Source organism: Cannabis sativa, chromosome 7, assembly GCF_029168945.1.
Source record: "Cannabis sativa cultivar Pink pepper isolate KNU-18-1 chromosome 7, ASM2916894v1, whole genome shotgun sequence".
Classification (NCBI taxonomy): domain Eukaryota; kingdom Viridiplantae; phylum Streptophyta; class Magnoliopsida; order Rosales; family Cannabaceae; genus Cannabis; species Cannabis sativa.
In genome coordinates this window covers 26,410,894-26,482,982 of record NC_083607.1, presented here as the reverse complement: position 1 = coordinate 26,482,982, position 72,089 = coordinate 26,410,894, and the positions used below count along the sequence as shown (strand labels likewise).

Genomic DNA, 72,089 nt, shown 5'->3' with positions numbered 1-72,089 from the left:
TATTAAAAATGACAGAATTAACCAATATGGAGACTACAATCAACAATATCAATCCAACAACAAGTAACTAGAAAGCAAAGATGATCGTTGGTTATAAGTCATTGGTGCAAATAAGTCCATACAAGCATAAAAAATATCAAAAGTTAACTCTTATTGATACAAAGGTAAATTAATTTATTTAATATTCAATTGAATGTTAAATATTATTTTTAAAATTTCATAAATTTAATTGAAATTGTATACTTACTTTAACACATGGAAATAAAGTAGAAGCTACAATTTTTGAATATGAATATGATATTGACACTTGGAAAGATACATTAAATATGTATCAATGGTATTACATCAGTAATGCACGTGTTACTAAAGCACATGACCATTTTAAATACAAAGATTATCCATACCAATGGATAATCACCTGTACAACAAAAATAGAAGAATCGACAAAAAATAAAGACAAAAACCAACAACCAGAGTACAAAATAGTCAACTTTAATGACTTAGACCCTTACATATCTTCTAAAGAAGACATTGGTAATTATATATTAATATACTTAATATATTTTATTTCTATGTAAATATTTTATTAAATCTAAACAAAATTAATAATCAAAATGCAGATATATTAGCCGTCGCAATACAAGTCAAGGAACCGAAAGATGTAACAACAACCTATGGAATAAAAAGAATACAAGAAATATATTTGATTGATAAGAGGTAAAAAAAAAACTTGACAAAACTAAATTTAAATTCCTATTAAAATAAATTAAAATTTTAAATTATATTATATAAATTTAACAAATATTTATAATGTTTAGTTTCAAGCCAATTTGTTTAACCATGTGGGGTCGCTTTGTCAATGATGAAGCCCAAAAAATATCGGACATGATCGATGAAAAACCAATTATACTTACAATAAATATATCTGCAAAACCATTCAAAGGTAATTACTGCAATTATATATATATTATACTACAGAAAAATTACAGGCACAACATGTGAAATAGATTTATATATATATAATTATTAATAATTAATTATAAAATATGTAACTGAAAAATTTAAAAAAAAAACAAAAAAATTATTTATATAATATAAAAAAATAAAGAAATATAAATTTTTCAAAATAATTTGTAGGACTATTAATGTAACTATATATTATATCAAAGACTTCTATATATATTCAATGAAATTTTTAAATATACATCAATAATTAGTTATACACTAATAACAGTAATTCATATAGAAGTTGATGTTTTGGTAGATTTTATAGATAATAATTTATTCATTCATTGTTTTAATTTTATATAAGGCTTAACTTTGTCAACGACAAAAATGACTAACATCATAATCAATCTGGGACTACAACAAGCAACAACAATAAAAAAATGGTAAATTCTCAAATAAATTAAATTCATTATATTATCAAATAAACAATTAATAAAAAATTACAACATATAATTAATTATAACATTTCTCAGGGCAGAAAAGAATAAATTAAAAATAAAAAATATAATTGCAAAGAGTTGTACATATCCATCAGCCTCTTCATCATCAGTTGGAATTAGAGTAATTGTGAAGATCGAAAATATCCAATATTTAATGACAACTTTACAACCAACAGAGGTAAAATTTACTTTCTATATATTAATAATTATATCTAAAAATATTGCTAACTATTTTATATAATCTAATTATTTAGATTGCAAAATTCTGGATACAAAGAAAAATTGTTATTACAAATTTATCACAATCATTCTACTACATGTCATGTCCTGGATGTAACAAAGGAGCTCAAAAAAACTACAATGAAAGATTTCTTTGTTTATGTGGATATGAATCAACAGCTACACCACGGTATCTATCTAATATAATAAATATAAATATCAAACATATATTTAAAATAGAATATTCATATATATATATATAAATTGTACTATATTGCAGTGCAAGAATATATGGTCAAATAAATGACGATACTGGAAGCGTATCTGTAATTATGTTTGGTCATGAAACAAAACAAGTTTTGGGTTGTTATGCAACAAAAATAATAGAATATTCTGAAGAGGTATAGTTTCAATTTACACATATTTATTTCTTCATATACTAAAAAAAAAAACTAATACCAACTTATAATTTATTTCTCAGGAAAAGAATAAACATATTGAAAATGTTATGTAAAGACCGCTTAGTTTAATTTGGAAATTAGCAGTTAATCATGTTTAATTATGAAAATTATTTATAGCTATTTAAATAATTATTTATACTGTTATTATTGAATTCTGAGATGCATTTTATGTCATTTAGTAGTTTTCATAATTTTACATTTCCGGTGCCGGTAATATAGAACTCGGTGTTTGGCTCAGTAAAATCACAACTTAGTATGTTAGTAGATTGGGACGGTTTATTAGACATTGGGAATGTCGGGAATGGCCGGGAATTTATAATTTCCCAAAATACCCGTTTAGTGTTATTTATGTGATTTTAGTGTGAAGGGGCAAAATGGTCATTTTGCCCCATTATTGCTTGTCCTTTTGTGGATTTTAAATGTGGAAAATAAGGGTTTATTTTGTTAAGTGTTGGCTGAAATATAAGGTTGATAAGTTGCATTTACTTCATTTATTCAAAATTTCAAAAGTTAGAAAAATTGGAAAATTCAAAGGCTCTCTTTCTTTCTCTCCTTTTCGGTTTTGAGCAGCTGGGTTTGGGGGGGGGGGATTTCTCTTGGATTTCAAGCTGATTTTAGCATAGGTTTTGACCTCAAGTTGTTGGTAAGATCCTTGTAGCTCTCCCTTTTAGTTTCTTGTTGAATTTTGATAAAATGTTGATGTTTGGATGCTTAGTTTAAGTTGATGTTATTGCTGTGATTTTGTAGTTGTTTGCAGAGGTTTAAACATGACTAATTGTTGATATTAAGCTGCTTGTGATGCATGTTTGTTAGGATGTTAGAGTTGTGGATTTTTTTAGTGTAAAAGTTTAAGTTTTCAAAGAGAAAATTGGAATTTTAGTGGCTGTAGTTGTTGCATGAGTTAGGGTTTGATTTCTGCAGTTTTTAAATGCTTGAATATGTGATTTTAGTCAAGGTTTAATGCATGATATGTTGTTTAGTCAAGTTTTGAGTGTTAGAACTCAATCTTTGACCTTTAATGGTGAAATGAGTTTCTGTGTGTGAAGCTCGGTTTTGTTGTTTTAGAAATGTTCTAGGGGATATATAGAACAAGTCTGGAAGGTCTTGTGTGATTTGGATTGGATTTGAAAGAGTTATGAATTTTTGAGTTCTGCCTGCGAGGAACCGGAATTCCGGTTGTGCATCCGGAATTCTGGATGGGCTTTGAAAATTTCCAGAACCGGAATTCCGGTTGGACAACCGGTCTGTCGGTTGGGTGATTTTCAGAAACCCTAGTTCTCCTCGTTTTTTTGTGTTATTTGGGGTATTGCCATGCTTTTTGTCGATAGGGAAACTTTTAGTTCCTAGTTTAAGTCCCCGGGAAGTGATTTAGCGTATCACTTATAGTGTTGCGATTTTTATGGTTTAGGAGCCTGTAATCCGCCGCGCAGATAGTTCCAGTCAGGTTGACCGGCACACCTGAATTCGGAATTGAGGTAAGATTAGTATAACAGTATGCATATATAGATTACATGTTTAGCGTGCATGTTAGGAAGCCTGTTAGATTACATTAGATATGTATGTTGGCTTCGAACCATCCGACTGTGTCACATCGGTACAGGCTAGAGTATGACTAGCAGCTGGAGTATGACCAGTTTGACCGAGTATAGGCTGACACTGTATCACATCGGCACAGGCTAGAGTATGACTACCAGCTGGAGTATGACCAGTGTGCCGAGTATAGGCTGATACTTAGGTTGGTGGTTCCTGTAAAGCCCGCTTAGTTACTTTGGAAATTATCAGTTGAATGTGATTAATTATGAAATTATTTATAGCTATTTAAATAATTTATTACTGTTATTTATGTATTCAGTAGCTTGCCTATTTTGTAATTCCGGTGCCCGGTATTTTGGAACTCGGCGTTTGGCTCAGTAGAAACCACAACTTAGTATGCTAGTAGTTTGGGGACGGGTTTTAGACATTGGGAATGTCGGGAATGGCCGGGAATTTAGAATTTCCTAAAAATACCCCTTTAGTATGGTTTATGTGATTTTATGGTGGAGGGGCAAAATGGTCTTTTTGCCCCAATGACTTTTTGTCTTTTAATGACTTTTTATTTGGAAAATAAATGTTTATTTTATGTGTTTATTTGGCTGAAGTAAAGTGGTATATTTGGCTTAAAAATCTTATTTTCCTTTATTTCCACACTTAGTCAAATTAGAAAGGAAATTTCAAAACTCACACACTCAAAGCTCTCTCTCTTTTTCGGCTGGGTATTGGGGATTCAAAGGCTGGGTTTTTCAAGCTTGATTCATCACATTTTAGAAACTCTTGATTGTGGTATGTATCTCTTACTTGTTCTTCTTAGTCTTCTTGGAATTTTTGATAAAAAAATGAGTTAATGCATGTTAATTTGAATGTTGTTGCTGCTGAGTTTGATTGTTGATTTCTGAGGTTAAATCATGATTTTTAGGTGTTAATTAAGCTACTTGTGGTGTATAATTCCTAGGTTGAGCATGCTAGAATTTTCTTATGCAAAAGTTTGGTTTTCAAAGTAAAAAAAATTGAGAAATTGGTGGCTGTAGTTGTTGCATGAACTAGGTTTTGTTTTCTGCTGTATTTCTATGCTTGATTATATGATTCTAAGCTAGCTTGAGGCTTGTGAGTGAGCTTTAGCTAAGTTTGAGTTTTTACTCAAAGCTTGGAGCTCACATGGTGAATTTTGCTTCTGAGGTTTCTGGGTTAGTTTGTTGCCTTAGATTTGTTCTTTGGGGTGTTTAGAGCAGGTCTGGAAAGTTTGGAACCAATTGGGGTTGAATTGGTCGAGTTATGAAAATTTTGGTTGGCTGCCTGCGAGGAACCGGAATTCCGGTTGTGCATCCGGAATTCCGGATGAGGGTTCTGAATTTTCCAGAACCGGAATTCCGGTTGGGCAACCGGTCTACCGGTTGGGGAAAATTCAGGGACCCTAGTTTTCCTCGTTTTTATGTTTTTAGGGGTATTGCCATGCTTTTTGTCGATAGGGAAACTTTTAGTTCATATTTTTAGTCCCCGGGAAGTGATTTAGCGTGTCACTTATAGCGTTGTGATTTTTATGGTTTAGGAGCCAGTAATCCGCCGCTCAGCTTCAGTTCCAGTCAGGTTGACCGGCACACCTGAATTCGGAATCCAGGTAAGATTAGTATAACAGTATGCATATGTAGATTACATGTTTAGCGTGCATGTAGGAAGCCTATTAGATTACATTAGTTGTATGTTGGCTTCGAACCATCCAACCCTGTCACGTCGGTACAGGCTGGAGTATGACCAAGAATGGAGTATGACCGGTTTGACCGATCAGCCGACACTTGGTTGGTGGTTCCGTACTATTGACGTATCCCGTCGGTACAGGCTGGAGTATGACCAAGAATGGAGTATGACCGGCTCGACCGATCGGAGGATATAGTAACACGTCGGTACAGCCGGAGTATGACCGGCAGCCGCAGTATGACCGGCTCGACCGATCAGGTTGTTACGTGTCAATAGTACCGTCCCTATGAACGTTCGAACTCGCACCATGTTGGACATGGCAGTAGTGGCTCAGTACCATGTTGGACATGGCAGTAGCGGGACTCAGTATCGTGTTGGACACGGCAGTTAGTATTATGTATGAGTATTATTATGCTTTTCTTACTGAGTCTGTCGACTCACAGTTCTACGTTGATGTGTAGGTAAAGGCAAGGCTAGAGCTGATGGACCGTGAGCGAGCTTATGAAGGTTGTACATGTCGGGGCGGTTAGGCCTGGAGCGTACGATCATCGGGACAGCGAGGCTGATTTTTTTAACTGGTCGTTAGACGACTTTTATTTTATGTATCAGTTAAACAGTTAAACTTTTTGTAAATATTTTTATAATCGGGATCCCGAGTCTTTTGTAATATTGTTTTATAAGTTTAATTAAAAAGCAAAATTTTAATTAATCACGTTTTTCCATAAACCTCGTTGATTAGCAACGAGCTGCACAGTATGTTTGAAAATCACGTAATACGCCTAAGTTAGTTAGGGTGTTACAGTTCCGTACTATTTGACGTATCACATCGGTACAGGCTAGAGTATGACTAGCAGCTGGAGTATGACCAGTTCGACCGAGTATAGGCTGATACTGTAACACATCGGTACAGGCTAGAGTATGACTAGCAGCTGGAGTATGACCAGTTCGACCGAGTATAGGCTGTTACTTGTCAATAGTACCGTCCCTATGAACGTTCAGGACTCAGTATCGTGTTGGACACGGCAGTTAGGGTTATGGTCAGGGGTATGGGCGTCTGATCATGACTCGGGATTTATGTATGATTATTATTATGCTTTTCTTACTGAGTCTGTCGACTCACAGTGCTATGTTTATGTGTAGGTAAGGGCAAGGCTAAGGCTGATGGACCGTGAGAGCGAGCCGGTGAAGATTGTACATGTCGGGGCGGTTAGGCCTGGAGCGTACGATCATCGGGACAGCAAGGCTATTTTTGTAATTAGTCGCTAGGCGACAAGTATTTTGTACATACAGTAAACTTTTGTAAATGGTTTTGTAATCGGGATCCCGAGTATTTTGTATAAATATTTTATAAGTTTAATTAAAAAGCAAAAAAATTTTAATTAATCACGTTTTCCATAAACCTCGTTGATTAGCAACGAGCTGCACAGTATGTTTAAAAATCATGTAATACGCCTATGCTAGTTAGGGTGTTACAATTTGGTATCAGAGCCGCCAGGTTGTCTTCCGAAGATCGTCACGACATGTACAATTATCATCAGCAGTTAGCTCGTTCCACGGTTCAGTAAGCTTTTATTGCTTTAGTAGCTTATTATTTATTTTTGAAATAAGAAAAGCCTGATAGGAAGCATGTTAGTAGCCTGATAGTAGAATAGGCGCATGTTTTGTTTTTAATTTCCAAATTAAGCGGCATTAGTAAGCTTCCCTTGAACACGACCTGATATGCCAACTCTTGGTTTCGCAGGCGGTTCCGACTAGATGGACGCCTGGCGGACTACCAGGAGCCAGGGCAATTCAGTAGGGTCGAATCAGGGACAGGGAGCTCAGTTTCCCCCGCAAGTTAGGGGTCGAGGTAGAGGTCCCAGGGGCTCGTGGTCGGGGTGATGAGAACGCGCCAAAGGCTGCCCAAGCCGATCAGGGAGCCCAGAATTGGGAAGTTAGGTTTGCTGAAATGCAAGCCAAAATAGAGGAACAAGACTTAGAAATTCAGAGATTGAGGCAGCAGGGTGCTCCTGCAATGCCTGTGCCAGAAGTTCCAGTGGCACCCGCCCCTGCTGCTCAGGCCGAATTGGTAGTAGCGGCTAACAGAATGGAACCTTTGTATGAAAGGTTTCGGAAGCAAGCACCTCCGGTCTTTCTGGGAGGTCCAGATGTGATGAAGGCCGAACAGTGGCTAACGGTGATCACCAGAATTCTGAATTTTATGGGTGTCACCGGGAATGACAGAGTGGTGTGTGCCACCTTCCAGTTCCAAGAAGACGCTCTGGTCTGGTGGGCCATGGTGTCTCAGATCCATGACGTCACTACCATGACCTGGGAAAGGTTCCAGGAACTCTTCAACGCCAAGTATTATAACGAGGCGGTCAGAAGCGCCAAGAGGAAAGAGTTCACCCACCTGACCCAGCGGGAGAATATGAGTGTGACAGAGTATACTACTCAGTTCGACCAGTTGGCGAGATTAGCCTCGGGAATAGTGCCAACCGACTTCAGTAAAAAGGAGAAGTATCTGGACGGGTTAAATGTGAAGATTAAACACGACTTGATGATCACCACTGACGACAAGACCACCTATGCTGAGATGGTGGAGAAGGCACTGCGAGCTGAGGGCGCAGTTGGATGTATGTCGGAGTCAGCTAGTACTCCAGCGAGTGGCGGGGCTCCTACCCCTCCTACATCAGGCTTTAGCAGGGGGAGTAGTGGTTCAGCCATGGACCAGAAGAGGAGAACATCCACTGCATCCGATGGCTCGAGTCAGAACAAAAGGTTCTGGGGAAACCAGAGTAAAGGTAGTCGTCATAGCGGTGCAGAGACCCAGTTTTCTTATCCTGAGTGCCCCAGCTGCAAAAGGCACCATCAGGGTGAGTGCAAAGGTCAGGGATGCTTTCATTGTGGCATGCCCGGACACTTCAAGAGGGATTGTCCCCAGCTCCGATCAGAGGCACCGAGGGCTCCGGCGAGACCCACTCCAGCTAGGGTGTTTGCCATCACTCAGGCTGATGCTGATGCCAGCCCCTCAGTTGTACCAGGTCAGCTTTCAGTTAATAACTCGTATTACTCAGTGCTGTTTGATTCTGGGGCTACACATTCTTATGTGGCAGCCAGAATCTTTGGTAAATTGAATAGACCGTATGATAGATATGAATCAGGGTTTGGAACCCTATTACCTGGCGGAGAGTTAGTTATCTCCAAAAGGTGGATTAGGTCTATGCCGATCAGAATAGATGGCAGAGAGTTAAGCATTGACTTGATAGAGATGAGCTTGGTAGAGTTCGATATTATTTTAGGAATGGATTTCCTATCAAAATATTCGGCTAGTATTGATTGCAAACGGAAGATGGTGATCTTCCAATCGGAAAGTGAAGAACCATTTGTGTTTGTTGGTTCAGTTCGAGGATCTTGGATCCCGGTGATTTCGGCCATGTCAACTAGGGAATTATTGCATGGTGGATGCTTAGGGTTTCTGGCCGTGGTGGTGGACACCACTCGGCCAGATACCATTCGGCCAGAGTACATCAAGGTGGTTCGGGAATTTTTAGATGTTTTTGCCCGAAGAACTTCCAGGGTTACCACCTCAGCGGGAGATTGACTTTGTGATAGATTTGGCACCAGGGGTGGAACCGGTTTCCAAAGCCCCATATAGAATGGCTCCAGCTGAACTTAAGGAGTTAAAGATTCAGCTCCAGGGGTTGATTGACATAGGGTTTATTCGGCCTAGTGTGTCACCCTGGGGAGCCCCGGTTTTATTCGTCAAGAATAAAGATGGAACTATGAGGATGTGCATCGATTACAGAGAATTGAACAAGCTAACAGTGAAGAATAAATATCCACTACCTAGAATCGAGATCTGTTTGATCAACTTCAGGGGAAGACGATCTTTTCTAAGATTGATCTTCGCTCGGGTTATCATCAGTTGAAAATCCGAGAGGAGGACATTCCGAAGACGGCTTTCCGTACTAGGTATGGACATTATGAATTTCTGGTTATGTCGTTCGAACTAACCAATGCTCCTGGAGCATTTATGGATTTGATGAATAGAGTATTCAAGGATTTCCTTGATATCTGCGTGATTGTGTTTATCGACGACATCCTTGTGTACTCTCAGTCAAAAGAGGAGCATGAGTTACATCTTCAGATGGTTTTGCAACGGCTTCGGGAACACAAGCTTTATGCCAAATTCAAGAAATGTGAATTCTGGCTATCTCAGGTGTCTTTCTTAGGGCACATCGTTAGTAAAGATGGGATCAAGGTGGATCCCGGGAAGATAGAATTCGTCAGGGATTGGCCGAGACCGAAGACAGTGACAGAGATTAGAAGCTTCTTGGGTTTAGCTGGGTACTATCGTAGGTTCGTGGAAGGGTTTTCAAAAATTTCAACACCCTTAACTGAACTTACAAAGAAGAATCAGCAGTTTGTCTGGTAAGACAAGTGCGAAGCTAGTTTTCAGGAGCTGAAGCAGAGGTTGATTACCACTCCAGTGCTAGCTTTGCCTTCAGACAACGAGAAATTCGTAGTTTATTGCGATGCATCCAGACAGGGTCTAGGGTGTGTGCTGATGGAAGCCGATCAGGTTATCGCTTATGCCTCCCGTCAATTAAAGGATTACGAACAGCGATACCCGACTCATGATCTAGAGTTAGCCGCGGTGGTTTTTGCATTGAAGATCTGGCGGCATTACCTTTATGGAGAAAGGTGTGAAATCTATACCGACCATAAAAGTCTCAAGTATTTCTTTACTCAGAAAGATTTAAACATGAGACAGAGGCGTTGGTTGGAATTAGTAAAAGATTACGACTGTGAGATTCTCTATCACCCTGGGAAGGCTAATGTAGTGGCCGATGCCCTGAGCAGGAAGGGTCCCGGGAAGGTAGCTAGCATGGTTCAGATCTCACCTCAGCTAGCTGAGGATATGGTTAGATCCAGCATTGAGTTTGTGGTAGGTCAGCTTCACAACTTAACGCTGCAATCTGATCTGTTGGAAAGAATCAAAGCCGCTCAAATGACTGATCCAGAGTTAGTGAAGATCAGAGATGAGGTTTTGGCTGGTCAAGCCAGGGATTTCTCAGTGTCAGACAGCGGGATGCTTCTATATAAAGCTAGGGTTTGTGTTCCGAGTAGTGTGGAACTCAGGAATGAGATCTTTGAGGAGGCTCATTCCACCCCTTATTCTCTGCATCCCGGCACCACTAAGATGTACCAAGATCTTAAACCGTACTTCTGGTGGAGCGGTATGAAGAAGAATTTGGTAGAATTCGTATCAAGATGCCTCACTTGTCAACAGATTAAGGCTGAACATCAAAGACCAGCAGGGTTGTTGCAGCCTCTAACCCTACCTGAATGGAAGTGGGAAGATATCACAATGGATTTTGTGGTTGGGTTACCTAGAACCACGGGTTTGTTTGATTCCATCTGGGTAGTGGTAGATCGATCTACGAAATCTGCTCATTTTCTGCCTGTTAGAACAACATTTACAGTGGATCAGTTGGCAGAATTGTATGTTAGAGAGATTGTAAGACTTCACGGGGTACCGAAGTCTATAGTTTCGGATAGGGATCCGAAGTTCCCCTCCACGTTTTGGCAGAGTTTCAACGAGCAATGGGTACAAAACTGAAATTAAGTACAGCATTCCATCCTCAGACAGATGGTCAGTCCGAAAGGACAATTCAGATATTGGAGGACATGTTACGAGCCTGCGTTATGGATTTCGAAGGCTCTTGGAATAAATATCTACCGTTGATAGAATTTTCTTACAACAACAGTTATCAGAGTACGATAGGGATGGCTCCCTATGAACTGTTATACGGTAGGAAGTGTAGATCTCCCATCCACTGGGATGAGACAGGGGAGAGGAAATACTTAGGTCCGGAGTCAGTTCAGCGGACCAATGAGGCAATAGAGAAAATAAAAGCTAGAATGCTTTCCTCGCAGAGTAGACAGAAAAGTTATGCAGATCCGAAACGCAGAGATGTTGAGTTCCAAGTAGGGGACCATGTATTTTTACGAGTGTCTCCAAGGAAGGGGATCAAACGTTTCGGTAAAAGAGGCAAGTTATGCCCTAGATTTACAGGACCTTTCGAGATTCTCGAGAAGATAGGTCAAGTGGCATACCGGTTAGCGTTGCCTCCAGCTTTATCAGCAGTTCGCAACGTATTCCATGTCTCGATGTTGAAAAAATACGTTTCAGATCCCTCTCATATACTCAGTTATGAGAGCTTAGAACTGCAGCCAGATATGTCTTACGAAGAACAGCCAGTGCAGATCCTGGATAGAAAGGATAAAGTCCTTCGGAATAAGACCATAGCATTGGTCAAAGTTCTCTGGAGAAACAGCAAGGTGGAGGAAGCCACCTAGGAGCTAGAGTCAGATATGAGAGCTCAATATCCAGAGTTATTCAGGTTAGATTTCGGGGACGAAATCCTTTTAAGGGGGGAATAGTTGTAAAGACCGCTTTTGGAAATCAGCAGTTAATCATGTTTAATTATGAAAATTATTTATAGCTATTTAAATAATTATTTATACTGTTATTATTGAATTCTGAGATGCATTTTATGTCATTTAGTAGTTTTCATAATTTTACATTTCCGGTGCCGGTAACATTGAACTCGGTGTTTGGCTCAGTAAAATCACAACTTAGTATGTTAGTAGATTGGGACGGTTTATTAGACATTGGGAATGTCGAGAATGGCCGAGAATTTAGAATTTCCCGAAATACCCCTTTAGTGTTATTTATGTGATTTTAGTGTGAAGGGGCAAAATGGTCATTTTGCCCCATTATTGCTTGTCCTTTTGTGGATTTTAAATGTGGAAAATAAGGGTTTATTTTGTTAAGTGTTGGCTGAAATATAAGGTTGATAAGTTGCATTTACTTCATTTATTCAAAATTTCAAAAGTTAGAAAAATTGGAAAATTCAAAGGCTCTCTTTCTTTCTCTCCTTTTCGGTTTTGAGCAGCTGGGTTTGGGGGGGGGGGGATTTCTCTTGGATTTCAAGCTGATTTTAGCATAGGTTTTGACCTCAAGTTGTTGGTAAGATCCTTGTAGCTCTTCCTTTTAGTTTCTTGTTGAATTTTGATAAAATGTTGATGTTTGCATGCTTAGTTTAAGTTGATGTTGTTACTGTGATTTTGTAGTTGTTTGCAAAGGTTTAAACATGACTAATTGTTGATATTAAGCTGCTTGTGATGCATGTTTGTTAGGATGTTAGAGTTGTGGATTTTTTTAGTGTAAAAGTTTAAGTTTTCAAAGAGAAAATTGGAATTTTAGTGGCTGTAGTTGTTGCATGAGTTAGGGTTTGATTTCTGCAGTTTTTAAATGCTTGAATATGTGATTTTAGTCAAGGTTTAATGCATGATATGTTGTTTAGTCAAGTTTTGAGTGTTAGAACTCAATCTTTGACCTTTAATGGTGAAATGAGTTTCTGTGTGTGAAGCTCGGTTTTGTTGTTTTAGAAATGTTCTAGGGGATATATAGAACAGGTCTGGAAGGTCTTGTGTGATTTGGATTGGATTTGAAAGAGTTATGAATTTTTGAGTTCTGCCTGCGAGGAACCGGAATTCCGGTTGTGCATCCGGAATTCCGGATGGGCTTTGAAAATTTCTAGAACCGGAATTCCGGTTGGACAACCGGTCTGCCGGTTGGGTGATTTTCAGAAACCCTAGTTCTCCTCGTTTTCTTTTTTTTTTGGTATTGCCATGCTTTTTGTCGATAGGAAAACTTTTAGTTCCTAGTTTAAGTCCCCGGGAAGTGATTTAGCGTATCACTTATATTGTTGTGATTTTTATGGTTTAGGAGCCTGTAATCCGCCGCGCAGATAGTTCCAGTCAGGTTGACCGGCACACCTGAATTCGGAATTGAGGTAAGATTAGTATAACAGTATGCATATATAGATTACATGTTTAGCGTGCATGTTAGGAAGCCTGTTAGATTACATTAGATATGTATGTTGGCTTCGAACCATCCGACTGTGTCACATCGGTACAGGCTAGAGTATGACTAGTACCGGAGTATGACCCGCTTGACCGAGTATAGGCCGACACCGTATCACATCTAAGACAAAGCGTAGTATGACTAGCAGCTGGAGTATGACCAGTGAGCCGCGTATAGGCTGATACTTAGGTTGGTGGTTCCGTACTATTTGACGTATCACATTTGTACAGGCTAGAGTATGACTAGCAGCTGGAGTATGACCAGTTTGACCGAGTATACGCTGATACTGTAACACATCGGTACAGGCTAGAGTATGACTAGCAGCTGGAGTATGACCAGTTCGACCTTGTATAGGCTGTTACTTATCAATAGTACCGTCCCTATGAACGTTCAGGACTCAGTATCGTGTTAGACACGGCAGTTAGGGTTATGGTCAGGGTTATGGGCGTCTGATCATGACTCGGGATTTATGTATGATTATTATTATGTTTTTCTTACTGAGTCTGTCGACTCACAGTGCTATGTTTATGTGTAGGTAAGGGCAAGGCTAAGGCTGATGGACCGTGAGAGCGAGTCGGTGAAGATTGTACATGTCGGGGCGGTTAGGCCTGGAGCGTACGATCATCGGGACAGCAAGGCTATTTTTGTAATTAGTCGCTAGGCGACAAGTATTTTGTACAGACAGTAAACTTTTATAAATGGTTTTGTAATCGGGATCCCGAGTATTTTGTATAAATATTTTATAAGTTTACTTAAAAAGCAAAAAAAAATTTAATTAATCACGTTTTCCATAAACCTCGTTGATTAGCAACGAGCTGCACAGTATGTTTAAAAATCACGTAATACGCCTATGCTAGTTAGGGTGTTACATGTTATAAACGAATTGACAACTAAGTATTGGATACAACAAATTTATGCTGACCAAGAGAAGATAAAGACTCAAAGATACAAAAATTTTAATGTATACTCAATTGAAGAAGCAAAACAAGAAGAAGTTGCTAATTCTTCATCTTAAATTATAAATAACATAAAACTAATATTTTATGAATTAGATATCTAATGTAAAATTTTAAAATATTTAAACATCTTATGTAAAAAAAATAGAACTTTAAAATTTATGAATATGTAAAATAATATAATATGTAAATATATAATGAAACGCAACGTGCTTTGCACGTAGTTGCCGCCTAGTATATATATATATATACATATATGGATGATTTTCTAATGGCTACATTTTTATTGTAACCAGCATGGTTACATTTTTTTTAGTCATTAGATCAGTATTAAATGGTTGTGATTAATTTGGAAATTAAATAAAAAAAAATGACCTGTAACCTGATATTAACCTGTTAATTTATTTCCTTTTAAAATTTTAATTAAAATTAATTATATTTTAAAATTAAATTAAGTATAATTATTAATTAATTTGTTGCAATTTATTATTAAATAAGGATCTTTTAGTAATTTATTTTTTTGCACTTAAATTATTTTAATTTTTACAACAAAATTCTTAATAATTTAAAATTATACACATATAATTTTATAATTAAAATTTTATTATACTTATAATATCTTACTATTATAAAAGTATGGTATTGATGTCTATATTGATTATGCTAATTTTACCCCTAATAAAATTATAAAATTTTAATAATACTACTATTTTTGGACTATTCTTTCCATAGAAATTTGTCTTATCTTGTATCTATCTTGTATTTATTAAATGCCAACACACTTTTTTACAATACATAAACTATTATTATTATTTTTAATTTTAAAATCAATATTATTATTATTATTATTATTATTATTATTATTATTATTATTATTATTAATGAAAGTATAACATGAATAATAGCCAACTTACTTCATTTCTTTTATCATATACATATATATATATAATTATTGTATCAGATCACTTATATATGCATAAGTATATAATTTAGTGTTTTTTGTACTATTTTTTTTCTTGTCCATCTTCTTTTCTTCTTAAGTAATTATTATAAAGATAATTATACCTCTATATTTTAGTTAAAAAATTTTATATATAGTATTTTTTTTCCCTTTTTATATAATAATTATGAGTTTTTTTATATTAACATAATATTATTTTATAATATTAAATATAAAAATGTTACATATAATTTTTTTATTAAAAAGTAGAGTGTTGATATAATTTGTAATACGTGATTTCAAACTTTAATTAATTCAAAATTAAATTATTTGAGATCGGACCAAATAAATTCGCTGTAAATGATTTGGTCAATCCGAACTATTTAAAATTCTCTCGTTCGATCACAGTTTTAAAAATCTCTGTAACAATTCAAACTAAACTAATTAGTCTAATTATTTTATTTATGCTTAATATATATTTTTAGACAAAATATTGATATTTGACAATAATTTTAGGTAGAATATTGATATTGACTTAATATTATTATGATAATAATTTTTTATTGTTAATTATGTAGTATAAAAATAAAAAGAAATACCAAAAAAAATAAACAATTATTGTACAAAAAATTTAGAACAACTATGAAATACAAACCATAGTTTTGAACCAAACCAATTTATTTTGGAGTGGATTGGTTTGGTTGGTTTGATCATTTAATTCGTCTGGTTTGGTTTGGAATTTTTAAAAAACTGTAATACTGGTTTGGTTTGAAAATTTTGAAAATCCAGACAAAATCCGTAAACACCCTTATTAAAAAGATTCAAAAAATTTCATAATAATTTTTAAAGCAAATTTTTTTTACAATATTCGTTTAATTAAGTCAGTGGTGTGATAATTTTGAGATAATTTTTCTATTTATAAAATTAGATATTTATAATTTACCCCAAAAGAATATTTCGGTAGACCTCTTATCTATTTTGGCATACATGAGAATTTTTTAGTTTAATTTTTTTCATGATTGTGTACATTGTAATTATTTAGGATGACCTGTAAATTTTTAGAAAATTTTGAATACTAAAAATAAGTTTCAAATATTTTGTTGCACGTGTGACTGTTTTTTCTTATACATGTGGTAAGTAATTGTTTGATTTTTATTTTGACATTGTAAACTATTTAGAATATTCTAAAAATTTACAGAAGGTCATAAATAACTACATCGTACGTACATGATCATAAAAGATACTGGAATTAAAAAAAATTCTTAGATACAAAAACATATAATGGGATCTACTACAACACCTGTTTAAGAGGTGTATTACAGATTTTCTCTAAGTTTTTTCTCTTAATTTTTTTAAATAATTACAGGTTAAAAATTAAATAGTATATATCGTAGGAAGCTATTCTATAGTGCACTCTCCAAAAAAAAATGTACTGATGCACCCTTTCTAATTTTTTTTTTCCAAGATCGTGTACATAGTAGTTGTAAAAGACATTCTATAAATTTTCAAGAAATTTAAAATAATTTAGATTACACAAAGCAGTGTTCAAATAATTTACAAAAAGCAATGTTCAAATAATTTACAGATTGCAGTGTTCAAATAATTTACAATATCCACTTTAATGTTTGTTCCTTACTATTCTATCTCAATGTTATAGTGAGATTTCTCTCACCTAGAAACTCGAGACCAGACTCTTATTTAAAGGACACGTGTATTCAGATTTCCAATGAAAGCTGGAATGTCCATGAGAGACTTCTCGAAGTTTTAGACCTCACCCAGGACAAAACCAGCGAGATACTGCGAGTGCGACCTAAGTCGCACCGCATAACCGCAATTCTCATTATGCAGGGTAGATCCAACTCGCGTGTGTCAGAACATATGCGAGTATCCCCTCTATATTTACGCGAAAACATAGAGACCAACTTTCTATGATACAATTTGGTCCCAACGACCCAATAGCCCCGACAGACCGATATAATTTCGCATGTCCAAGTTCTACCAGCTCAAACATGCGATGTCTACGAGGGGCGATTACCTAAGGGCGCAGACGTTCCAAACGTACTGGCGACCCTGCGAGCTCAACAAGCGGAACATGAACAGTCAGCTCGCAGATGCGGAAGACGCATACGTTGATTAACTTAGTAAATGTTACACATTTATTGATGTTAACGTTGTTTGGGTTTAATTATTGCCATTCAATATGTAAATAATGGATGAACAATGAATGTAATCCTTGTGTAACCGATTGGACACCTACTTTGTATATAAAGGGGTAATCCACCATGAAAATGGCACCTACGAATCCTTTGCTACAGTGGACTAAGCAGATCACAATCTGACTGAACCACTATAATTCTTTGTCTTATTTACATTTTCCAGCCTTGTTATTTGTTCTTGCATTCCTAGTCGAGTACTCGCCATTCTAGGTCGAATACTCGCACTTGTCACTTCCCTGAAAATTCTTTTTTATATTAATTAAATAATACATTTTGGTGTTGCGAAATTCACTCGACAACATTTGGCGCCGTCTGTGGGAATTTTGACTGAAAGATTTCATTCACTTTAAAGAACACTATTCATCATGGCTGGAAATCACGCTAATGGAGCTAACAACGGATCCATCAATATTGGAATGATGAGTGTACCACTGCCTGGAGCTGGAGTGCCACCTGTAGACGTCATCAACGGCGGAGTAGGGAGGAGCAACATCAGACCTCTCAACCTATTCCCAGAAACAACTGGCCCTCAAGTCGGAGATACGTCCACACCACCAGCAACCATGCATTTTCCTCCCGTCACCCCGGCGGTAGTATCCGAGGGAATGGTCCAGCTCACCACCGATCAATATGCTGCAATTCAAGATCAACTGCGGGCTCTACAAGCCGAGGTAGACGGACAGAGTCGAGCTCGACGCCCTCCTCGAGTTCCTGCCATTCGTAACGAAAACCCGCAGGTAACAGTTTCCAGACGTCATACTAACCGTGTACGCAGGGAACGAAGAACTGACCCTGAAGCTCTGGACTTGAATCACCCAATGTCAAGAGATCAATCTGCAAGGTTTCCTAACCAGAGCGCACAAATCGACGAGGACCCTGAGCGCCGCAATCCTCGCAGTCGTCCATCGCGGGACAACGACGCAGAGTCAGCCTCTTCGTCCTCGCATGGCCGCGCTCCGAGCAGGTATACAAGGTCCGGCTCTGTACAGACACAACAGGGAGGACATTATCAAGTACACCGAGGTGATCTGCGTGATCATCTCAACGCAGTTTTCAGGGCACGCTCCTGCGGCCCACATAACGCTGAGACGCTCCGTGATCCCTATGCGGGCGATCAGGGTGTCAACGCAGGTAATAACCCGCCTATCGCGCCAATCGCGACTACTGGGATTAATATCCCGGCAAACCTTGCCGCAGTAGTGGCAAGCCCCGCAGTCGCAGCGACTCCAACCCCTACGACAGGAGGAATTGACCAAAGCATGCTTCTGCAAGCTTTGAAAATGCCCGCGCAAACAGCGAAGCCCGAAGTTGGCTAAGTCACCCCCAAAAAAGGAGTCCTCTCCAAAAAGGAAGGGAGGACCTCGCTTCGTCAACTATACTGAACTTGCCGTACCTCGAGACCATATCTATGCGATTGAGGAAAGGAACGGGGTCTTCAAGAAGCCGCCCCCCATCAGGGGAAATCGCGACCGTAGGGACCCTAAAAAATTCTGTAAGTACCACAAGGACATTGGTCATACTACTCTTGAATGTTGGGTCTTGCAGGATGAAATAGAGGAACTGATCCGAAGAGGGAAGTTCGACAAGTATAAAAGAAGCGAGGAAGGACATCCCCAAGCGGATGGCAAAGGAGATAGCCAGAACGCGAGTGGCTCCAGAACACCTCGCAATATCTTAACAATAATCGGAGGACCACACATCGCAGGTGACTCTCGCAAATCGCAAGAAAGGTATGCCAGAGAAGCCAAGGAGAGGCCGTTAACCAACGTGAACAATCTTGGTGAACGACCAGAGAAGCTCTTCAAGAAAGAATGCGACGACATCATCTTTATGGAGAGCGACGCGAGATGGGTCCACCACCCGCACTCTGATGCACTGGTGATAGTCGCCAATATTGGTGGAGACAATGTCCATCGTATACTGGTAGACAATGGGAGTTCAGTGAATTTGCTGAATTTCCAAGCCTTCAAGAAAATGGGGTTGCAAGAGAAGGATTTGCGACCTATGACATCAAGCATCTATGGCTTTTCGGGAGATGTCATAGTAATTAAAGGAATGATCAAGCTCCCAATCACTTTGGGAACTGCCCCGAATGCCCAAGTCGATGGCCGACTTCGCAAGAATCGATCGCACTCAGCGTATAACGCCGTAATTGGTCGACCAATTCTGAAGGAGATGAAGATCATAACCTCGATCTATCATCTGACGATGAAGTTCCCTACTCCCGCTGGAGTAGGTTCAGTGCGGGGAGTCCAATCCGACTCTCGAGAATATTATAATGCAGCTGTCAAACTCGCAGAAAAAAGGACGGTAAATGTTATCCACCTTTTGGATGCACCACCACCTCGCCAGGAGATCCTCAGGATCGAGGAGGTGCCGCACATGGACGAACCAGACTTGGATCCAAGAATCCTCGATCACACCGCCGCAGCCCAAGCCGCGGAAGACACAATCGAGGTACCTATAGATCCTATAGATAATAACAAGGTTTTAAAAATTGGTTCTAAATTAAACATACAGTTGCGAGAACAATTAACGACCTTTCTAAAGCGAAATCTTGATATTTTTGCCTGGAAACATTCAGATATGGTCGGGATATCTCCACAGGTCATGTGTCATCGCTTGAACATTGACCCAGAAGTGCGAGGTGTCCGACAAAAGCGCCGCAAAATGGACCCCGCGAGGTACCAAGCGCTGAAAGAAGAAGTCGACCGCCTCCTTGCCTGCGGCTTTATACGGGAGTCATTTTACCCCAACTGGTTGGCTAACCCAGTACTCGTGCCAAAGCCTAATGGCTCATGGCGTACATGCGTTGACTTTACAGATCTAAACAAAGCCTGTCCCAAAGACAGCTTTCCTCTTCCTAGCATTGACCAGCTTGTCGATGCCACTGCAGGTCACGCGCTTTTGAGCTTCATGGATGCGTACTCGGGATACAATCAAATCCCGATGTATGAACCAGACCAAGAACATACCTCGTTCATTACTGATCGAGGATTATATTGTTATAAAGTAATGCCTTTTGGTTTAGTAAACGCAGGTGCGACTTATCAAAGGCTAGTGAATATGATGTTCGCAGATCTTATTGGAAAGACAATGGAGGTATATGTTGACGATATGCTCGTAAAATCGCAACATGCGGAGGATCATATTGCCCACTTACAGGCCATGTTCGACATATTGCGGCGATACAAGATGCGTCTAAATCCGTTGAAATGCATCTTCGGGGTAGGCTCTGGGAAATTCCTTGGTTTTATGGTAAATCAGCGAGGAATAGAAGCCAATCCTGCGAAGATCAGGGCATTGGTAGAGATGCCATCACCGACTAAGCCAAAGGAGGTTCAAAGCCTCATAGGTAAAGTCGCGGCTTTAAACCGCTTCATATCCAGATCCTCTGATAAGTGTAAAGAGTTTTTCCAGACTTTGAAAGGCAACAAAAGGTTTCAATGGAACGAAAAATGCGAGCAGGCTTTCCAAGCTTTAAAAATGCATTTGGGGCAACCTCCAATCTTCTCAAAGCCGTTGTCTGGAGAAATTTTGTCTATCTATTTGGCCGTCTCCGAATATGCGATTAGTTCAGTGCTAATCCGCGTGGACCAAGGACGCCAATACCCGGTATACTACGTTAGTAAGCGATTACTAGACGTCGAGACACGTTATCCTCAAATGGAGAAACTGGCTTTCGCCTTGATAATATCCTCAAGGAAATTGCGACCTTATTTCCAGGCTCACAGCATTGAAGTTTTGACAAACTTCCCCTTAAGACAGGTTTTGGCGAAACCAGAAGCATCGGGGAGATTGTTAAAGTGGGCGATGGAGTTGAGTCAGTTCGACATCAAGTATAAACCGAGAACTGCGATCAAGGGGCAAGCCTTGGTAGATTTTATACTTGAATTCCCAAGCACCGAGGTGGCAGTTATAGAGGGTGGAAATGACATTGTCATGGCAAGCAAAGAAGTATGGACATTGTATGTCGATGGAGCCTCAAATAACGAAGGTTCTGGCAGCGGGATCTTGTTAATCAGTCCCAATAATTTCAAGGTACACGCTGCTTTACGTTTTGAATTCTCTGCATCTAACAATGAAGCCGAGTATGAGGCTTTAATCGCAGGTTTGAAACTGGCCCTCGAGATGAAAGTCGAGTATCTACAGGCTTTTAGCGACTCTCAAATCGTGGTATGCCAAGTGAATGGAGAATACCTAGCAAGAGGCGGAAGATTGGTTAAATACTTGGCCATCGTTCGTGAAATAATGCAGAAGTTCAAAAATGTAGTTGTGTCTCGAGTACCGCGTGCTCAAAATGCCCACGCAGATGCATTGGCCCGATTGGCCTCAACCAGAGAAGCCGAATTACTCGATGTGATTCCGGTAGATGTATTGGCTCACCCAACCATAGATCGAGAAACAATCATGGAGATCAATGATGTTCAGGAGATTACCTGGATGACTCCTATCCTCGCATACCTTGAAAAGGAGCTCCTACCTGATGATAAAATAGAAGCAAGGAAATTGCGACAGCGAGCAGCCCGTTATGTGATATATGACCAAAGGTTGTATTGCAGGAGTTTTAGCCAGCCACTTCTCAAATGTATCAGTGGAGAAGACTGCGGTTATATACTGCGTGAAGTACACGAGGGGATTTGTGGCAATCATACCGGAGGTAATTCCCTTGCCTTAAAAATTATGCGGCAAGGGTATTACTGGCCAACATTGCGACAAGATGCCCTCGCGTTTGCAAAAAGGTGTGATAGATGTCAGCGAGTAGCCACTTACACACACCAGCCCCCGAGTAACCTCCATTCTATCACAAGTCCCTGGCCCTTTGCAATATGGGAAATCGATTTAATCGGCGAGTTACCCAAGGGAAAAGGCGGAGTCAAATATGCTGTAGTCGCAGTTGATTACTTCACAAAATGGGTTGAAGCAAAAGCACTCGCAACCATCGCTGCAACGAAATTACGCGAGTTTGTCTACACCTCCATCATTTGTCGTTTTGGCATTCCGCATAAACTCATTTCAGACAATGGAAAACAGTTTGACTGTAAAGAGATGCGACAGCTATGCGACGATTTGGGGATTAAAAAAGCCTTTTCCGCAGTTGCTTACCCGCAGAGTAATGGACAGACTGAAGCCGTTAATAAGATAATTAAACACACCATAAAGGGAAAATTAGAAGATCGCAAAGGGGCTTGGCCAGATGAGTTATCGCAAGTCCTATGGTCCTATAATACGACCCCTCGATCTACAACTGGCGAAACACCCTTCTCACTTTCTTACGGGTGCGAGGCCATGTTGCCAGTTGAAGTTGGGGCAGGTTCCCTGCGAAGGGATATTTTCAACATCTCGCAGAACAACGAGAATCAGTTGTTCTGCCTTGATCTTTTGGAGGAAAAGCGTGATAAAGCGCACCTACAAAATGCGGCTTACCAGCAGCGAATTGCAAGATACTTTAACTCCAAAGTGAAGGTAAAAGCCCTGCGAGCAGGAGACTTGGTCCTTAGAAGAGTAATGCCAAACACCAAAATCCCGTCGCACGGGGTTTTCGGGGATAATTGGGAAGGACCATACCTCATCGCAGATCAACTTGGTGATGCAACTTATCGACTCGCAACACTCGATGGAACTGCGATTCCACGAGCATGGAATAGCGAGAGCTTGAAATTTTATTATCAATAGTATTCGCATTATTCGATTATGTTCATTCCTGTACTTATACTTAGATATTTTTTATTCAACAAGAAAAAATCCTAAGTATAGGGGGATATATGCCCGAATGTACTATTGATTATATGAATAAAATTACTTATTACACCAAGCTGTAATCAAAGTCGCAAATATATATAAAAAATTGCGATTACACCGAGCTGTAATCAAAGTCGCAAATATATATAAAATCACGAGTACCCGTGTACTGCGAAAATGTTAAAGGATAGCTATCCCCGCGAGGATAGAAATTTGTCCAAAACAAAAAGTAAATTCGTCTAAGTACATAAGTGCGAGTACCCTTGTGCCGCATATATAAAAAAAAAGGATAGAAGTGAAATTAAAAAACAACATAAGTTAGAGGATAACTAAGCGTCTGGAGCAGCAGGAGTAGTCTCATCCGGAGCAGTCTCATCCGCGACTTTGCTGATGACCTCATTCTCGACTTCTTCAGTTTGGGCGCCCTCGACCTCGTCAAGCAGGTTACCTCCCCCACCTTGAGTCTGAGTAGGCGACATGGCGCGAAAAGCCTCGGCCATCTCAGCAGCTTCAGCTCCAAGGAGAGAGAAGTCGAAGTCTGGGACTTTGGAAAGAGTGGTATAGATATAATCAAACACTGCCTGATCATACTGCTTCTTCCCATTCTCTTTCTCAGCCTCCAAATCGCGAGCCATCTCCGTGATCATTGCCTGCGACTTTTTGACTTCGAGCTCCACCTGTTCTTTCGCCCTGCTAAGTTCTTCGAGCTCCTTCTCCTTGGCCTTGCTGAGTTCCTCGAGCTCTTTCTCCATTCTCGCCACTTCTTGCTTCAGCTTTTTTATATTCTCCTGAAAATGAGCGTTCTGCCTCTTCAGCGAGTCGGCTTCCTTCGAAGGAGTAGCCGCAGCTTTTATGAACAAAGCCATGGACTGCGCGGCCAGCCCGCAGATCGAGTAACAAGATCCTCGTAAGGGATCTCAGCCAGGAACTTTTCCTGCATGGCCAGGAAGTCGCGAGCGCGAACAGGAGGGTCAATGAAGACTTTCTTCCCCTTGTCCTGAGTGGTCTTGGCCAGCTTCTTGGAAGAGTCTACGACAAGCGAAGCCATCACATCGCTCTTCCTCTTCTGGGCAACAACCGGTGAAGTCGTCGCTGTTCCCCCCTTTGGTTTGATCTTCAGGACAGGGCCCGACTTCAGAAAAGTCATATCTGCGAACATGAATGAAAGATAAGTATAAATCACAATCCTACCTGTTAGTTTATAACAAAAGACGAGTTACCTGAAATTTGTCGAGGAGTTTGCTTAGAAAGACGCTTGTCTATTCGCTCTTGCTGCTTCTCGGATGGTTCTTTGTATACTGGCTCCCTTTGAAGACTTGCGTTCTCAGGAATCAGCTGATGTTCTCGCAACTTCGTAGTTGTACACAATAATCGCCAGTCGCGATCTTGTACCGGAAGGCTCCCGAGCATTTCAGCTGTCTCCTTACTAGTCGCGTCAAGAGTCGGTCGAGCTGGTCTATCTGCGATGACAACAAAGAGCGAGTAAGCAAAAGATTTCAAAAGTAATGCAAAAAAATGTCTAAGTCAAAAAATATGCGACATACTGGGTATTTTCATATCTTTAAGCTTGAATTTAATGTGAATTGTGGAGCAATTAATGTCTATATTGTGTAATTGTGTTTAGTTTGTTGTGTCTTTGTAATAAATGGAAGTGTGTGTGTTAGTATGTGTTAGATGGACTTATGTTGTTGTTTTTATGTGTTTTAAGCAGAAAAAAATACAAGAATAGGTATTTGGAAATGTTTGGGACAAGGAGAAAAAGGAGCAGGAAAATGATTATTGCTGACTGGCATTGCTATAGCAATCATCGCGTAGCAATTGCCAGCCCAGTAAGTTTATTTTGACAGAAAAACCAGCTGGCATTAATGAAGAGAAAAATGAGCTGAGGTGGCAAAATGTGGCTAATGATTCAACAAATAGGTGGAAAATGAAGGACAAGTGGGTAATGACTTGGATTTCCAATTAGGGTAAACTTTGGTACCCTAATTGGGGAGCAAAAAGAAAAGAAGATGATTAGAGAGGGCTGGCTGCACTTGAATAGCAGTACGAAAATTACAGCAGCAAAAAGGATAGAAAGAGTACAGAGAAAGAGAGTACAAAGAAGAAGAAGATTGAGAAGAAGGAGAAGAAGACAACTATCAAAGAAAGGATTTGAGCTCACCACTCATTTCTCTTGCTCTCCACTTCGTTTTGTATCATTTTCTTCTCTTTAAGCTTCTCTTTAACTTCATGAACAATACATTTTCTGGTTTTGAGTTTTTAATTTCAGTTATGAACTAAACTTTTTGAGATTTGGGTGATTATAAACCCTTGTATGGACTAGTGTTTTGACTTTGCAACGATGAAGTAATCTTGACTTAGTTCAATTAGTTGTGATGAAATGTTGAATGAATGTTAATTTTTGGCCATTTTTAACATTTAGCAAGCTAGATCCTACTTGGAAAAGTAAGACCTAGTTGAACCCTTCTAATTGATGCATGATTTTTTACCTTTTCTTTTAGGTATTAATTAGTAGTGAAATAGGAATATTTTGCTACCATGTATAACTAAGGATTTGATGCTCTATTGGGCTATTTGTGATCTAAACTGATGTAGGAATGCATTGTGAGATTGTGAATGGTTTATTGCAAGTTTTGGAAAAAGCTTGCTGGTTTTTTGAAATCTGTTAACTTTCCCAGGATTGCTGAGTCATTGCTGTGTCATTGCTGTATGAACTGGGACATACAAGTGGAAATTAATCACCCAAGTCTATTTTCTAAATCTGAAATTACCACCATTTTAATCACTTCTAGTTTCTTATTTTTTAGTTTATTTAGTTTAAAAAATTAGTTCTCAAGTTTAGATTCAAAGCTATCAATTTTTCTTGTGAATTAATGTGTGACTTTATTTTATTTTTATTTGAAATTCTTGGAATTACTTTTAGTTGATTTAACATTATTTAGTAAAAAGTCCCTGTGGAGACGAACTTTGATTTACTTATCATTGTATTACTTGTTTGTGATTGTGTACACTTGCGCAATTATAAAGCAATATAATTTTCACAACAAGTTTTTGGCGCCGTTGCCGGGGACTTTAAGTTCTAAATTTTGTTTTATCAACTAATTGACATTCTAAGAATTTTTGTGCTTTTAATCTTGCTGGTTTGTCTTTGAAATCTCAGGTATCTATAGTGTATGAACCAACAAGAGGACTTTGAACTTGCTCCTATTGACCCCGAGATTGAACGTACATTCCGAAGAAGAAGAAGGGTTCAAAAGGCTAAGGGCCGAGACATCATGGCTGAGAATTTTGATGATGATGGGATTGCTCAACAAATTGCTAATCCCATCATATTGGCAGATGATCGAGCAAGGGCTATACGAGAGTATGCAGCCCCCATGTTTAATGAGCTCAATCCAGGCATTGTGAGGCCTGAAATACAAGCACCGCAGTTTGAGCTCAAGCCAGTGATGTTTCAAATGCTCCAAACCGTGGGGCAATTCAGCGGGATGCCAACTGAAGATCCTCACCTCCATCTCCGTTCATTCTTGGAGGTGAGTGATTCTTTAAAGATCCAAGGAGTGAGTGAAGAGGTATTAAGGTTGAAGCTATTCCCATTCTCACTACGAGACCGAGCTAGATCATGGCTCAACACTTTGCCTCCTGATTCTGTGACCAATTGGAATGACCTTGCTGAGAAGTTTCTGAGGAAATACTTTCCTCCTACTAGAAATGCAAAATTCAGAAGTGAGATCATGTCTTTTCAGCAACTTGAAGATGAGTCCACAAGTGATGCGTGGGAGAGGTTTAAGGAACTTTTGAGAAAGTGTCCACATCATGGCATTCCACATTGCATTCAGATGGAGACTTTTTATAATGGCTTGAATGCAGCTTCTCGAATGGTGTTAGATGCATCGGCCAATGGTGCTATTTTGTCGAAGTCTTACAATGAAGCATTTGAGATTTTGGAGACCATTGCAAGTAACAACTACCAATGGTCCAACACAAGAGCTCCAACAAGTAGAAAAGTGGCGGGAGTCCTTGAGGTAGATGCAATAACGGCTTTGACAGCTCAAATGGCTTCCATGACGAATGTTTTGAAGAATTTGAGTATTGGGAACGCTAAAAATATTCAACCAGCTGCTGCCATTCAAAGTGATGATGTCTCATGTGTGTTTTGTGGAGAAGGGCATGTGTTTGAGAAGTGTCCATCTAATCCGGAGTCCGTTTGTTACATGGGAAATCAGAATTTTAATAGGAACAATGGGGCATTCTCAAACTCTTACAATCAATCTTGGAAGAATCATCCTAATTTGTCTTGGGGGGGTCAAGGAGCAAGCTCAAGCACCGCACCAGCCCAAGGAAGACAAGCATATCCACCGGGTTTCTCACAACAACCGCGACATCCACAACATGCTCAAAATTCCCAACCAAGCTCTTTGGAGAGTCTAATGCGGGATTATATGGCCAAAAATGATGCGGTGATGCAAAGTCAAGCTGCCTCTCTTCGAAACTTAGAGTTGCAACTTGGACATTTGGCCAATGAATTAAAAGCTAGGCCGCAAGGTTCTTTGCCTAGCGACACGGAAAATCCAAGGAGGGATGGGAAGGAACAATGCAATGCCATTCAGCTAAGGAGTGGGAAGAATCTGAAAAATTCTGAGGAGGAAATAAAGGGTAGTGGGGAGCCCACTTCAATCCAAAACGACGAAAAATTGAGTAAAAAAACTGCCCAGGAAATTGCTGATACTGCATCAGCTTGATACAAAGACGGGTCAGCAACTCCGACAACAAGAATCCGCACCAGTATGTTCTAATACTAAACCACCCCTTCCATTTCCTCAAAGATTTCGAAAACAGCAGCAAGATGGGCAATTCAGGAAGTTTTTGGATGTGTTGAAACAGCTCCATATCAATATTCCCTTGGTAGAAGCGCTAGAGCAAATGCCAAATTATGTCAAGTTCTTAAAAGATATTTTGACAAAGAAAAGGAGGCTTGGCGAGTTTGAAACGGTCGCTTTGACCGAGGGCTGTAGTGCTATGTTGAAGAATAAAATTCCACCTAAATTGAAAGATCCGGGCAGCTTTACAATTCCAATTTCTATTGGGGGACGGGATGTTGGAAGAGCTCTTTGTGATTTGGGAGCTAGTATTAATCTCATGCCCATGTCTATTTTCAAGAAATTGGGAATTGGAGAAGCAAGGCCAACCACTGTCACTTTCCAACTAGCGGATCGTTCCATGGCTCATCCGGATGGAAAAATTGAAGATGTTTTGGTACAAGTAGATAAGTTCATCTTTTCGGCGGACTTCATTATTCTTGACTATGAGGAAGATAGGGAAGTTCCAATCATTTTAGGGAGGCCATTTCTTGCCACGGGAAGGACTTTGATAGATGTTGAAAAAGGAGAGCTCACCATGAGAGCTCAAGATGAGCAAGCCACATTCAAGGTTTTCCATCCCATACGTGCCCCGGATGCAATAGGAGAATGCTTAGCAATTGGAGATATGGATCCTAACATGGTTGAGGAGTCCAAATTCAAAGTTAGTAAGAAGGTGAGAAAGAAGATTCTCCTTAAAGAAATTGCTAAGGATCATGAGGCACAAGAAAGCAAAGACAAAGCATCATTTGACTCTAAAAAACCCCCCAAAAAGAAGAGAAAGAAAAAGAAGCTTGGTAGAAAATTTCGGTCTCAAATGTTTGAAGTTGGGCAACAAGTAATTTTTTCCAATTCTTTAACGAAGGCTACTCATGGACGACTAGATTCAAGGTGTGATGGATCTTTCTTGGTGGTAAGAGTATATCCCGATGGGGTGGTGGAACTTCGTGATGCACTTTCAAGAAGAAAATTCTTAGTGAATGGCCAAGGAGTGAAGTTTGGAGGTGGAGAGGTCAACCGAGAAAAGACCTCTATCTCTTTGAAGGATGTTTGAGACTTGTAATTTGGGGGTGCCAAAAGAAAAAGAAAAAAAGAAAGATTGAATTGAAAAAAAAAAGAATGAAAAGAGAAGAAAAAATTCAATAAAGGCACCCCAAGAAAAAAAAAAAGCAAAAGAAAAAAAAAAGATAAAAAAAAAAATATATAGATATATTATAATTAGTTTAAATAAATGTCATGGTGAATTTAAGAAAGTATTTCCTTTCTTTGTGCAGAAAATCAAGTGAAGAAAGCAATGGAGTGTTGAAATTTCAAGATGGGCAAAAGAAATTAAGTTTGGGGTGGAAAACTACTACCCAGTTGCTATAGCAAAGGCTTAACAACATTATTTGGCAGCAAGCATATCAGGTGGTATCAAGGGTTTTGTTATTGGGGTTCGAAAAAAAAAAGAGTGGTTGTTGGTCTGATAAAGAGAAAAAAAAAAAGAAGAAAAAAAAAAGTGTTTTAATGATGCAATCATTGGGGAAGTTGTCTTTTATCAGATTAATCATTGAGCCATTGTACTGGGTGATTTTTTTCTTTTTTTTGGTTGATTGTGGAGAGTGATTTTAATCAAATGTTGACCCTATAGTCTAATGGGTCTATGAATTAAGTCAAACTGGGCCCCCTCACTATTCACCCAGCCCACTTAGTTCAGCCCAATGTTTACAACCCTAACACATTCATCATCATCTTCTTCACTTCCCTTCACCAACCGAACCAGCAACTCCACCTGAAGCCCTCATCATCCAACTCAACCCGCACTTGACTCCGTTCACCTCGTCAACCCAGCAATCTTCTTGTCGACTCAACCTCCGATTCATCAACTCAGCCACTCACTATCACCACTTCACCCAAATCCATCATCCATACGATTCCCTGCATCAACCGAACTCCCCTTCAACTAAGCTTCAGCAACCACGAGTCCCAACGTTCGCCGTCCACCTGAAATCACCTTCACCATCACGTTCATCTTTTAGCAACAACCCACCCGAACTTCCATTCAATGCACAAAACTACCAGCTCCGTTCAACCACCAGAAGTAGCCTTCGTCATCATCATTTCCATTCATTCTTGATAGCTGATCCATCACAACAAATTCCCACTGGTTTGTCAAGAATAAACTGCTAATTTTTTTGTTTATTTCGATTTGTTCTTGGCTGCCGAGTAGTAAGTGGAGGTGTGTGGGTGTGTTAAATTTGATAACTTTGCTAAGTGGAGTTTTGAATTGGTTCTGAAACTATCAGTGACAAATTTATCATGGCTGCCAAGTAGTGATGGATCTAATTTGAGTACTATTGATATTGTAAGGGTATTTGGTGTGATGTTGGGAGTTACTTGTCGTGGCTGATTATATTGTGAAATTCTTGGTGTGATATTGGAAGCTTGGTGTGATTAGAAGTGTTAGTTTGGTGTGTGGATAGAATTTAATATGTATATTTTGTGAGAATGTGCAATCCTAGTAGTTGGGTTGAGTGTGGGTGGGTCTTGAAGTTGGTGAAGTGTGCTGAAATAGTTAGAGTAGTTTTAAAATTATGGTTGTGAACTTGGATAGATTGGAGTGGTGGTAGAAAAAAAAATTAGTGGTGTGGTGTTGGACAAATTTTAAAAAGAGAAAAGAAGAGGGGAATTTCTTTGTGGCTGTGTAGTCTTCAACCAAAGAAAAATGCCTAACATTCAAGAGGGTGACGCCACGCATTTGTTGTGGCTGCCAAGTTCCCACAGATTCCCTCAGCACGTTCTGGACCCGTGGGGAGGCCCATCAGCTTCGAACACCGAGGAGCCCCACGAGGACTCCGAGTAGAGGGAGTTTTTCTCATACCTAAGCTATTTTTATATTTTTCTGTTTTGTGTTGTTTGTTTTTTCGATTGTATTGTGCTAGTTGTGTGTTGTTGTTTTTTGTGCTTGGAACTTTTAGTCTTTGTTGTTTATGTGGTTGTTAGTTTGGCATTAAGAGTTTTTTTTTTTTTGAGTTTTTCTGTGGCCTAGTGTTCTGCTCGATGATGATACTTTCCACCCATTCCATTATTGTTGCTGCCTAATTTTACTTGTTGCCTTATCATGCTGCATTGTTGGATATTATGGATGTTTCCCTTTAGTCTCTCCTCACTAGTTTATACTTGTATTTATTCCACCATGCTTTACCTTTCTCATACGATTATTTCACATGTAATTTTAGCATCTAGAATTGGTTAGTGCATCTCTTTGAAGCGAAATCCTAGTTAGATTTGTCCCTTAGAAATGATTTAGGCCTTCCTTGGACGTTTGAGCCTTTCTAACTCTCCCTATCAATCAATTTTTCCCTAGTCACCCAAGTTTGAGCCGTTAACCTCGTTTTGTTGTGCAACCCGATCACACATATCACATCCATCCTAAATTGCATTTCCACATATGTCCTAACTTAATTTCTCACTTGTCAAGAGCCAAGTTTCACATTAAGTTTGGGGTGAGTGCGGTGAGTGTAATTTGTGGCGAGCTAATTCAAGATTATACTTTTAGCCACATTGGGGACAATGTTGGGTTGTAAGTTTGGGGTGGGGGAATTAGCTCACAAGGTATATTAGTATGCATTTTTAATAACTTTCTCTTGCTATATATAAGTATAATATAGTACTAAATTCCTTTTTAGTTTAAAAAAAAAAAAAAGTACATATATATATATATTCTTGGAAAGTTTGGGGTGTTTCACCCATTTGAAGCAAAAAAAAAAAGAACAAAAAAAGGAATAAACATAGCAAGAGAAGTTAATTTTAATATCAAGTACTTGTGAGTATAATGAATTAGGGAAGTGAGTCAAAAGAAAAAAAAAATTTATGGAAGAGGCTCGGTTTTTGACAAGTGAAGTGGTTAGGTGTTGAGCTAGCTAAAATACATCCTTTACCGTACCCTAACCCTAAGCCTTACATTACAAGCCTAATAAAGTCCTATTGATCAAGGGGATAAGTTTAGACTACATTAGTAGAGAGGAGTGCACTAATCCAACTTATGGAGCTTAAATGAATGAAAAAGAAGAAAAAAGTTTAAGGTAGTTGTAGAAAGTTCAAAGTTTAGGGGGGATATACGTGTATAAATTGTTGATTAGGTGACTTTTGGGAAATATCAATGTTATCCAATGACAAAAACTTTAAAGGGGCAGCATATAAAGTTATGGCAAGCAATTTCCTATTCCATTTAATTCCATTTTTTTTTTCTGAGAGCATCAATGTTCGCTAGGCCATCTTGAATTTCTATAGAATCTCTCATGTGTCTTGTGTGTGAGTCTTTGTGTAAAATTTGTTGTTGTGTTTTACTTTGTTTATTTTGTGTTGTCATTGCTCGAGGACGAGCAAGATTCTAAGTTTGGGGTGTTGATAACTCTAAGATTTAGAGTTATTTTCATATCTTTAAGCTTGAATTTAATGTGAATTGTGGAGCAATTAATGTCTATATTGTGTAATTGTGTTTAGTTTGTTGTGTCTTTGTAATAAATGGAAGTGTGTGTGTTAGTATGTGTTAGATGGACTTATGTTGTTGTTTTTATGTGTTTTAAGCAGAAAAAAATACAAGAATAGGTATTTGGAAATGTTTGGGACAAGGAGAAAAAGGAGCAGGAAAATGATTATTGCTGACTGGCATTGCTATAGCAATCATCGCGTAGCAATTGCCAGCCCAGTAAGTTTATTTTGACAGAAAAACCAGCTGGCATTAATGAAGAGAAAAATGAGCTGAGGTGGCAAAATGTGGCTAATGATTCAACAAATAGGTGGAAAATGAAGGACAAGTGGGTAATGACTTGGATTTCCAATTAGGGTAAACTTTGGTACCCTAATTGGGGAGCAAAAAGAAAAGAAGATGATTAGAGAGGGCTGGCTGCACTTGAATAGCAGTACGAAAATTACAGCAGCAAAAAGGATAGAAAGAGTACAGAGAAAGAGAGTACAAAGAAGAAGAAGATTGAGAAGAAGGAGAAGAAGACAACTATCAAAGAAAGGATTTGAGCTCACCACTCATTTCTCTTGCTCTCCACTTCGTTTTGTATCATTTTCTTCTCTTTAAGCTTCTCTTTAACTTCATGAACAATACATTTTCTGGTTTTGAGTTTTTAATTTCAGTTATGAACTAAACTTTTTGAGATTTGGGTGATTATAAACCCTTGTATGGACTAGTGTTTTGACTTTGCAACGATGAAGTAATCTTGACTTAGTTCAATTAGTTGTGATGAAATGTTGAATGAATGTTAATTTTTGGCCATTTTTAACATTTAGCAAGCTAGATCCTACTTGGAAAAGTAAGACCTAGTTGAACCCTTCTAATTGATGCATGATTTTTTACCTTTTCTTTTAGGTATTAATTAGTAGTGAAATAGGAATATTTTGCTACCATGTATAACTAAGGATTTGATGCTCTATTGGGCTATTTGTGATCTAAACTGATGTAGGAATGCATTGTGAGATTGTGAATGGTTTATTGCAAGTTTTGGAAAAAGCTTGCTGGTTTTTTGAAATCTGTTAACTTTCCCAGGATTGCTGAGTCATTGCTGTGTCATTGCTGTATCAACTGGGACATACAAGTGGAAATTAATCACCCAAGTCTATTTTCTAAATCTGAAATTACCACCATTTTAATCACTTCTAGTTTCTTATTTTTTAGTTTATTTAGTTTAAAAAATTAGTTCTCAAGTTTAGATTCAAAGCTATCAATTTTTCTTGTGAATTAATGTGTGACTTTATTTTATTTTTATTTGAAATTCTTGGAATTACTTTTAGTTGATTTAACATTATTTAGTAAAAAGTCCCTGTGGAGACGAATTTTGATTTACTTATCATTGTATTACTTGTTTGTGATTGTGTACACTTGCGCAATTATAAAGCAATATAATTTTCACAACACTGGGTCTGCGATTAAAGTCAGTCCTAATCCCAGGAACCTTAAAGACGTAAAACCACTTCGATTTCCAATCACCCATGTTCGACACCATTCCCTCAACTCCGTTGATTTCAGAAGTCGCCCATTTGCTAAAGCAGTAGAAGCCGTTATGGAGACCTACGCTTTTTATGTCGTAGAAATAACTGAACTCTTCTACTGAGGGAGCCCTATGGACGTACTCCATGTACATCGCATAGAAAGCTAGGACAGTGCGATAACTGTTGGGAGTTAGTTGAAAGGGCGATACATCATATCGCCTGAGAATGGCTGCGACGAAGGGGTGAAAGGGGACCGATACACCACACCAAAGGATGGGTATTGAGACTACCACATCCTCTGTGGGAATGATCGCAGGGTTAGTAAATGGAAGGTGCGCTCTCTGAGATGGTTTAGGACGTTGAAACGCGAGCCGTAGCAAATTCAACCTCACAAAGGTGGTGAAGTCTGATTTGGCAACCCTCGAGATTAAATCCTCGCACGCAAAGGGCTCGTTCAGTTGGGAGTCGTCGACCGAATCTGTCCCACTCCCTTCCGCCTCCTCCTCTTCCCCACCTGACTCGCGAGCTGGAGTCGTCCATTCCTCGTCCATCTCCTCGACCTCGACGTCAGGAGCATGCCTCGTATGTATAAGATAGTCGCGTGCCGACACTGTGGACTCACTGTCCCGAATATCGATGGTCCCAGGTTCTGCGAGTTCCTGTACCATCCTCTCGATGTCCACGGAAGACATCGGACCCAATTCTATTTGGGCGGCCTCCACTTCAGAAATATCCGTGGGGAGAAAACTGTCCCTCTCCTGGTCAGACTCACCGTCAAATGCGTGGCCTCCTGAGCTGAGCTGCTGGCTATCCGATAAATCGCTCATCTGAAAGATAGAAGATCTTTTCAGCGTGATGGATGTGTGAAAAATAAAGTAAGTGATCTCACCCGCAGTAGATTATAAAGTCGCATTCGACAGAATGGTCAGCCTCCATGCGAATAATGACCATCCCATCAATGTGCGAGAAGAGATACAACTATCTTGGGCAAGTAATTCACGCATCCTCAGTTAAACGGTATACCTCCAGAAACGGCTGGGAGTTTCCCAGTGACTCAAGAGGTATGCATTTTCGAGCATAACCCTGAAGTTACTGGGAGACCCCCACCGTTCCGAGACTACCTATCAACCAAAGAGTACGATCATTCGAGTATTAACGCACGTCAACAAATGGCTGGGTGTATCACAGTATCTCAAGGGGCATATAATCGCATATATGGCCATTAGAATACTGTGACACACCCACCATTTGGAATGGCAATTAATACTCTCACAACTCAGCCCACGACATATAAAAATCCTAAAAGATCTGGCTAATAGTCAAATGGAAATAAGTCTTGGAAATATGCGAGTATTCAAGCTTTTCATCTTAACACCCGCGAACATTCAAATTGTTCATCTGAATATCCGCGAGTATTCAAGACGTGAAACAGTGCCTACGAATTGTGTGCGGTTATGTCAGTTTACAGGTCATATTCTATGAATTTTACCCAGGTTTTCTTACCTAAAACACATAACCTCATCAACACCCACTAGCATACATTCCTAAAAAGCCTTTTAAAACACCCAAACCCATAAAATAAAGCATATTTTCTCCAAAACAGAAAACGAAAATGCAGTGATTTGGAAACTAACCTTTAGTTCTGATTTCTGCGATTGCTCTCGATCACTTCTGAGATTGGAAATGTTGTGGAAAAATGGTAGAAAATCTGGGAATGGATTTTTCAAAGTGTATGCAATGGAGGGAAGTTAAGAGTAAGAGGGAAAAATGGGAAATTTGATTCGTATCAAAGCGTTTAAATACCCATATCCCTTATTTATTGGGATTGTGACACGTGGCAGCCAGAATGCCTAAGGTCGCCCAATCTAACGGCCAACTATGGCCACGCCTGCACGAAAACCGAAGAGTTTCGTGACGTGGCTGTTGGGTTTTATGCCCTAAATAAAACTCATTTCATATAATCAGATTTACTTATTAATAAAGATCAGAAATAACATTTTATGTTGCATGGTTCACATGATTTATTTCATGATTATATGTGTATATAATGTATGAATTCTTTTTAAGTCCAGAACATATGAGTTGGTTAAAGATTATAGTGTTGTCAGCACAGTGGAATATAATCTTTATTATATGTTCAAAAGTAGATTCCCTGATTTGTCAGAACACTGGATTTAGACTGACATGGTATAATCAGCGATAGGTATTCTTACACCTTGGAAAAGTGTTATGTCCTTTCCAGGACATTGGCAAAGTTTACCAGTATCGGATGCATGGAGTATGCATTGGAATGGACCGATATTGAACTTTGAATTAGATTTTGAAACTTACCGTAAATATCTATTCAATTCAATATCATAAGTTGATCCTAGATCACATGATCGAAATCCTGATATGGTTAGGCTCAATTTCAAGAGTGTTATTCGTGTTCTTTGATTTGTTAGTTAAGCCTAGTTTTGTATCAGGGTGATACGTACATTTTGGGAACACGGTAATACAATTGAGTGGGGGAGCGCTAACATAAATATGGAATCTATAGCTTCTATTTGGCAAATAGAAGTAAAGGATGATTTCCTTCGAGCTTAACCAAACGAAGATAAATGGTGGAGATCTCATTTCACTTAGGTGAAATATCATTTATACAGGGTTAAGTGTTTTAAGGATAAAATACATTGTAGGGTGTTACGGTAATTTAATCCCTGTACAGTGTAAATCATCTATATAGAGGATCATTGATCACATTAGGGTTATAACAATGGATAACTAATGACGTGTATATATCGTGGAACATATAGAGCGTTTCTATATGACTGAGAGTGCAATTCCAAGTTCTAAGTGTGGATTCAATGAGGAATTAATAAGTTAGGGAATTTACTTGGTAAATTCGGTTCGACTTATTGGAAGCTCGGTTATATAGACCCATGGTCCCCATACTAGTTGAGGCCATACTGCTTGTAAGACTCAGTTAATTGATTTTAATTAATCAATTATAATTCTAAAAGTTAGACTATGTCTACTTTATGAATTCTCACAGTTTAAGGATGAAATCGTAAAGAAAAGGGTTTCTAGGTTTAATTATTAATTAAGAGACTTTGTATGTCTAATTAATAATTATTTTAAATGACAATATTATTTAATAATCTATTTTAGTTATTAAATAATTAGTTTTGGCATTTAAATGATTAGAATTGGAAAAATGGCATTTTTGGAGAAATTGAAATAAAATTGAGGAAACTGCAAAATCCAAGTGAGGCCCATTTCCCTCTATGGCCGAGCACTCCTTTGTGTTTCCCAATTATTATTTTTATTTTTTAATTGCCATGTAATTGCTAATCAAAGCCTAGCTATAATAGGAAAGTGGTGGATCACACTAAATAAGGCAGTTAATCAATTACACAGTAAAAGAGGAAACTGTTTATTTGGAAAGTTGTGCTCTCCCTTTTCCCTATATAAAGCAACCTTGTTCTCTTCTCTTCTATGCATGATCAGCCACGAAATTAAGAGAGAAAAGAGAGAGAAATTTCGAAATCATTGTGAGATGAGTAGTGCCCACACACATCAAGTGGTATCTCAATCATAGTATGGAAGACTATGGAATTTCTGCATCAAAGGAGAAAAGAAGATCCAGGTTCAGATCTTGGTGATGCTCTGCTACAGAAAGGAATCAAGGGCTAGAGATCTGAACGGAAGGAGTCATATTATTCCGCTGCACCCACTGTAAGGTTTTCTAACTTTATATGTGTTTATTTTCATTGTTTTAGAATTCATATTAGGTTGTTAATCCAACATACTTGTTAGTAAATCTAGATCCTGGTAAAATAATTCCCAACAGTGGCACCATAAAGGTAATAATTACTAATAATTATAGCCGTCATTTTTCGAAACCCTCGATGGGACAACCAAAAGGTCACCTCCTCGTGACAACCTTTCACCTGTCTCTCGAATAATAGTTTCCCTCAGTGACCGCTCCTGTCACATCGCGAAACTAGGGGCATGTGTTATAGTGAGATTTCTCTCACCTAGAAACTCGAGACCAGACTCTTATTTAAAAGACACGTGTATTCAGATTTCCAATGAAAGCTGGAATGTCCATGAGAGACTTCTCGAAGTTTTAGACCTCGCCCAGGACAAAACCAGCGAGATACTGCGAGTGCGACCTAAGTCGCACCGCATAACCGCAATTCTCATTATGCAGGGTAGATCCAACTCGCGTGTGTCAGAACATGTGCGAGTATCCCCTCTATATTTACGCGAAAACATAGAGACCAACTTTCTATGATACAATTTGGTCCCAACGACCCAATAGCCCCGACAGACCGATATAATTTTGCATGTCCAAGTTCTACCAACTCAAACATGCGATGTCTACGAGGGGCGATTACCTAAGGGCGCAGACGTTCCAAACGTACTGGCGACCCTGGGAGCTCAACAAGCGGAACATGAACAGTCAGCTCGCAGATGCGGAAGATGCATACGTTGATTAACTTAGTAACTGTTACACATTTATTGATGTTAACGTTGTTTGGGTTTAATTATTGCCATTCAATATGTAAATAATGGATGAACAATGAATGTAATCCTTGTGTAACCGATTGGACACCTACTTTGTATATAAAGGGGTAATCCACCATGAAAATGGCACCTACGAATCCTTTGCTACAGTGGACTAAGCAGATCACAATCTGACTGAACCACTATAATTCTTTGTCTTATTTACATTTTCCAGCCTTGTTATTTGTTCTTGCATTCCTAGTCGAGTACTCGCCATTCTAGGTCGAATACTCGCACTTGTCACTTCCCTGAAAATTCTTTTTTATATTAATTAAATAATACATTTTGGTGTTGCGAAATTCACTCGACAACACTCAAGTATAATAATAAAATATGTATTTTGTAAGTTATACTATAATTAAGATAAGATGTAAAAATTAAATTATATAAATTTTTGTTATAATTATTTGTGAAATAAAAATTAAATAAATTAAAATATAAATAAAATGGAAGAGCTAAGCACGTGCATTGTGCACGTGCTAGATCACCTAGTTTTAATTTAAAATGATTACATTTTTTTTTTTGGAAACATAAAATGATTACAGTTTATTGTATAGAGATGTCAACATTGTACATCATCAATATTGTACTTCTTTTCACATTATGTTCAACGTTCCTTACTCTTTCATTCCCTCAATCTTGCTCTCGAACCCGTCAAACCCCTGCGCCTCCATCTTCTCCGATCTCACTCCCTCTATCTCTCTCTCTTTCTCTCTGCCATTTTGGCTTTCTTCAACTCAATCAGCTGTACCCTAGAATTTTTTTCAAACTTAGATCGGAGATTGGAGATCGAAGATTGGAGTGGACGAATTCTGTTTCACTCATTGGCCGCTGGATAAAATAATTGCTTCGCTCAAATCAGGTACTTTACTTAGGGTTTTGTATGGTTATTTTGAGTTTTATCAAGTCATTCTCTCTATTTTGAATAGCGTTCTACATTGACATTCTATAGGGATTTGATTTAGCTATTATCCGATTCTTTAATTACAGTTAGGTTAGTCGTAATTAGTTTATAATGTTTAATTCTGACATTTAGAAATTGTGTATATTGTTACCATTTGAAACATTATAATATGATATATATTAGCAAAATTTGCCCTCTTTGCCCTCTCAGCCCATTTCTAATTTTCCCTCCATCGCCTTCTCAATGTCCAGTCACAACGAAAATTCAGGTGTTGTCTTGTAATCCATTATTGGTGAGTTATGTGTTTTCTCGATTTGATTTTCACAATCACCACTTATTATCTTTTTTTTAAATGTGTTTGCTTTGCATAACTTATTGAGTTGTTTGTAATGGGACTAAGTGAGATTACAAAGTAAACAGAAAATGTGGACAGAATTTGTGTGCCCATTAAGTGTTTGTTTTAATTCCTCAATGAAATGCATGAGAAATGCAACTAGTGGAAGAAACAAACCATACCAATATTATTTAGTTCCCGAAAGTGTTGTTGTGCTTATTTATGTCTGGATTTTAATTAATTGTCATAGAAATAAAAATTATGAACTTGATTTTTCCATGTGTGACTACTAGTTTATTAGATTTTTTCTTTATTTCTTTCATTAAATTAATCTCAGCCTTTTACCTCATTGGCCTCTGCTGGCTCAAGCTCCAAACAATCTTTGGTTTGTATATCATGATGTTTATGATCTTATTGTTAAATTTTCGTTTGTTGGTTTGTTTTTGTGTTGGGATATATCATGAAGTTTATAATCCCATAACAATATGTAAGAATTGCAATTCATTCATTTGTATTTGGTGACAGGAAACAAGTGATGCGAAAATTGTTGAACGCAAGCTGCAAGAGAATGTTAGAAAGTTGCATGTACTTCTTTCTAATCTCTGCTAATCAAATTTACATGATTGTGAAAAATGGTGGACCACATCTGTCATAAACCAAGTAAACCCCTACAGATGTTAGATTATGAACTTATATACTTTTGAATATCATAAATCATAATCAAATCAACTTACTGTGTGATGAATTGGTTGTCAGTATATAAACCAAAAAACTACAGACATGCAAGATACAGCTAAGTCCTTCTCATCTTTGGCCAAATAAATGCTACAAACTGAACAAGGTAGACGAAGCTCGTAGTCCCCATTTGAGTCCAACTCATCATGAGTCGAAATACATTTCAGTTGGCTTTTGTTTGTTTATTTGTTTCAAATACTCTGATTCTTTGGCATATAACACTTTTCATGTAAATGTCAAAAAAGGTGTGTGGGTGTGCTACAAACAATTTGAAAGCACAACATGTGTTAAATCAAGTATACGACAATAGTTTCTTTCATAAGTTAATGGTAAGTCCAGTATTTTTCTATTAGAAACTGTAAAGAGCAAATATAGAGAAGGAAACGGTCATAAGGAAAGACTAACTGATTCTAAATCCATTGACCTGCTGCTAAAACTAGCCTGCATACCAAACTCTGACCCAAGTGAGGAAAATGATAGCTTAAAATATTACAAATCCAATCACTCTTAAAGGTCTATATTTTTCTCAGTAAATCAGCCAAAAGAGAGGATATCTGCTCTTTCATTGCATCTCTGTTACTCTCAGTGAGTGTAAAGATCGTTGCACCAGGATGATTCTTCAATCTAGCAACTGCAGAAATTCAATCTCACTATCATTAGCAAAATCATTGCACATGGCAAAGAATAAAAGCATACAGTTATATATCACTAGAAAGAGCTTTTAACTTTCAGCACCAAAACTCATTTGCATTCGTAGTCATGGCAAGATAATAACCAGATCCGTTTATTATAGTATACCTCCAGGTATATCACGTCCAGATTTTGGAATTGGAACAGAAGCTAAGATTGGTATATTTGATTCCAGAACTTTAAGAACAGCAGGGAAACAAGATGAACTGTACAACTCCATCTTTCCAACTTCATCAATGATAAAGAGATCAGTATCTTCTTTCACCTGAGAGAGTAGTAAGAAGCACATTTTTACCTCTTTAAAAAATATTTGAAATTCTAAGAAGACAAAGGTACATACTTTGCATTGCAGACAATGAGTAATATACTATTGAACTAACCAATTGACGAAGAATTCAAAATGGCTAATGGATTTTCCAAAACATGATAAATAAGTCATGACCCTTCAACAAAACCTCTGCCTACTCATGAGTAAATTATACCTAGAAAAACAACCATTACACTATATCTGAAGTTATGTATTTGGAGTTGAGCCACTGTCAACTGCCAAGGACTCAAATTCGATAAGACTTTTTCAAGACATGAGAAATGAGTTGAATTTCCTACTCTGAGTAAGTAAATTATATCTTATCAAACCAACAATTATTGCATGAGAAATGAGTTGAATTTCCTACTCTAAGTAAATAGTATTGTTTTTTCTTTCTATAAAAATATATACATAAACTTACTTTAACAAGCACCTTGTTTTTTCATGAATGATATTATGTGTTTCCTTCTAGAAATTTTATGGTTTACATTGTTAATTTCCCATGGGAAGAGTTATAATAGTGAAAGAATTATTTTGGTCATTTCAGATTGGTAAAAGTCTCGTTGTGGCCTCCTTACTCATATATACTTGCTTCTTTTTGTTTTTAGTAGAAGAATATCTAAATTATCCTATTGTTTGGTGAGTCTCTAACCTTAATTGACTTATTGCACCTGGTCATTTAAAATATTTTAATCTAAGGGTGTAAAATTGATCTAAAATAATCTAGAAAAAGTTATTTTTTGAATGAGTCCTGGTATATATTATCTCTGATGCTAGTTTAATGTAGACAGAAATTATTTTCTCTTACCTATTTGTTTGGTTTACATGACAATTGTTTAAATCCTATATAGGGTGACATTCTGTAATTGAGTATGAGAAACGATGCAACTCATGTAGAAGAAATTGTTCTCTTTAATCTAAATTAAGTTGCTCTATATGCTAGTTAATGGAATATCATGCATTTCATGCCTAATTAATTTTATTTTCCTTCATTATCTCTACATTAGAGTTTTTATAGTTTGATTTGCAGATCTCTTGCTAGCAAGTGGTGATGATTACTTTATCTGATGATTAGTTTTTTTTTATACCAGCTAAAGATTAATAAATGTTTATACTTTATGTTGATTACATAGTTTGTATATATTTCAGTTTTTGTTCATTTTCAATTTATGTTTATACTTTATCTTAACTAATTAATGACAAATTATAAATTAATAAATACAAGAGAAAAAAGCAGAAATTTTTCTTTTTTTTGCAACTCAATGACTATTTAAAACCGTCGTTGAGAAATACAAAATTTAAAATTAACATGAAAACTTTACTATAAGCGACGGTTTAAAACCTACAATATCACATTATGTTTGAAAAGCCTTTACTTTCTCATTATATTTTTTCATCAAGAAGGAAACAACTGAAACTTTATATATAAATATTCAGCCATGATATAAGTGAAGTTATATGCCATTATTGACATATAACCATCTTACTGTGTAAGAACAATTTAGCTATATGAAAATGCAAGGATAAATAAGGTAAATGACATTCTATGATAACATTTGAGCTTAGTCTATCATTAAATGACATTTTATGATTTTCTACTCAAGCAGAAGTCTGTCACATCCTTCACAAGTTTCTCTCTATTTAAGTTGTAATTTGAATATGCCAACCAACAAGCTATGAAACATCTTTCTTCATTGGAATCAAACTGGATAACAGAAACATAAAAGAAATACAAATTAATCACACAAGATTGAAAAAAAAATAATGTTATAAATAAAATAAAAAATAAAAGAGCTTAAAAATGTCTAACCTGAAAGGACCGCACATCAACTTTACAAGCCGTAATCATAAATAATATAGTAAATACCCCGCAGTCAAACAAATTAGGTTGTTTGGGGACGTAATCAGCACGCACAATAATAAAGCTAGCGAAGCTAAAATTAGCTGGCTTGTTTTTAATTTGACTCTCGAGACCCAAATCAAGATTTCGGAGCTATAATTCCACACATATACATAAAGACAACATAATAAGATAATTAAAATGTATAAATTTTTGAAATTTTAAAAAAAAGTTTTATTTTTGTAAAAAAAAAAAAAAACTTAATATTATTTAAAATTAAAAAAACCATAATATTATTTGAAAGACTTACTTACTATTTCCTTAATCTTAGATGAATATACTATTGGACTATCTTTGTCAGCAAGTGAGTCCCAAACTTTAACTTTTTTTAGAGACACCAATAGTCGTGCGAGAATATAATGTTTCGAGAATAAAAGTGGAATGAAAATCTAAAAAATTTCCATGTTACTTTGTAATTATTGAAGAAAAAAATTAAATAAAGAATTATATTATCATACCTCGTTACACTTATCAAGAGAACCCATGTATAAATCATAATAATGCATTTTCTTCCAACGTTGATAAAGTGGTAGATTGTTGTAGGGTAGCGTCTCATTCTACACAATCCAATATGTTCATGTTATAATTTTGTTCCAATATAATTATGAATACAATATAACTATTAGTACTTACAGTTATGTTAGCTGGAAGATACCATCTTCTTGCTTTTCCACAAGTTTTGGTCCTCTCATCATTGGTTAATAAAGTAGCGACCATAGTCAAAAACTATATGATGAAACTGTTGGAATTTATTTTATCAGGATCTTAGATCTACTCACAAGTATGTTTATTAACATCCTAAATAAGAACTTTCTAAAACGATAAATTAAACACATATAAAGTTAAGAAACCTGACATTGGGTGCAGCGGAATTAAATGACTCCTTCCGTTCAGACCTCTAACCCTTGTATCCTTTCTGTAGCAGAGTATTATCAAGATCTGAACCTGGATCTCTTTCTCTGAATCCTTGATGCTGAGTCTCCTTTGCTGATGATCTTTCTTCACGATCTTCCTCACTATGATTGAGGTATTGCTTGTTGTGTGTGCGCACTACTCTAATCACTAGGGTAAGTTCGAAATATGAAGGAAGAAGAGAGAGAGAGAGTGGCGGCCAAGGAAGAGAGAGAAGGCTCAGTTTTTTTTTCTGATTCAGAAAGTGTAATTTTCCTGAAGCCTTCACTATCTATTTATAGCATTCCACTAGGGTTAGGTTTGAATTATTCGGCATTAAAATAATGAAAATATCAACTTAAAAAGCCTACAAAGGTGGCCGGCCATGGCTTAGTGGATTGGGCCTTGCTTTTTGCAATTTTGCAATTTTAACACCTTTGTATCTGATTTTCTCAAAAATGCCAATTTCCTAATTCAACTATTTAAATGTCAATTCTAACTATTTAATAACTATAAATAATTATTAAATAATATTGTCATTTATCATATTTATTAATTGAACCATACAAAGTATCATAATTAACAAATATGCCCCTATTAACTCTTTCTTTACAATTTCGCCCTTACTTAGTGAAAATTTCACAAATAGACATAGTCTAACTTGTGAATTATAATTGATTAATCAAAACCAATTACATGAGTCTTACAAACAATATTATCTCAACTAGTGCGGGGACCATGGGTCTATATAACCGAGCTTCCAATAAGTAGATCAAGAATTTAGCACTAAAATTCACTAACTTATTAATTCTTCGTTGAATCCACGCATAGAACTTAGAATTGCACTCTCAGTATATAGAATGCTCTATATGTTCCACCATATAGACACATCATTAGTTATCCATTGTTATAATCTTAATTTGATCAATGATCCTCTATATGAATGATCTACACTGTAAAGGGATTAGATTACCGTAACACCCTACTATGTATTTTATCCTTAAAACACTTGACCCCGTATAAATGATATTTCAGCTTATGTGAAATGAGATCTCTACCATTTATTTTTGTTTGGTCAAGCTCGAAGGAGATCATCCTTTGCTTACTATTCGCCAGATAGAAGCTATAGATTCCATGTTTATGCTAGCGCTCCCACTCAATTGCACTACCGTGTTCCCAAAATGTACGTATCACCCTGACCTAAAAGTATGCTTAACTAACAAATCAAAGAACACGAATAGCCTTTCAAGATTGAGCCTAATCATAACAGGATTAAGATCATTTGATCTAGGATCAACTTGGCGATATTGACTTGAATAGATTTTACGATAAGTTTAATTAAATCTAAGTCAAAGTTCAATGTCGGTCCCTTCCGATGCATACTCCATGCATCCAACCTGAGCTTTACTTTAACCAATGTTCTGGAAAGAACATAGTATTTCTCCAAATACAAGTAAACTCTTGTTGTAGATTATCATATCAGTAAAATCCTGTGTCTGATAAATCTAGGAACTTTATTCACATAGTCATGTTTACTTTCCAATGTGATGACAGCACAATAAACATGATCAAGTATGTGAAAAGGGTTTAAGATGAATTTATAAATTAAATAGACAAGCAATTGATAAAGTGAACCAAAACATACACAAATGAATGAAAAATACTTCTGTTTCTTTATTGATGTTGAATAAAATAGATTACATTGAAATGGAGTTTTATTTAGGGCATAAAACCTAACAGAAACAAAATTAATATAAACAATGAAACCATCAAAACACCTTATTCATAATATAGTCACATTAATTACCGTTATTTCTACATCTTTTCCAGGGCCAAGGTATCGAAAGTCTGATCGTAAAAGATGAATGTGACTATTCCTTACAATCACTTGCCTATACATGAAAAATGTGTAAATTAGACATACATGAAAATAAATAAATTTAATTAATAATACAAAATAATCATAACACTTACTGGGTATCATTGGAGTTTGAATATATATACTGTAACATATCTCTGTCCTTATTTCTTAGTGTACTTTCTAGTTTAAAATCTTCGAAGAAAACATTATCTCCTTTGAAAGTATTTATGGGAGACACATTATCTGCTGATGATGAATTTTTTTTCTGCTATTGCACACAATTCTTCCTCATACTTCCAACCAACATTCATCCGTTTTATCTTTTTATTTTCAATATTTTCCTGTAAATCTATTTCTGCATTCCTTTTTGTTGTAAGACACTCTCTGATTTCTTTCATTTCTTTCTCTAAATTTTGAATTTTATGCTCAATGCTATTTCTCCATTCATGATCATTGATAGAATTCATACTAAATAATAAGACATAAAATATTAATAAACATTTTTATTATTCAATATATATGGCCATCATAACCGTAGATACCATATATTAATTTTGAAGGAATGTTTCCATTATGAAAATATAATTATTTCATTTAATAAAAATATAATTAAATAACCAATTATAACATTCCAAATATAAGAACATATTATTTAAAAGGTAACTATTATAAACATTCCTAATTTATAAATTAAGGATGTAAAACAATTTATTATATTAGATACTATGGTAAATGAGAATTAATTGGTGCGTTCTCACCTCTATCATAAAGAAATTATTTTTTCTAAAATGAAAATAAAAGTAAAGTAGGTGGTCTCGAACTCAGATCTCCTCAACAATAAACAAGTGGTAGAACCATTACACCAAATTAAATTTTTTGATATTATTTGGTTTACAATATATTTAAATAGTTTACTATCAAATTGTACCCCCTCAAAATAAAAATAAGAAATATTCAACATTCTTTTAGTAAAAAAAAATCAATGTAGATGTAAAAAAAAAATATATTAAAATTTTAAATTCAAAACTCGCTGACTTTATAGTCTTAAGCGAAATAAGGATAAAAACTATTCAACTGATATTCACGAGATATATGTCAGCCGCGGAATACATAGTCAAAAAGAAGATATTAAACTGATCTCAACAAAATAACAAAAAACCTATATTCCTATGAATAGGGGCATATGTTGGGTTTTATGCCCTAAATAAAACCTATTTCAATATAATCAGATTCACTAATTAATATAAGATCAGAAATCGCTTTTATGTTGCATGGTTCACATGATTTATTTCATGATTATGTTTAATATATAAATTCTATTAAGTCCAAAACATGTATAAATATGTATATATTTGTTCATGATTATAGTATCGTCAGCACAGTGAAATATAATCATGATTATGTGTTTAAAAGTTTAATTCTAATGATTTGTCAGTTCACTGGATTTAGACTGACATGATAATCAACGATAAGGTATACTTACACCTTGGATAAGTGTTATCTCCTTTCCAGGGCATTGGCAAAATTTACCAGTATCGGATGTATGGAGTATACATTGGAAGAGACCAATATTGAATTTGGATAAAACATCATAAACTTAATGTTATATCTTTCTAAGTCAATATCAATGTTTCATCTTAGGCTTATGGATCTTAATCCTGATATGGTTAAGTTCAACTTAGTTGTATTATTTATATTCTTCAATTTGTTGGATAAAATACATTGAAGGGTAGAATAGTAAATTTGTCCCTATTCAATTTACATCATCTATAGAGGATCTTTGGCTATTAGCATTCTAACAATGGATAATCATAACGTATCTATAGTGTTGTACATGAGGGCAGGTACCCGCAGGTATAATTGTCATCCTTACTCAAGCACACTAGATCATGCCACCATCTTCACCTAAAGTGAGCACTTACCTATACAAACAAACAAATAATTAGTATTTTTGGTTCCTAAACTTATGACATTTCACGATCATACCCCTCAAAAGTTACGACTTGTTAATATTTACAAATGTTTAGTCTTGTTGTATAAGTGGATAATGTTTTTTAAAAAAATATAAATGAATACAATTTTTAGTTAATTTTACCATAACTATTTTTTCTTGTAAAGTTTCAAAATTATTTGTTTAGTTGGCCACTTATATATAAAACTAACAACAATCAAATATTAAGAAAACTTACTAGTTACACTATTATAATTGGTATAAGATTTTGGTTTTCTTTTTTTTAATTATAGAATTTAAATTAAATGGATTGATTAATGGAGTCTTTTCAATATTATACCTAAAATTAATTTTATTTACAAAAATTCAAAACTATTATAAAAAAAAAAAAAAAAAAAAAAAAAAAAATTGTGAGAATACTATTCGCTATTTAATTACTTTTAAATTTAAAAAAAAATGTTTAAGTAAATTATAAATTTTGTTGTTATAATAAATTTTATTTGATTAAATTTTAGTTAACTAGATACATTAAGGTACAAAGAGTATAATGGTAATTTTGTGGTTGGCACTAATAAAATCGTAATAAGGTGGAAGTGAGTAGTGTGTGTTGTGTGTTGTGTGTAAGCTATAAAATAGAAACACACAAGTGGTGCACATGAATGAATTGAAGAACGTGGCAATCATTAAAAATATCACTTTCTTTAGAAATTAAAAAAATTTCTAATGTATTAAGACAACAAAATTGTTTATATGTAAAATTAAAATTCAGTTGTTTACGTATAAGTTTTGATGTATATTTAAATAAATAAAAAAAAAAAAAAAGTTCTGACATAGAAAGAAAATGAAATAAAGCTTATTGAATAGTGAAATGTATAATCAAACAATTGGTATACCTATTAATAAAAGTTTGAAAAAACAAGCCGTATAAAATATATTAATATAAGTGGAGTCAAAATTGCAAATAAAATCAAATTAATGTCATTTGGCTTAAATTTCTCTTGATTAAAAGCTATAAATTTAAGCAATCCTTATTTTAAACAAAAATTTTGGAGTTGATATCATGATTCTAGCTTTTTTTAATATAATTTAGAATTATACTGAAATTTAAATAAAAAAAAAAAAAATTGATATTTTTTTATTTTGAATAAAAGAAAATATTACTGTAATATTTAAAACATAATCAATCTTATAATATATAATAGTATCCGTCCAAATTATAATATTCAAAAAAAAAAAAAACATTTCAAACAATATGATTATTATCAAATAAAAATTAAGAACCAGTCCAAATTTAAGAACCTCTTTCAACTTTTTTGTCCCTTTGAGCTTTCTTCTCCATCATCCTGCTTATGTGGGCAACTTCTTGAGTTATGTCCATTACATTTGCATGTTTTGCATAATCTAGGCTTAATTAGCTCCTTTATTTTACTACCACTTTCAGCAAACAATCTTTGAGAGGATTGCAATTTCGTTGGCCTACCCTTATTTGCTTCTACTTTTGGATCGTCAATTTGAATTGTAAGCCGAAAATCTTCATTTCCATCTTCATTGTTTGTCATATTTTGTAGGTCTTCTACCAATGTTGACATCACACTCATAGCCTTGGTGAATGCTCTTTGAGATTTGGTAGCATAATATGATACCAAACTCGTTTGGGTGTTGAAATAAATCATAATTAGGTACAATCTCAGACTTTGAGCAAGAATACTTATCTCCCCTTTTTATCTCAGCTTTGACTAGGTTGAATACTTTCCTTGTAAAGATTGAAGCTGCTTGTTCTTCAATGTTTGGCATGCTTGTCAGTTTTGGACATGGATCAGTCATATTCGTCTTGTAATTTTCTGCCATTTCATTATAACGTAAGGCAGCAACGCCATTGTCGCAATGCCTCAAGAACATCCACAATGGTAGCCCTTTTTCTAAATCTTTTTTGATGAATGCGTTCATAAACTCGCATATTCCAGTTGCCCTGGCCCCACCGAAAAAATGACCCCGCAAAAATGTATCTGCCCACTTATGCCTCGTAGCATATTGTTCATTAAACCAAATATTGTTGGATAGGTTGTAAGCATCTTTCAATTTCTTCCAATTATCTTCCCATTCGCTATTTGAATAATACCTTAATGAATGTGAAATTAAGTAAGTAATATTGTTAAAATTAAATCGACAATAACTTTAAATATAACATAGCTAAATAATTAATAAAAAAATTTAAAATATATTATACCTAAAGATCAATTTCTTAAAATCTTTGGTGAATCCAGTTTTATGTATATGAAAAATTGCATTTGTTAGTAAATTCCATGAGCATATTCGATGAACTGTTTCAGGCATTTTGGCATCTTACCCTCCATACACTTTAAGAATGTCTTAAGAAGCCATTTATAATTTTCCCATTTCTCATTTTGAAGAAGATAGAATCCAAATACACATGTTCTGTTGTGGTTATTGTACCCAAGTAGAATTACTAACGGTTTTCCATATCTGTTACCACATAAAAACAAAATTTTCACTTTTGGAACGAGTTATTAATAATTAAAACTAAAATAATTTAAAAATACTTATGTAATGTTGTTAAAATTATATATGTACAATACCTGTTTGTTTTGTAGGTTGCATCAAGAGAAAGAATTAGCCAAAAAACATTTCATGCAATTACATCCACTCAACAAAATGTCTGAATTGGGGAAAGACAATAAAGTATTATTGGAGCATGAAATGATACCTGAGTTGCAAAGACCTCAAATTCTCCACTTCTAACAACATAGCAATCTCCTTTCACCCCCCTTGAAAAGGATGAAAACTAACACTTGTTACACATTTGTTAAAGATAGACAGAGGGGAAAAAAAAGAGCTCAATAAGAGATATAATCTCTGTAGTTTGAATCAAGGACGAAAAACCAAAGAAGGCTACAAAGTCACAAATTCAGATACATCTGAACATACTACTCTGATCATTAACACATTTGGTGCTTAATTGAGATTAAGAGTCTCAATACAAAGATATCTAAGGTTCTAATCTTGGTTTCATCCCAATTCCCGAACCCCCTCGCAAAAAGATTCATATGAACATACTCTGGGGTAAGCAAACACAAATAGAAAACGAGAATGGTAATTGATAAAACACGCTGTAAGATCCATTAGACCTTAAAACAATATTAGTTTAATACCTATAACTCGTTTCCAAACACTGAAAGTTATGCTTCCTCCTGTGTAGTGACAATGATAACTATATTGCTATAGTGAACCCCATCACCGATTTGAGTAGTAGTAATTGCATAGAGAAGGAGAGAAAAGCTCTTCTCGACTTGAAGAAAGGCTTTGTCGATGATGACAATCTTCTATCCTCGTGGACAAGTAATAGCCCAGATTGTTGTGCATGGAGAGGTATCAGCTGTCATAACTTAACTCATCATATTATCACTCTTGATCTTCATTATCTGGGTGGTGAAATTGGTCCTTCTTTGCTTGAATTACAACATTTGAGGTACCTCGATTTTAGTAATAATGATTTTACTAGAATTCTTGAGTTTATCGGTTCTTTAAGTAGACTCACATATCTCAACTTTGAATTCAATTATATGATCACGTTCATTCCTTTTTCTCAGCTTGGGAACCTCACAAGGTTGCAATTTCTTAAACTAAATGGTGCTTCTAGTATCAACATCACTACTAATCTTATTAGTACTAATCTTGAATGGCTCTCTCATCTCTCTTCTCTTAGAATCTTAAGTTTGAGTTACATCAATATAACAAATTCGAAATCCACGTATTGGATTCATGGCACACTATTATTTACAATCATAATTATACATCAATCATTCCTGTACATCTAACGTAGTGTTTGTTATTTTTTAGCCGCACACAATTGTTCCATCAGTTAACGAAACCAAGATTTGACAAAAATAATATGCTCTAAGAATCTTGCCCAGTCGAAGAAATAAAGGGGAAAAAGAGAGAACTTTATCGAACTAGCTCATCAAAATTCACAACCAACTAAAAGATATCAAATAGAAGATTAAAAAGCTAAGCTAAAAATTTTATCGTAACCATCAATATCATCATTACTAATTTTCAATCCAAACAGAGGAATTGAAACAATATTCATATAGCTCAAAAAGAATCCACCTAAAAACACAACAGAGGCCAAGATTGAGGAGCTTACCTATGTGTGTTGGCAACGAATAATCAAAATAGGAAAAACCTTCACAGCACCGTCAAGAAGATGATTGATTACGTTGGGTCCAGAGTCGAATTTCTTTAGCCTCCAGCCATGGCCATCGACCCCAAAAGTGTGGAATCAGACACGGTTTTGATACTCGACTACGGTTCCCAGTATACCCATCTCATCACTCGCCGTATCCGATTTCTCGATGTTTTCTCCCTTTGCCTTTTCGGAACCAGCTCTCTCAAGACCATTGCTGACTACAAGCCTCGAGTCGTCATCCTATCCGGCGGTCCTCATTCCGTACACACTCCTGGCTCCCCGAGCTTCCCTGACGGCTTCATTGAATGGGCCGAGTCCAATGGCGTGTTCGTGCTCGGAATCTGCTATGGTCTCCAGTTAATATTTCAGAAACTGGGTGGGATAGTCAGGGTTGGGGAGAAACAAGAGTATGGGAGGATGGAAATTGAGGTGACCAAGGCTTCGGGGCTTTCCTGTTCCGATAAATTAAAATTTTTGAAAAAAAAAAGTGTAAATATTATAATTAAATAGGTTAATTGTTAAAATAATTAAATCAAGGGATTTATATATAAATAAAAAAATTATTTAAAAATTTTAATTGCTAAAATAGGTCTTTGTTAAATATTTATTTAATTACTTAAAAAATAATTAATTATAATTAATTAATTCTAAAAATAGAATTTTTACCTATTGGTAACCTGCTATTGCAGGTCAAAAAAAAAAATGTAACCATATGGTTACATTAAAAATGTAACCATTGAATAGTCACCCATTTATATATATATATATATATATATATATATATATATATACATGGAACACTTCTTAATGGGTAATACCCATTGATGGGAACTAAAAAAAATTAATAAGGTAATAATCTAATAACCTTTGTATGGCAAGTTTCTAAAAATTATTTTTTAAAAAAAAAAAATTATATTTATTTTTTATAAAATTGGAAATAATAATTACAACTAATAATTTGAAAAAAAAAATTATAAATTATTTTTAAAAATTAATTAAAATTACTACTTTATTATTTTATGAAATTATGAGTTTATTAATAATTTATTATTGTAAAACTAAAAATTATTTACATGTATATTAATGTGTTTTTTTTATTAGAAGAATAGGAGCTTGATTGTAGAATCCAATTGTCTTAATATTATTCATATTCTTAAAAATAAAACGCTACAATACTTCTTAGTTCTTACTTAGGCTATCATTGTTAGAAAAATATTATTACCATCCAATGATTTTTTTGATATTACCATGAGGTGTTGTTCATTATTTATATTTTTAGGATTGGAAGATGATAATCTTGTCTAGGGGTCAAATATAATTTTTTGTGCTGAAATTCTTGTTTTGGCAATTGCCATTATTCAATAATGTTTATGACACTTTTTTCTTCCTTCATTTTTTTTTTTTGTTAAAATTTTTTTCATTGGTTTTGTTCTTATAGATTTGGTAAGCTGAAGTATTTAAAAAAAAAATAGAAACATATAAATAATTGTTAATTATTATAAAATTAAAGATTTTAGGTTTAAAAAAAAATCTTATACATTTTATGTGTATTACAGTTTAAAGCTTAAAATTATTATTTTTTTTATTTTCAGTAATACAATTCAGAATTCTAGTATGAAGAAATTTTATAAAAAGATAAATATACACTTTTTTTCTTTTTAATCTTTAAAATAATTTTTATTAAAAAAAAAAATAGTTTGTTAATTTTTTTAGTGTGTTTTATTTTTTAAATAACAATTCCATTTATAAATTTTTTATTTCTATTAATAGTTTGATCTATTTTAGGAATATAGAGAATAACAAAATAGGAAATATTAATTTTTTAATATTTAATTAATAATTATAAATATCAACCATTAGATATTTGATCTAATGGTCAAGAATAAAATATCCATACATGGGTAATACCCATTAATAGCATACCCATATATATAAATATATATATATATATACTAGTAAAAAGTTACGTGCGAGGCACGTATACTAAATTTTATGCTAGTTTTTTTCTATGTTATTTGAAAGTGATACAATTAAAAATTAAAGAAAAAATATTTTTAGTTATTAGGTGAGATTATTATTATGTGTATAGAAAGAAATCACAAATTAATTAATCTTATAATCTTAACTTTAATCAAATAGGGTTCTAGATATATGAACAATAAATAATTACGTAGAAATTAAAAATAATTATTTGAATAAAGAATTCAATATACACAGTTATATATATGAATCTCATTAATCAAAAATATTCAATATATGAACAATAATTTGTCACGCTATATGTTTTCTAATAAAAAAATCCACCTCCTCATAGTCAAAAATAAATAGGCTAATTAGGATTTTTGCCTCCTGAATTTTGACATGTACCAAATCATGCTCCCTAAATTTTCAAGGTCGTTAAAAATACCCCCTGAACTATTGAGATCGTTGTATTTAAGGACTTTTGTCAAATTTCATTCAATTTTACTATTTCAGAGTTGTTTATGTACTAAACCATGCTCCCCAGACTTTAATATCTACCAAATCGTAACCCTCGAACTTTGACGTGTACTAAATCATGCCCTCTGAATTTTCATCCATGTTAGACTTTTTTACTAAAATTGGAAAAAAGTCCTTAAATCCAACAATCTCAATAGTTCAGGGGGCATTTTTAACGACCTTAAAAGTTCAGGGGGCATAATTTGGTACATGTCAAAGTTCAGGGGGCGAAAATCTTAATTAGCCAAATAAATAATACATGTAATACAAACCTTTGTAATAGAGTACCTAAAAGAAACAAAACTTCAGTTACCATAATCGGAAAAGGTTTAAGTGAACTAATATATAATGACTAAGAAGATCTAAATTACAAAATGAAAATAACATGTCTATATGAGTATGATTTTTTTGCTATATTAGTATGATTGATCTAAGAGAAAATAGATAAACCTATAAACATATAAATATACTTAATATTAATTTTGACAAAGAAACAATTCAATTATAAATAATTCTAAATATCAGCTTGACAATTTCAACACACTAATTACTCATTAAATAGCCATAATGTATACATCATGATAAATTTATTTTATTTGATATCAAATGATAAAGATTATTGAGATTTTTCAGCCATGAAAACACACTATGATCAAAAAATAATGGTCTGAACACAAAAATTGTAAAAATCAAAATATGAATAAATTAGCATCATCAACAAAAGGAAAATTAAAGGGAAGAGACTTCATAATTACGTGACAAATAATTATTAATTGAATTAAAAAGTGGATTAATCAATATATGAACAATAATTTGAATTAATCTTATAATCTTAACTTTAATCAAATAGGGTTTATAAAAGAGGCATAAATAATCAAATAGGATTAGAAATACGGTAATTAAAGAAAATCTAGAACCCTATTTCTTTTTGTTGGATTTAATGGAATATATTTTATTTTTATTTTATTATATATATAAATAAAAAGTGACTCATGAATTTCTCATAAACCATTTTATTTTTAATAATAAACTATCTTATTTTTAATATAAATAAAAGGTCACCCCATGAATTTCTCAAAAACTAAGAATTCTGTTATATAGGCACACTTTATATAGAATAGATATAGATAGATAGATATTTTTAGTATAAAACATCCATAAGAAAAATGGTGGTAACGTCGTATTTTTCTCATTTTTTAATTATTTTTTCTAATTTTTATCAAATATGCATTTAAATTATATCTATATATACAATAAAACATTATGAAAAAAGAATCTATATACCAATAAAATATTTAGAAACAACAAACTAAAAATATTATTCCTAATTAACACATAATATTATACTATATACTCTATTATAATACACACTAATTTTTTTCTCTATGCTACACTATTTTTTTTTTTCGAAATCTCTTATTCATTTGTTAATTTATTTTTTTTATTAGGCAAGTTACCTTCCCTAAAGTGTAGCACTTTTTTTTTACATGATTAATATAACTATCATTTTTATCAAAAAATATATATATAAATATATTCTAGTACATTTTTATATTAATTTCCCTTCAATTTATTTTTTAAAATAAATTAAGTACAAAGTACAATTACAAATATTGTATAGTGAGTTTTTTTTAAAAAAAAAATTATAGATTCAATATTGTATAATGATTTATGTAGACATAACAGTGACTACAAGTGAGGTTCGGTCATGACAACATGTTAAATATAATGACGACGACTAATGATCAGACTATGAAGATGATAAACCAACAATATTTTAATTTTTTTCTACACTTCTTTATTTATTTATTTATTTTAAATTATTAAAAAAAATAATTAATAATATGGTGAATAGACTTGAAAATGTAGTTGGAGTTTTATGTTTTACTAAATAAAATTATTAATAATATGCAATTTAGATGATATAATTTCAATGTTATTATATATTAGAATATTTTTTAAATTATTATTTATTACCTTGATAAATAATTATTTTTCTCAATTATTATATTAAAAAATTATAACTGCCGCGCGAAGAGCGGCTATATTAACTAGTTTCTTATATAATTATTACAATATAATCTTTGAAAAAAAAACAAAGTAGATTCGGTCAAATAATACAAAGTTAGAAATGAGGAAACTTAAATTTAGTGTTAAATCAACACAAAAAAGAAAAAAAAAAACTATTTCAACACTAAATATTTTTTTAATTCCAACCAACACTAAAAATTACACCAAATTTATATTATTTATTATTTTATTTATATAATAAAATATTTTAATATTAAATATATATATAATTATTTAGTTTTTCTTCTTAAAATTATTAAAACTTTTTTTTTAAAAAAAAATAGCATGGTCTATAGTTTTCCACTAAATTTGGTGAGACACTGTAGATAAAGTTATTTATGAGTATAACTCTAGTGTTCTATTAGAGTAAATATAATGTAAAACTACACTATATTTAGTGTTTTAGAGTTCGGTTAGGGTTCGTTTGGTACGCCGTATAAGGGTTGTATTCTATTAAATAATAAATAACACTATGTTTTGATTAAGCAATGTATTGTATTAATTATTACGACCAAATTTTTTAATACAATGTATGTTGTATTATTTAATACAAAAAAAATGGTCCGTATTAGATTGTATTATAATATTTACAAAGAATTTAGGGTCAACACCAATCTCCGACCCAGACCCCGACCCGGACCCAGACCCCTGACCCGGGACCCGAACCCAGTACCCGGGACCTAGGACCCAGACCCGTAGTTGGTGTTTGGATCGAGTGTATTAAAAATATATTATAACTTTACACAATCAATTAATACAAGTCAATACCAAATATTGTATTATATTAAATAATACTAATATAATTCCCACTCGAAACTTTCTGGATAATATTATTAGTTTTCCTTCCTTTCTAGCTGGTAATGGCAGTTCTGGATCTCATTTTCTTAGTCCTTATACTAGCTCTTCGGTTATGATTCCTACCCCTCTTAATCCTAACTTTGATAATGCTTTGTCTGCTGGCCTTGTGTTGCGTCCCTCTGCTTTCACCTCTTACTCCACTGATTCTTTGGTGGTTGCCACTACTGTTGGTCCTATGGAGGTGGTCTCTGGTGCTTTGAGCACTATGGCTCCTACTGAGATGATGCCTGCTTCGAGTGGACCTGCTGCTGCTGTTGGAGATACTGCTGCTGGTGGACAGCCGGACCCTTTGGTTCGTGGGAAAGGGCTGGCTTCAGCTTCGGGTGTCAAAAGGCCCTCTTTCCTTCCACAGCAAGTGGTTGTTGGCAGCTCTGTTAGGTCTCAATTGAAGAGAGCTCGTGCTGGAGATAGGGAGGATGGTTCTTCATCTGCTTCAACTGATATGGAACAGGCGGGTGGTGCCATGCACACCCGCCCAGAAAAATGAGACTTATTAGTTGGAATGCACGTGGTTTGGGGAGTACACGTGCATTCCGAAGGCTCTCCCTACTTGTGAAAAATCATTGTCCTGATCTTCTTTTTTTGATTGAAACTAGGTTGTCGGCTGGTTCTGTTGATAGGGTTAGAAATGGTCTTGGTTTTGACCATGGTTTTGAGGTCCCTAGGAAGTATTTTGGGGGGGGCCTTTTACTTTTGTGGAAGGACAATCTTTTTGTTAATATTATAAATTTCTCTTGTAATCATATTGACTGTACAATCAGTTTTAATGATAATGAAGGTTTTCATTTAGTTGCTTCTATGGCTCTCCTGTTTCTTCTCAAAGGCATTTTACTTGGAATTTAATTGATAAATTATTTTATAATGCTCCTACTCTTCCTTGGCTTATAATGGGTGACTTGAATAGTTTTTTATCCTATGATGATAAAGAGGGTAGTACTTATTATGATAATAAGGATATGGATGCTTTTTCAAATTTTCTTACTAAGTTTCACCTCTCTCCGTTGCCTTGTGTGGGAAATAAATTTACTTGGAAAAATAGTTCTGTTAAGGAGCGTCTTGATTGGGCTATTATCTCAGATTCTTGGAGTGAAATTTTCCCTGATGCTGTTTTGCATCATCTTCCTTTTTTTGGCTCTGATCATCGGGCTTTGAAGCTTATTCTTAAGGATGATAGCTGTAATTCTTCTTCTAAGCGTAATAGACGATTTCTTTTTGAGAATGTTTGGTTGGAGAATCCAGCATTTTTCTCTTTAGTCAAGGACACTTGGGATTGTGGCCTTTCTAGCCAGAGTTCTAGAAATCCTTTTCAAAATTTTTTGTCCAAACAGGATCTGTGTATTTCTGCTCTTCAGAGCTGGAATAAAAATTTGAATCTTTCTCTCAAGTCTCGTATTTCTGATCTCCAGCACGAAATTGCTCGCATTCAAGATCTTCCTTTTACTGATCAGGATAACCAGTTTCGACTTCAATGTCTTCAATCTCAGCTTGATGCTCTCCTTTATAAGGAAGAGATTTATTGGAAGCAGAGATCTAGAACCCATTGGTTGAAAGCGGGAGATAAAAATACTAAGTTCTTTCATCGTTTTGCTTCTAAACGAAAAAAGAATAATACCATTAAGTTCCTCAAAGATGATAATCAAAGAATTGTTTCTAGTCATAGTGATATGAGTAACCTGCTTGTTTCTTATTTCAATGATTTGTTTAGTTCTCCTGGTAGTGATGCTGATGCTGTGCATCTCATTTTGGATTGTTTGGGCCCTCCTTTGGATGACCTTGACTATGCTTTCCTGGATGCACCTTTTTCTACTAAAGAAGTAAGGAGAGCCCTGTTTAACCTTTCTGGGGATAAGGCCCCTGGTTTGGATGGGCTAAATGCTTATTTTTATCAAAAGAATTGGTCCACTCTTGGAATAGACTTTGCTAGGGCTGTTCTTTCTTGTCTTAATGAGGGGATTGATTTCTCAGTTGTAAACACTACTCTTATCTCTCTCATTCCTAAAAAACAGAATGCCCATACACTTAAGGATTTCAGACCTATAAGTCTTTGTTCGACCTTTTATAAGGTTATTTCTAAGGTGTTGGCTAATCGGTTAAAGGTTGTTTTGGATAAAATTATTTCCCCCTATCAAAGTGCTTTTGTCTCTGGTCGGGTCATTTTTGATAATATTCTTATTGCCCAGGAAATTATACATGCTATCAATTCTAGGAAAAGTGGGAAGATTGGGTGGGCTGCTCTTAAATTGGACATGTCCAAGGCTTTTGACCGTGTTGATTGGCATTATTTAGAGAGTGTCATGTTTCATTTCAATTTTCCTCCCCGATTTGTTTCTCTTATTATGAAATGTATTACTGCTACCTCACTTTCTTTTTTGATTAATGGCTCTGTATGTGGTTCCATTCAGCCTTCTAGGGGTATCAGGCAAGGGGACCCTCTGTCCCCTTATCTTTTCATTCTTTGTGCCGAGGGCCTTTCTGCTCTGTTAAGAGCCAAACAAGATAATGGTATGCTTAAGGGAGTTGCTATTTCTTGAACTGCCCCATCTCTTTCTCATCTATTTTTTGCTGATGATAGTCTCATTTTTTGTACTGCTAATAGAGCGTCCTGTTCAGCCCTTCAAGAGGTTTTTGATGTTTATTCTAAGGCTTCGGGACAAGTTATTAATTTTGCTAAGTCTTCTATTTTGTTTTCTCCTAATACTCTGTCTGATATTCGTGCTACTTTCTTTAATGCGTTTAATCTTGAGGATCGACCCTTCATATGTAAATATTTAGGACTTCCGCAGTGCTTATCTAGATCTAAGTATCATTCTTTTGCTTTTTTGAAGGATAAGGTTAATTCTGTGCTGAGAGGGTGGTCGGTTAAATGTTTTTCTAGGGCTGGTAAAGAGGTTCTTCTGAAGGCTGTCATTCAAGCTATTCCAGCTTATGCCATGGCTTGTTTCCGTCTACCTGTTAAATTATGTAAGGGGATCGAAGCTGTGATGGCCAGATTCTGGTGGGGTTCAGTTGGAAATTCTCATAAGATACATTGGAAGTCTTGGAAATCGTTGTGTAAGTCAAAGTTTTTGGGGGGATTAGGTTTTAGATCTCTTGTTCATTTTAATCAAGCAATGCTTGCTAAGCAAGCTTGGCGTATTTTAAAAAATCCTTCTTCTCTCCTTGCTCAGGTACTCCATGCCAGATATTTTCCCCGTAGTTCTTTTCTTCAGGCTAAGTCTGGTCACAATCCTTCCTTCTCTTGGAGGAGCATTTTATGGGGTAGAGAGTTGTTAAATTTGGGTCTTTTATGGAAGGTTGGTGATGGTAGTGATATTCGAACTATTGAGGACCATTGGATTCCTAATAATAGATTTAAATTCTTCTCTGATAACTTGCCTCCTTCCCCTTTTTTGTCTTATTTTATTACTGCTTCTGGGGATTGGGATGTTGCTAAGCTAACCAATTGTTTTTCTGCTCCTTTGGTTGATGAGATTCTTAGTGTTCCTGTGTTAGGTGAGTTTGGCAAGGATGATATTATCTGGGGTCATCATAGTTCGGGGGAGTTTACGGTTAAAACTGCCTATCACCTTGCCTTTTCCTCTCAAGATCTTCCTTCCTCCTCTTCTTTCTTTGCTTCTAAAAAGTTTTGGTCAAAAATTTGGAATTCTAAAATTCCTCCAAAAGTTAAAGTTTTTATTTGGCGAATGCTTTCTAATGCTCTTCCTGTTTCTTTCTCTCTAAATAAAAGATGTGTTATTGATTCTCCTTTATGTCCATTATGTAAAATTCATCCTGAGACGGTCAAGCATGCTTTACTAGATTGTTCCAGATCAAGGAAAGCTTGGAAGTCTTCAAGGTTTGTCTCCTATTATTATAAATATAAACATCTTACTATGTATGATTTCTTTTGTAATATGGCTCTTGATTTGGACAAAGATTACTTCTGTATTTTGTGCTGTTTTTTATGGGCTCTTTGGAATCTAAGGAATAATATTTTTCATCATAATCTGTGTAACCAACCTTTGGATGTTTATGATTGGAGTGTCACTTTTTTCTTCAAGTATTTAGATTCACAGCAGGATCAGGTGCTGCCTTGTGCTTCCAATTCGGATCAGACAATTTTACAGCAGTTCCCACCTGAAGGTGATTTCCAGATCTTTACTGATGCAGCCATTGATCTGAATAGACAGAAGCACAGCATTGGGGTTGCTGTTCTTAATCATTCAGGCCAGGTGGTAGCAGGATTGGCTAAACCATTTTCAGGTTGTGTTTCACCGATGGTGGCTGAGGCTAAGGCAGTGGTGCATGCTTTGCAGTGGGCTTATTCTATTTGCCTGCCTGTGGATGTATTGAAGACAGATTGCAAATCCATTGTTGATAAACTTCATCATGGCACTCTGGGTTGTAGTTCTGTCGATGATTTAATTGTTTGTATTAAGAACTTGTTATCTATTCGCCCATCTCTACGGGTGGCTCATGTCAATAGGGAGTTTAATACTATTGCTCATAGGGTTGCTAAGTGGGGTATTGGGCTTGATAGTGAATTCCTCTGGAATGGTTCTTTACCTTTCAGTTAGTCTTGTTTTGTTGTTTATACAAGACTTTTTCCTCAAAAAAAAAAAAAAAATAATACTAATATAATATAATACAATCTAACATAATCCAACACAATACAATACAATACATTATATTACAATACATATCACATTTTAGATATGCCGTCATACACGTGCATGACACGTGCGCATAAGCTAGTAAAGAATGATAAGACAATAAACACGACACTATAGCATTGCTATTTGGCATTTTAATAGCATTGCTATTTGGCATTTTAATATAGCACTATGTGTCCGCTTATAATTAATTAGCAACAGCGGTTGCGTGCTTGGAGCTAGTTCTCTTTAACGTAAATAGTGAGGAGGCAACACGGAGACAATTGTGCAGACAGATTGAGAGAAAAAAAAAAAAATGGAGGTCATATCAGAAGAACCCATAGCTGCAGTCTCATCAATACTCGTATATCCAATAAAATCTTGTCGTGGAATATCAGCTCCTCAGTGTTTTCTTACTCCTACTGGTATGCCTTTCATCTTCACACTAGTTTCATTCATATTTCCTTGACCGGTTTTTGCTTAAAAATTATAACTATTTTCTTTAGGACCCAGAAGGGAAGAAGATAAGTACTTTACTTAAGTTGTTTATCTCTGTTCTCTTAGATGTTTTCTATGATCAAGGGGCTGTATTATGGTGCTGCTAGTTTTTACTCTTTTTTTTAAAATAAATAAATAGTAGCTAGAACATATTCTAGGTCATTATTTATGTGGTTTTGGTCTTTATTCATTTCGCAGTGTACGTAAGAAAATTCAAATTATCATCAAGTAATTTTTTTTTTCATTAATTCCTTCATTTTTGGTAATAATATATTGGTACGTTCCAGGTTATAGGATTATAGTGACAATTTGGATAGACAGTGTGTAATTTATGTGTGTGCACATATTAATAAAATATTCCACTTCTCTTTGATTTGTATTTTGTAGGATTTCGATGGGATAGGCAATGGTTAATTGTGAACAGCAAAGGGAGGGCATATACCCAGAGAGTTGAACCAACACTTGCTCTCGTTGAGACTGAGTTACCAAATGAAGCATTTTTGGAGGGTTGGGAACCCAATAAAAATTCCTGTCTAGGTAATATTTTCAAAATTATGCTGTTGAAATTATTTTTTATTGTAAGACAATTTACTTTGGAGGCCATTTTTTTTTTGGCTAGTATGTCGTCTTCATTGATTATCCATAGATGTTTATCTGTTTTTGCAATGAACTACATTATAGCTTAATCTGGCTTTACTTTTTATTTTGTAGTTGTTTTGCTTGTGCAAAGGGTATCTAGAATCTGGGTTTTTAATAATAGACTTTAGCATCTATTTTTCGTCAGAAAGTATTATTCATTTTCCACTGCTTAAGGAATGCATCCCCATCCACGAGTCACCCACGATCTAAAACTATTGCTATGTTACTCATTTTTCCTTCCACACTGTTGTCGTATTGATTAGCTTGTGGAGGGATGACTGGCCTGAAAAACTGATTTTCTAGTTTTTTTTCTCACTAGTCACTACCCACGCTTAGCATTGATGGTTAAGCGGAGTTAGTGTTTTAAAGCTATAAAGTTACCCTTCATCCTCCATTCTCAGTGATAAAAGCACCTGGCATGGATGAGCTGAAGATTTCCCTGACCCCACCACAAGAAGTAGCTGATGGTGTCTCTGTCTGGGAATGGTTTGGGGCTGCATTGGATGAGGGAGCTGAGGCATCAAAATGGTTTTCGAATTATCTCGGAAAACCCAGTCGACTTGTTCGTTTTAATACCGGTAAGTATGCTATACAAAATTAATCATATGTGGCATGTATTGTCAGACTAGTGTGGACTTTTAAGTGGAAGAATTTCAGTTGAAGATGAAAATAATCTACATGGTTGCAACACTGTATCGCAACAGCTACTTATGTATACTAGGTGTTGCCTGTTTCAAGCTATATAAAGTTACACATTTGTTTTGTTGCATTATTTTCATTCAGCTTCAGAAACAAGGCCTGTGGATCCAGAATATGCAGCTGGGCACAAAGTCATGTTTTCTGACCAGTTTCCATTTATGATACTGTCTCAGGTTAGGTAAATTAGAGAATGATATCTAACATGTTTTCAGCTCATAAGCTTTGAACTGCATTTGTGAACAAATGTTTCGCAGGGGTCAATGGATGCACTGAATACGCTTCTCAAAGAACCCATACCAGTTAACCGCTTTAGACCGAAGTACTGATTCTTTATATTAATATATATATATATGTATATTATTCATTTTATGACATTATTTTTTATGTCTTGTGTTGTTTCTATTTTTCTCATAGATGGACAACCAATATTAGATTGGATATTAATAGAAAATAAGGATGAGAAATTGTCCAAACCTGTAGAAAGGCAAGACCAGAGAATTGCATCTAAATCTAAATAATAAAGCAAAACTAGATCATTTTAGCCTACTCTAGTGAGTGTAGTCTAGTTTCTCCTTATTTATATCCCACACACGCATAGCTTAATTTGATTTAAAACATTTGCAGCATTGTTGTGGATGGATGTGAACCATTTTCTGAGGATTTATGGATGGAATTCAGAATTGACAATTTTACTTTTGAAGGTGTCAAGCTATGCTCTCGCTGCAAGGTTAAGAAATGTACTTGTTGTCTTTATTAGATAAGGATTGGTAACTTGTGTCATAACCGCACTTTTATAAAAGAATATTCTAGCACTTCACATTGTAAATGAAGCTTTTATACAGTATCTTCATGTCAGAGAATTCAGGATTTTACTTCTAGACTGCATCAATACCACATCATTGACATGACAATAGATATTTTTCCCCCTATTTGTGTAGAGGTTACTTTGCAATATGCATCAGCACCTTAAGGTCTAAAATTGAGACGTTTTAAATTTTCTGATACCAACTACTAAATTTTTGGGTTTCCTATTGCAAATGATACTGAATTACTAATATGAGCATGCACCTTAATCTATGTATTTAATTAAACATTTAGAGAAAAGAGAGGCTAAACAGCAAAAAGTTCATTATGAAATTTGAGTTCTCAGCATGATTTTGACTATATCAGTTGCAATGTTTTACAGGTTCCTTCCATCAACCAGGAAACTGGCATTGCAGGACCAGAGCCAAATGAAACCCTTATGAAAATGCGGTCTGATAAAGTTTTGCGCCCTGATAAAAAACAGCAAGGAAAAGTAAGATGAAAATTCTGTAGAAGAAGCATTTTTAACAATATTCATTCAGATAATTAATTGCATGTAATTTGTGGCTGGATTACAGATTTACTTTGGGCAGAACATGGTTTGGAAAGGCAATGTTGCCGAGGGGAAGGCAAAGGTAATGAAAATTGGCGATCCTGTTTACGCCATCAAGAAGTTCTCTACCGTGGCTGAAGCTGCAGCTTGAGTTTTGTAGAAGTAGAATATCATGATTCTGTTGGGGTTTATGCGCTGTTTAACTAATAATAAAAAGCCTAGAATCAAGCTACTTGTTTAGTAAAAGGACATGGAGGAGTTTACTTTAAATAAAGAGAGAAATAGAAATAAAATCCATTCTCTGATGTAACCAAGAATTATCACTATCTTATGCAATCCTATTTTACGTTTCAGTGTTTCCTTTATAACAGAATCTGTTTAAAATTAACTAAACCAAAGATGAAAAATCTATACAGTAGCTATCTCAATAACCCCCCAGTCTGATGGTGAGAACTAAGTCCAACTGCCACTAGAATAGGTGGGTAGAAATTTGAAATGGATCATCTAAATCAATTCAATCTAAACTTTTAAACCATAAAAAATCCATCTCAATTTATTATTGAATTATAAAAATTCATCATCCAAATCCAATCTAATTTGACTCGCCTCTACCATGAAATCTAATTTAGTGCATTTATGTAAAAAAAAAATTAATTTTAACGTATACTAAATATTGCTCACTATAGCTTATAATCATGTATTTTGATGTTTAATAATATATTACAATAGGCAAACACTTACTTTTTGTAATCTTTGTATATTTTATCTTAAATTTAATATAAACTATGAACTGCCATCCGTAGAGTGAGCATAGCTCACATGATGACGAGTAGAATCCAACTTTTAACAATATTTCAACTAAAGTGATTGGAGGTTGAGCACTCTCTCCATCACCATCGTTACTCTATGAGAATAGAAAGTATGTTTCACATTTAAGTTTCAGCTATAGAGAAACAAAATTCATTCCTCTTCTCACTGAAGACAACAGAATTATGGCTAAATAATCATACCAGCCTACTCAGAAAGAATTAAGTACAACTGCTAATTGAATAGGTGAGTAGAATACTAGTCCAACATTTTACATAGGACAGCATGTCTTGCATAATTCAGCTATACAGGCTGCTTTGACATCTGCCAATTGCTATTTGAATCTTTTGAGGCTTGCAAAGTTGTTGGAGAACTCTTGCCCAAGTGGAGGGTTTTGGTTGCAAAAACTTTCTGACCATTATTTGTATAATTGTGGAAGCACCTTTAATCTTTTCCTGCTTCAGCAATCGAACAACAAGCTCATCTAGGAACTCCCCTCCATCTTGAGGTGGTTGTAGATTTTCTCTTAAATTTCTCAATAAAATATTGCATGTAATTAAGTCAGGATCACATCCTCGATCCAACATACTGTTTAAAAGATCAATGATCCGGGAAATGCTTCCAGTTTTGCAAAACGCATTGAGGAGTATGTTATAAGTGACTACATCTGGTTGAGAATTGGGCTCTTCACAAAGCATTTCATTGAAAAGCTTGAAGCCTTGTTCCACCAACCCATTGTTGCAGAGGCCATGAATCATTGAACTGTAAGCCACAACATCAGGTTTGAACCCTCTGCTAAACATGTGTTTCCACACCATCAACGCCTCTCCGAGTTTCCCATGCTCACATAAACCATGAATTAGTACACTGTAACAAAATTCATTAACTGATAAATTATTACGTCCCATTTCTTTCCACAAAAGAATTGCCTTATGGGTTTGGCCTGTCTCGAAGAAACCCTTCATCAAGGAGCTATAAATATAGTAATTAGGCTTGAAACCATTATCTACCATTTCTGCAAGTACTTCCTCTGCTTTGTCTGGCTTCCTTTGTCGACACAGACCGTATATCAGTGCACTAAATAAGACAGTGTTGGGCTTGCGCCCTTTTTCCAACATATCCTTCCACAATGTCATTGCCTCTTCATATTTTCGTTCCTTAAACAATCCACTAATAAGAGTAGAATAAATGTGTTCATTTGCACGATGCCCTCTTTCCTCTATAGAAATCAATAACTTAACCCCATCAACAGCTCTTCTATGCTTAACTAGCCCGTTGATAATGGTTCCATAAGTAATATCATTAGGCATGCATTTATTCATCACCATGCGATCTAAAAGGCTAACAGCCTTCTCCAGCTTACCCTTGAGACACAAACCATGGATAAGGGCGTTGTAAGTAGCCTCACTTGGAACACAACCTTTGAGAAACATGTTATCAACGAGCTTCGCCGCACGTCCCAAATCCCCAATCTTGCATAACGCACTAATCAAAACATTATAAGTGACAGAACTGGGAAAACACCCTTCAATTTGCATCTCATCTAACAAAGAAACTGCTTCATCGATCCTATTCTCTTTGCACAAACCATCCATTAACGTAGAATATGTAAACACATCAGGATTGCAGTCCCTAAGGGGAATTTCTCTAAACACTTGAACTGCTCTATCAACCAACCCTAACTTACACATGGCCTTTATGACAAGATTAAAGGTCAAAGCATTTGGAGAAATATTCATATTCTTAGCACCAACAACATCCGAATAGAATGCCAACGCACGAGAGTAATCACAATCTTGTATGATAACATTAAGAACCGAATTGAAAGATACAACGGTTCGCTTACATTGGTACTCATCAACCATTATATTAAACAACTTGACAGCCTTCTCAGGAAAATGAGCTTTCCCATAAGCCCTAAAAACTGTAACAAAACATTTCTCAGTTAAAACCCGCTTTTCACGTTTAACCTGATCCAAAACCTTTTCCATCGACCTAAAATCGCCCAGACTCGCATAGTTTTGGATGAGTGAATAAAATGTGGAATCCCCCAATTTATAGGAGCCCAATCTGGGACTTTCTCTGAAAGCCTCCCCGGATAATGGGTTCTCGATTCCATCATCATCTTCGTTATCTAGATGAAGGGCCTTCTCGGAAGCTTTATTCAGTGGAATTGCAATAACAGAAAAGGAACAAAGTTGAAGTGGAGGAGCTGATTGAAGAAGTGATGAGAAACTTGTTAGCTTCTCTGGACTCTTTCGGAACGATTTGCGTAGAAGACTTGAGTAACATGTCGAGCATTTTAGCATTGATTTCAAAAGGAATCTTTTTCAAGTTATCTAACTGAAACTGGAAATAGGTTGCAATGGATGAGAAAATGAATGAATAATAACCAATTAAAGAGAAGCCACCAACTTTCAAAGCCTCTAGCAAGGGCGGATTCACATAGAAAAGCAACGCTGGAGAGTTGCCTCTTGAAACAAAAAGGGCAAAGCATGTATATGTAATTTTTTTTTTTTTTTTTGGAAAGAAACATTCAATTAAAATAAAACTTAGTACTCACCGTGGTTACAAAAGATGTTCATATGAATAGACGAGATAGTAAGTTCCACTTACCACATTATGAGCCATAAAATTATAAGTTCTAACAGTAATACAAAATAAACATCAAATAAAGAATGAAATGATTTTTTTACAAAATAAGAAATAGTTCTCAGTTTCCTATCTAGGATCAAAATCGTTGAAGAAGTTGATCACTGTTGGACTTTGTGCCTTAAATAAAACTCTATTTCAATGTAATCTTTTCTATTCAATTATCAATAAAGAAACAGATTTATTCTCATTACTTATTTAGTATGTCATTTGGTTCATGTGATCATTTATATGTTTATTTAATTTATAAATTCATCCAAATCCTTATCACATTGATATTCTTGTTTATTGTATCGTCAACACAGTGGAAAGTAATCAAGACTATGTGATTAAATGGGTTCCTAGATTTATCAGTACACAAGGTTTAACTGATATGATAATCTACAATGTAGTTTACTTGTACCTTGGATAAGTGTTATGTCCTTTCCAGTACATTGGTTAAAGTAAGCTTGGGTTGGATGCATAGAGTATGAATCGGAAGTGACTGATATTGAACTTAGATTAGATATAATAATTTTACCGTAATATCTTTCTAATTCAATATCACATAGTTGATCCTAGATCAAATGATCTCAATCATGAGATGGTTAGGTTCTAGTTCAGTTGCATTATTTATGTTCTTTAATCTATTAGTTAAAGTCGACCAAATAGTTCTTCCCGTGACGTATAGGTTAAGAACATGGTAGTTTAATTGAGTGGGAGCGCTAATCATAGATACAGAATCTATAGCTTCTATCCAGGCATAGAAGTGAAACGATCATTTCCTTCGAGCTTGGCTAAACAGAGATAAATGATTGAGTACTCATTTCAGTGATTATATTAGTTCACTGAAATATCATTTATAGGTAACTAAGTTTTTTTAAGGATAAAATATATTGAAGGGTGTAACGGTAAATTAATCCATATGCAATGTAAATCATCTATAGAGGATCATTAATTATTGGAATTGTAACAATAGATAACTAATAGAGTATCTATATCGTGAAACATATAGAGCGTTCTAGATAACTGAGAGTGCAATTCCAAGTTCTATAGTAGTTCAACGAGGAATTAATAAGTTACAGAATTTACTTGGTAAATTCTAGATCTGTTTATTGGGAGCTTGATTATATAGGCTTATGGTCCCCATACTAGTTGAGACAAACTGCTTGTAAGACTCAGTTAATTGATTCTAGTTAATCAATTATAATTCTAAAATTAGACTATGTCTAGTTTATGAATTTTAACTAAGATATGGCTTGATTGTGAAAAAATAGGATTTTAGGGTTAAATTATTAATTAAGAGACTTTATGGAGTCTAATTAATAAATATTATAAATGACAATTTTATTTGATAATTATTTTAAGTATTAAATAAATAGTTTTGGTATTTATAGGGTTGAACGTGCAAAAAGTGGTATTTGTGAAAAATAGATAAAATAGTTGAGAAAAATGGCAAAAATCAAACTAGTGTAGGGCCCACTATGTGACCGGCCACTAGGTGCTAATTTTACTCTATTTTTATCAATTTTTTATTCCAAATAAATCAACCCTAACCCTAGTGGAAATTAGTATAAAAGGAAAGATATGGTCTCATTATCCAACTAATGCTTCTAAAGCTAAAAACCTAATTTTCTCTCTAGGTTTATGAGACTTCATCTTCTTCTTTCTTCTTCTAATTTCGAAGCCTATAGCCTTCTTCACAAACCAAATTCAAGCCTTAGTGATTGAGTGCATGCCCACACATAATAAGTGAGTCCTCAATCATAGTGTATAAGACTGTGAAGAATCCAAACAACAAGGAGTTTCGGGCTCAGATCTTGGTGATACTCTGCTACAGAAAGGATACAAGAGTTAGAGATCTGAGCGGAGGAGTCATTTAATTCTACTGCAACCAATGTAAATTTTTTCATACCTTTTATGTGTTTATTTTATATCATTTTAGAAGTTCATGTTTAGGATGTTAAAAACATACTTGTTAGTATATCTAGATCGTGGTAAAACATATTTCAACAACTGGCCTCAAAGCCATGGTAATTGATTTACATTCAAGAAATTTGGACTTAAAACGATATATGTATGATTTGGATGTGATTCATGTGTTTATTGATGATTGTTTGATGTTTGCAAATTTTTTACATAAAATAATTAGAATTTTATTCTGGAATTATTATTGTTGGATAGTTTGAAAAAAATTAAGCAATTCACTTATTTACAGAACTTAATTTTGATTTTATTTGAATTAGTTATAAATTTTTGAAAATTGGAAAAATCATAGGGACCACGTGACACACGGGTGTCACGCGTGTTCGGACAGCCCCTGTCCAAAGAAACACACACATAGTGTCTGAACAGGGGCCCTGCGTGCGCGTAATAGGCTACACGTAGCCTCCTTGGCCGAGGTTTCTCGGCCAGCCCTTTCCCAGGACGCGCGCTGATGATATGCAATGCATACCATCCATACCAAATCTAAATTTTTTTCATGGAATTAACTTCGAATTTTTTGTGTAATTTTGTATTTAGATTTTTGTTTTTCATATTTCAAATTTAATTATCAAAATTAAATTAATTATTTTTTTTTAATTAATTTAAGATATTAGTAGTTTTTGAACCTTGAAAATAGGTAAAAATCCATCTTTTTGCTTAGTTGGTTATCTTATTTTTAAATTTTGATTATCTTATCTTATTTTTAAATTTAAGGTCGGATATTTTATATTTTTAAATTATTTAATTTTTATGAAATGACCGTATTTGAAATTTAAAATAAGATTATTTTAATTTAGAAATTTAAATTGTAACCATATATTTTTGCTAACTTTCAAATTTTGTTATTTATTTGAATTAAATTATAAAATTAGATAAATGATATTTATTTATCATTTTATTTTATTGAATATTTAATTTTATTTTAGTAACATGAAATTTGAAAAGTTGTTAGCATCTTTTTGAAATAGATATTTAGGTTTGTTTAAATTAATTATTTAATTTAAATTTATATTTTTCGAAAATAATAATTTTTTTATTTTGATTTTTCGAAATTATTTAATTAATTTAAATTAAATAAATCTTATATCCAACTATCCAACTTGTTACATGTATGTATGTTTTATATATTGTTTAA

At 35.3% G+C, this 72,089-nt stretch overlaps 3 protein-coding genes, 1 long non-coding RNA gene and 1 other non-coding gene across 5 annotated transcripts; 1 reads left to right on the top strand and 4 right to left on the bottom strand.

Moving 5' to 3' along the window:
- Positions 1-26,844: 26,844 nt before the first annotated feature.
- On the bottom strand, positions 26,845-26,951 carry LOC115698344 (small nucleolar RNA R71). Its single transcript, XR_004008097.1, has one exon. It is a non-coding gene; the product is annotated as a small nucleolar RNA R71 (small nucleolar RNA).
- A 13,639-nt stretch (positions 26,952-40,590) lies between these two features.
- LOC115696636 (uncharacterized) lies at positions 40,591-41,842 on the bottom strand. The gene is made up of 2 exons (XM_030623529.2): positions 41,292-41,842; positions 40,591-41,124 (listed from the first exon to the last, which is right to left on the bottom strand). Exons 1-2 carry the CDS (start codon positions 41,470-41,472, stop codon positions 41,009-41,011), a joined length of 297 nt encoding a protein of 98 aa, XP_030479389.1. The 5' UTR covers positions 41,473-41,842; the 3' UTR covers positions 40,591-41,008.
- Positions 41,843-43,682: 1,840 nt separating this feature from the next.
- Positions 43,683-46,778, bottom strand: LOC133029189 (uncharacterized). Its single transcript, XR_009683362.1, has 3 exons — positions 46,089-46,778; positions 44,024-44,116; positions 43,683-43,947 (listed from the first exon to the last, which is right to left on the bottom strand). It is a non-coding gene; the product is annotated as an uncharacterized LOC133029189 (long non-coding RNA).
- Positions 46,779-62,505: 15,727 nt separating this feature from the next.
- LOC115697148 (uncharacterized) lies at positions 62,506-65,883 on the top strand. The gene is made up of 8 exons (XM_030624058.2): positions 62,506-62,762; positions 63,223-63,372; positions 63,876-64,052; positions 64,258-64,346; positions 64,428-64,492; positions 64,798-64,900; positions 65,360-65,470; positions 65,556-65,883. The coding sequence occupies exons 1-8, from the start codon at positions 62,654-62,656 to the stop codon at positions 65,679-65,681; spliced, it is 930 nt and encodes a 309-aa protein (XP_030479918.1). The 5' UTR covers positions 62,506-62,653; the 3' UTR covers positions 65,682-65,883.
- A 388-nt stretch (positions 65,884-66,271) lies between these two features.
- Positions 66,272-68,923, bottom strand: LOC115697146 (pentatricopeptide repeat-containing protein At4g20090-like). Its single transcript, XM_030624057.2, has one exon. The coding sequence runs from the start codon at positions 68,644-68,646 to the stop codon at positions 66,637-66,639; it is 2,010 nt and encodes a 669-aa protein (XP_030479917.1). The 5' UTR covers positions 68,647-68,923; the 3' UTR covers positions 66,272-66,636.
- Positions 68,924-72,089: the final 3,166 nt, after the last annotated feature.

What these genes read in the sequence shown, in the direction of transcription:
- LOC115696636 (XM_030623529.2), bottom strand. Translation starts at nt 41,472, where the DNA reads ATGTGCTTCTTACTACTCTCTCAGGTGAAAGAAGATACTGATCTCTTT. An exon ending in TGGACGTGATATACCTGGAG is followed by an intron (nt 41,125 to 41,291) that starts GTATACTATAAT and finishes GAATTTCTGCAG; the next exon opens with TTGCTAGATTGAAGAATCAT.
- LOC115697148 (XM_030624058.2), top strand. Translation starts at nt 62,654, where the DNA reads ATGGAGGTCATATCAGAAGAACCCATAGCTGCAGTCTCATCAATACTC. An exon ending in ACTTGTTCGTTTTAATACCG is followed by an intron (nt 64,053 to 64,257) that starts GTAAGTATGCTA and finishes ATTTTCATTCAG; the next exon opens with CTTCAGAAACAAGGCCTGTG. An exon ending in GTTAACCGCTTTAGACCGAA is followed by an intron (nt 64,493 to 64,797) that starts GTACTGATTCTT and finishes AAACATTTGCAG; the next exon opens with CATTGTTGTGGATGGATGTG.
- LOC115697146 (XM_030624057.2), bottom strand. Translation starts at nt 68,646, where the DNA reads ATGCTAAAATGCTCGACATGTTACTCAAGTCTTCTACGCAAATCGTTC.